The sequence below is a fragment of the Chenopodium album genome, chromosome 1 (genome assembly GCF_948465745.1).
Source record: "Chenopodium album chromosome 1, dcCheAlbu1.1, whole genome shotgun sequence".
In the NCBI taxonomy this organism is placed as follows: domain Eukaryota; kingdom Viridiplantae; phylum Streptophyta; class Magnoliopsida; order Caryophyllales; family Amaranthaceae; genus Chenopodium; species Chenopodium album.
In genome coordinates, this window is record NC_137834.1 from 44,087,562 (window position 1) to 44,159,650 (window position 72,089).

General features: G+C 38.3%; 2 protein-coding genes and 1 long non-coding RNA gene across 4 annotated transcripts; 2 read left to right on the forward strand and 1 right to left on the reverse strand.

Moving 5' to 3' along the window:
• Nucleotides 1–10,570: 10,570 nt before the first annotated feature.
• LOC145583068 (uncharacterized) lies at nt 10,571–16,274 on the forward strand. The gene is made up of 5 exons (XM_081640219.1): nt 10,571–11,219; nt 11,308–11,431; nt 14,520–14,816; nt 14,992–15,108; nt 15,729–16,274. Exons 1-5 carry the CDS (start codon nt 10,981–10,983, stop codon nt 16,188–16,190), a joined length of 1,239 nt encoding a protein of 412 aa, XP_081496345.1. The 5' UTR covers nt 10,571–10,980; the 3' UTR covers nt 16,191–16,274.
• A 4,380-nt stretch (nt 16,275–20,654) lies between these two features.
• Nucleotides 20,655–31,348, reverse strand: LOC145555706 (MACPF domain-containing protein At4g24290-like). Its single transcript, XM_081617439.1, has 7 exons — nt 30,653–31,348; nt 26,043–26,281; nt 24,028–24,229; nt 23,833–23,901; nt 23,496–23,682; nt 22,448–22,614; nt 20,655–21,651 (listed from the first exon to the last, which is right to left on the reverse strand). Exons 1-7 carry the CDS (start codon nt 30,911–30,913, stop codon nt 20,971–20,973), a joined length of 1,806 nt encoding a protein of 601 aa, XP_081473565.1. The 5' UTR covers nt 30,914–31,348; the 3' UTR covers nt 20,655–20,970.
• Nucleotides 31,349–56,229: 24,881 nt separating this feature from the next.
• On the forward strand, nt 56,230–59,310 carry LOC145583135 (uncharacterized). 2 transcript variants are annotated; one of them, XR_014100083.1, is made up of 3 exons: nt 56,230–56,573; nt 58,235–58,384; nt 58,993–59,310. It is a non-coding gene; the product is annotated as an uncharacterized LOC145583135 (long non-coding RNA). The 2 variants fall into 2 exon arrangements; XR_014100074.1 differs by having other exon boundaries at nt 56,235–56,573; nt 59,013–59,310.
• The last annotated feature ends 12,779 nt before the right edge of the window (nt 59,311–72,089 follow it).

A 72,089-nucleotide genomic window follows, 5' to 3' on the forward strand; every position in this document is an offset into this window, starting at 1 on the left:
TTAATTGTTGATTAGTGTAGTTGTTCTTCATATATTGTTGATTCTTGATTTCTTTAGTTGTTAGTTGATTAGATGATGATGTTAGAGTAGTTGTTTGCTAGGAATTGGGTGAAACTTGTATGATTGGTAGATAGTGCTTAATTTGGGGATTGTGTTGATTAATTTTTGAGATTAAAGTGATTAATGGAAGTTTTCATGTGTGTAATTCGATTAGGCCTTGAGAATTATGCTAGATTGCATTGTAGTTTCTAATGATACGGACCATTGATTTAGGAATTGCAATTGTCGATTGAGCTTGATTAGTGATGCTCCTAGTTAGAGTCTCTCGTAGTTGGCTCTAGTTTGACCTCTAGGAGATAGCTTGTTGACTCTTTTGATTGAGCTTGCCATTAGTCTTCATAACATGGATTTGCATATTGTTCCCGAGTTGCTACAATTGTCATGATTACTTGTTAATCCTCGTTCCTAGTGTTTATTTGTTTGGTTCTTCATTTTGTTAGTTGGTTATAGTGTTTACCTTTTATCCTTAGACTTCGACCTAGCTTAGGCGCATAATTGAGAGCGCTTGAACATTACCATTCCTTTGGGTTCGACCCTTGACTTGCCTCTATACTTGTATATAAGTTTGTTAAGTGTTTACAAATTTAGTTTGACCGAGGGAGGATTAGTTTCAACGACCTAGTTCCACCCCTCGTCAAAGCGTCGGAACCGACTCTTAAAATTCAAGCCAAAATTTAGGAATTGGTGAGGCGGGAGAATGATTCAATTAACAATTAAAAACTCTAGCTGCGCGAAAGGCTAGGGAAGCGCGCCAAATAGAAGTGCGCCACGTGGCAGCACCATGTGGAAGCACAAGTTGACAGCCACCAAGTGGCAGCGCGTCACGTTAGAAGCGCCATGTGGCAAGGGTCGTGGACCTGGGTGATGGGTCATGGATGCGGTCCAAAAGGTGGCGGCCTAACCGAACCCATCTTGGGGCTCAAGGTTGGGTGCCACATGGTTAGCTCACAATGGATGAAAGTTACCTTGGGGAGTGTGAGAACAGTGCTCGAGGCTAATGTTGTTGCTAGGCAGTTGAGGCTGGTGGTTTTTGTGTTATTTGGTGGTAATTAGGGTGGAAGGTGGTTGATGGTGAGAGGTGCAAGGGCTGCTGGGTAGTGGTAAGGTGGCCATTGCGGTGGTGAGATGGAGTTAGTGTTGCGGTGAACTGGATTGTTCAGTGGATAATTGAGGTGGTTGGTTTGGTTGCTGCTGTTTGAATTGGAGTAGCTTCTAGGTGCGGTCGGAGAAGTGAGAAGGTGCGGGCTATTATCTACAAAGTGGTGGCTAAATTGGTAGGTACTGCATGGGAGAGATGTGGTCTGGTTATGATCATGTGAGGTGGTGATATTGTGCTTAGTAGGGATGTGCGTGCTGCTGTTGGGGTTTAAGTGAGAAGAGGGAGCAGGGGAGGTTGGCTTGCTTCCTTGCGGCTACTGCTTGGTGTAGGGGTTGGCTTGGTGTGGTGAAAGATAAGTTTTTGGCGGGGTGTAGGATAAGCTGGCAGCATAGTAGCAACATAGACATTGTTTCCTTTCTTAAATCGGCGCTCGAACTCACTTGACATGAAGCCCGAACACCTACACACAAAACCGAGGAAGGATTGGGACAAAGAATAAAATAAAATAAAATGGAAATAAATAAAATAAAATAAAATAGAAAATAAGAGAAATACAATTAAAACTAATAAAAATTAGAAAAAATGAAAAATAATAATCCTACCTTTGCTATTTCTTCTCAAAACAATCCCACCATTTCAAAATTTGGAAACAATCCCACCTTTACCCTCCATCTGCTCAAAACGATTCTCTTGTTTTGTAGTAGTGATTGATGAACAAATTTAATTTTGGGGTTTTTAATTATAATTATAATTTCAAATTTTGATTTATAATTATATATTTCTTTAAAAAAAAATGTATTACTACGTTCGTTTCATATTTTTGGCAACTTTTGCCAAAAATGGATGCTCCACCTTATTTTCAAGTAATACATACATACATTATGGACATTAAAAATAATTCAAAATGAAAATAAAAATACTAAATATAGGCCAATCAAATTTTTTCACATCAACAAATTATGGTGCCTTTTTTAAAGAATGATATTGTAAAATTTTCAATATTTTGCCACATAATTAATTAGCTTAATTGAGAGTTTCTTTCTCTAGATCTGAGGTTAGATTAGGAGTAGTTTTAGAGAGAGAAAGTGAGGAAAATCAAAGAGAGATTTTAAATGTTCAAGATTCAAGGGTGACAACTGTATTGAAAATCTCTGATCCATAATCAATTAATGAACATTTCTCTCTCTCCACTTACACTACAAGAAAAAGGGAAATTAGCAACTGATTTTTGCGACTACCATAATAATTAGTCGCAAAAAATATTTTTGCGACTGAAACAGACGAGTAGTTGCAAATTTTGCAACCGATTTTGCAGTAGTTGCTATGCGGTCACTAATTAGCGACTGATTTTTACGACTACCATAATAATCAGTCGCTAAAAGTATTTTTGCAACTGAAATAGACAAGTAGTCGCAAAAAATTGCAACCGATTTTATAATAGTTGCTATGCAGTCGCTAATTTACGACACTCTTATAATAATTTGCGACTAAATTGTAGTTGCCAGTGTTAATAATTTTGAAATCATTTTTTTTTCTAAAAATTGCACTACTACTGCAACTAACACGGTTGTCGCTACTTTTTTTTTTTTAATTTATTAAGAAAGAATTAAAGAAAACTCTTAGTATAATAAAGTTGTTGCCGGCAAAAAAAAAAAAAAAAGAACTATAACTCCTTATTGTAGTGCAGTTTATCGCTATTTCTCTTTACATACTCTTCTCTTTACTGCTCTTCATAAAAAAATATCAAATTTATCGCTATTTTCGTGCGCTGAATCTCTATTGTAGTGCAGTTTACGTTCTCCACTGATCATCAATTTAAGGTTTGTTTTCTAATTCATAAGCTTAATTTTGCTTTTGATATATTAGGTTTTTACTCATGCTTTTGATTAGTGAAATCGTGGTGCTAGAATTCCGTTTTGTCGAGATTGGGTTCAATTATGTGTGCTTAATTAAGGCTTATTTGGATCCTTTTCTGAAATTTCAATCGAGCTACTTTAGTTTTTCTTGCTAACAAATAATTGAATCATGTATGGCTGGTTTTTTGCGCAATTGGACTAACCTTATTTCGTGAAATTTGGTTAATGATTATGCAAATTGTGAGTAAATTTTGCTTAATTGAGGGGTCGAATTGCTTAATTGTTGCTGGTTGTTGACGGTGGTGTTGGTGAGGGGCTGCTGTGGTGATTTTGGTTTGGTTTGGGTGGCTGCTGGTGTTGGTGAGGGTGAGCAGGGGCTGTTGCGAGGTGAATTGGAGCAGGGGATAATTGGGTTGTTGTTGCGGCTGCGCGTGAAGGTGGTGGTGCGGCTGCAATTGGGTGATGGTGGTAGAATGAAAGTGTGATTGCGTGGCTGGTTTGGGCTGTGGTGGTGCAGCTGCTGTTGCTGTAGCAGTTGGGGTTGCTCTGGTGGATGATGGATGAAATTGGTGGGCTGAGAAGTGCGTGGCTAATTAGTTTTAGGAGATGCTGGTGGTTTTGGCGGTGGTTGGTGCTGGTGTGTGTGGTGTTGTTGGTGGTAAGGCTGGAATGCGTGGTGGTTGATGGCTTGATGCGTGAGTGAAGGAGAGGGAGCAGGGGTATTGATTGGTTTTGGTGGGCTGATGTGGTTGGTAGTTGCAGCAAGGTTTTGGTGGGCTGCTGTGTGCGAGAGGGAGCAGGGGAATTGGTGTGGTGGAGGTTAAGAAGGTGGGGTGATGGATAAGAGGTGGGCAGCAGCCATCAATCATTCAATCAATCAATCAAAGCCTTAATCCCAAAAGTGGGGTCGGCTAACATGAACCAAATTTGATTATTCCGTGTAGTCATCAACATAAATCTTTCTCCTCCATCCCTTACGATCCAAAACTTCATCCTCACGTAAATCCATGCACTTCATATCCTTCCTCACTCCTTCCAACCAAGTCATCTTTGGTCTCCCTCTTCCTCGTTTAATCCCTCCATGGTCCCACTCTTCCACTCTTCGCACCGGTGCACCCTCGGGTCTCCGTCTTACATGTCCAAACCAACGCAGACGATTTTCCCTTAATTTATCTACAATGCCCGCCACACCTACTTTCTTGCGAATAACCTCATTTCTGATTCTATCTCTTAAAGTGTTTCCACACATCCACCTTAACATGCGCATTTCCGTAACCTCCATCTTTTTAATATGCTCTTTCTTAGAAGCCCAACATTCTGTACCATAGAGCAACACTGGTCTTATGGCAGTCCTGTAGAATTTTCCCTTCAACTTTAAGGGAATGTTGCGGTCGCATAGCACTCCCGTGGCCGCTCTCCATTTAAGCCACCCTGACTTAATCCTGTGGGTCACGTCTTGATCAATGTCACCATTCTTCTGGATGATCGACCCTAGGTACTTAAAACATTCACTCATGGTCAAATCCTTTCCATCCAAACTCACCACTTCATTGCTTGTCCCCCTCTGAGTGCCAAAACGACATACCAAATATTCAGTCTTACTCCGACTTAGCTTAAACCCTCTAGATTCCAACCTTTGCCTCCATTGCTCCAACTTGACATTAACCCCATCCTTAGTCTCATCCACCAAAACGATATCATCTGCGAACAGCATACACCATGGAACCTCATCTTGAATTGGTCTAGTTAATTCGTCTAGAACCGTTGCAAAAAGAAAAGGGCTTAATGCAGACCCTTGATGCAATCCGATTGTAATAGGGAAATCTTTTGTCAACCCTCCGCATGTCCTCACATTTGTTGACACATCCCGATACATATCCTTAACTAGGTCTACATACCTTCGTGGGATACCTTTCTTCAACATTGCCCACCAAAGTATCTCTCTTGGCACCTTGTCATATGCCTTCTCTAAATCAATAAAGACCATATGAAGATCTTTCTTCTTTACCCTATAAAACTCCATCATTTGTCTTATCAAATGGATTGCCTCCATAGTAGATCTCCCAGGCATAAAACCAAATTGGTTATCTGAAATGCTTGTGCATGCCCTCAACCTTTGTTCAATCACCCTTTCCCACAACTTCATAGTATGGCTCATAAGCTTAATTCCTCGATAGTTAGAACAATCTTGAGCGTCTCCTTTGTTTTTATAAACCGGGACCAAGGTGCTCTTCCTCCAATTGCACACACTTTCACTCGTCCCCGATCTCCGAACTCACTTGACATGAAACCCGGGACCCTAAACACAAAACCGAGGAGAAATCAAGACAAATAAAAATGAAATAAATAAATTAGGAATAAAATAAAGTGAAATAGAAAAAGAGAAATAACACTAAACTAATAAAAATTAAATAAAACTATACAAGTAAATAAAATCAAATAAATAACAAAATAAACTTAAAACTAATAAAAACTAAACCAAAACTATACAAGCAAAGAAAGTGAAATAAAATAGACTCAAAACTAATTAAAATAAATAAAAGTAAATTAGAATACTTTCAAGGAAAAATAAAGAACGAAATATAACAAATCAAAAGCAAATAAAATACGAAAATAAACTAATTCTAATAAAAACTACGAAAAGAACTAAAACACGACAAAATTACCAAATAAACAAGAAATGTTATTAAGAGAAAACAAGAGAAAGAAAGGGAAAATAAGATAAAATAAACGCGAAAATGACTCTAAAAATACTTCCTAAGAGTGACATAAATGTCACTCATCATGTTCCTTCTCGTGAAATAGAAATTGTTTTTCTGCAATTTTCCCAATTTTATTTGGGAATTTGGGAATATATTTTGATTTTTGTTAACAATAACCAAACCCTTAACAATCTGAATATTGGCCCTGCTGCTAATTCTTTTGTAAATATGAATTTGTTAGATGAAATTTTGTAATTGGTCTGCGAATTATGGTGGGTATTTCATTGCTAAATCTGTTGTGTGTGACTGATAAGTGATAAGTGATAAGTCATGCTGACAATCTTTGTATGCAAGGCTATAAATCATACAATTTGTAATTTGTGTTCATGGTCCTTTGCTTTAGTTTTCTATGTAATTGTATATGAATCTGACTTGAATTTACTCATAATTAATGGTCCTACACCATAGATTTGAGTGTGAGATTGAAAATGAAATGTCCACCTTTGATTGTAGTGCTTCACATAGTCAAATTATATCATCAGCAAAACAGACAGGGCATTAGTTTAAATATGTGTTTCTCAGATAATAATTTATCATATCAAGTGATTTTAGCGTGCCCATGTTACCAAATTCTCCATTGGAGATTTTTTTATTTTTTTGAGAGTGAGAGAGAGAGATCAACAAAAAATGAGGTGTAAGTACGTAGTATAATAGTTATAGAAATATATATATTTCTCATGATTTTTATTTAAAAGAGTAGACCTGTATAGAAACATGTTGAAACTCAAAAATGTAATTAGAAAAGACACTGTCAACTCCTTACTAGCATACCATGTTTTTCAGATTTTCCAGCTGTACCACTTGACAAAAACTGACTTAAAACCTTATATAATATTTTTAGATTATTTTTCTAATATTTTTCCTTAACACTAGATATCCTATTCTCTTATTTATGCTGCTTCATATTTTGATGTATGTAGTTTCCGCTGTTCTGAAATTTTGTTCCCTGAGTTGGTAAAATATATTGAGTTGTACCTATCATAGTTTTGTTCTGCTTGTTTCACTATAAGCATATGCAAATCGTGGATATCATACACTAATGCATTAAGTTTCTTTTTTTTTTTTTTGTTCCTATTAAGTTTCTTTTTTTGGTTTCTCTATATTTATGTTGTCCCACCCAATGAATATGGAACACTTCTTTTTCCATTGTTTCAAAAATAAAGAAAAAGGATTGTGTATACACTATATGACTTAACAGCTGCACCTTTTCTTGCTTATCTTTCTTTTGTCTTCTAAGTAATTGCCTAAATAACTAAGTAACATATATAATAAGAATAAATACATATATAAGAAGACTATATTACATATGTGTGTATGATTAACAATGTCGTTTAGCAGTTAGGATCATGGAGAAATTGAATCGAAAATGGATGTATGAGAGATTAGAAGGTCGACTACTAAAAAAATAGTTCACAATTGGCGTGCGAGGGTTTATTGAGTTTGCTAAACAACACCGTGATTTTCAAGAATCTTCAAAGATCAGATGCCCTTGTTCAAAGTGTAAAAATGTTCCTTTTTTAGATGTTGAAAGTGTAAGAGAGCATTTGTATAAAAAAGGATTTTTTAATGACTACTATGAATGGGTTTGTCATGGAGAGGATTTTGATTCTTTAAAAGCATCTGATGAGCCATCGGATCCGTATGTTGACATGATTATTGATGCATTTGGTCAAGTTGATGGTGATCCAATGCATGAAGATATTCGGAATGTTGAAGAAGAACCTAATCCTCAAGTTAAGAAGTTTTTTGAGATGTTAGCGGCCGCACAAAAACCATTGTATGAAGGAAGTCGATTATCTGTTTTAGAGATGGCTACAAGGATTACGAGCTTGAAGTGTGAATACAACTTGCCCCATAGATGTGTCGATAGTATTTCATCGCTCATTAGTGAAGTAATTCCTGATGAGAATTCAATGTCCAAGACGTACTATGACACTAAAAAGGTGGTAAAGGGCCTTGAACTTCCTCATGAGAAGATACATGCATGCCCTAAAGGATGCATGTTATTTTGGAAGGATAAAGCTCACCTTGAAAAGTGTTCGAAATGCGGGGGGGGGGGGGGGGGGGGAGCGTTATAAGAAGACTTCTCGTGGAAAATGTGTGCCGGCCAAAGTGTTATTCTACTTCCCGATCGCGCCAAGGTTGCAAAGGCTTTATGCGACTAAAGACCTTGCACATGAAATGCAGTGGCATTCACAAAATCCTAGGGTAAGTGGAACACTCGCCCATCCAAGTGATAGTGAAGCATGGAAACATCTTGATAACACATACAAGGATTTTGCAAGTGAGCCCCGTAATGTTAGATTGGGTCAATGCACAGATGGTTTCTCAGCACATGGAAAATTTGGAAGGCAATATTCTTGTTGGCCAGTAATTGTTACCCCATATAACTTGCCTCCATGGTCATGTATGAAGAAGCCGTTTATGTTTTTATCCTTGCTCATTCCGGGTCCTAAAAACCCAAAAGGGAACTTGGATGTGTACATGCAACCCTTGATTGACGAACTGAAATCTTTATGGGAAGTAGGTACAATGACATATGATGTATCCACAAAGCAAAATTTCAAGTTACGAGCTGCCCTTTTATGGACGGTTAGTGACTTTCCTGCGTTTGGGATGTTATCTGGTTGGACTACATCGGGAAAGATGGCTTGTCCATACTGCATGGACAAGCGTAGATCTTTTTGGCTAGACAACGGCTCTAAAGTATCATGGTTTGATAGTCACCGTCAATTTCTCCCACCTACACATCCTTATAGAAAAAACCGCACTAATTTTTTCAAAAAAAGAGCAGAAACTCGATTGCCTCCTCCAATATTGACGAGCCATCAACTATGGGAGCAGGTTAAGGAGATTCCAAAGTCCATTGATCCAAAAATCCATTCGACAAAATCAAAAAAGGTTAAGACAGGGTGGCATAAGCAAAGCATCTTTTAGGAGCTTCCTTATTGGAAAGATTTGTTGATTCGACATAATTTTGATGTTATGCACATTGAAAAGAATTTTTTTGATCAACTCATCCACACAATAATGAATGTGAAAGATACCGCAGTTGATACAGATAAGGCTCGCCTAGATGTTCAGCGATATTGTAAGCGGAGTAGCTTAGAGCCTATTGAATCTGATGATGGGAGCTTGATCTTCGCAAAAGCACCATACACTCTTGATAAAGCACAACGTAGAGTGTTGTGTGAATGGATAAAAGATATTAAGTTTCCAGATGGATATGCTTCTGATTTTGGTAGATGTGTGGATTTGCAAGCCTGTAAGATACATGGAATGAAAAGCCATGATTGTCATGTGTTCATGGAAAGGTTGTTGCCTGTTGCAATGAGAGAACTTCTTCCTGATAATGTTTGGAAAGCAGTCACTGAAATCAGCCAATTTTTTCGCGATCTATGCTCTTACACTATTAAAGTTGATGATGTGACTCGTTTAGAAAAAAACATTCCAGAAATCTTATGCAATTTGGAGAAAATATTCCCACCTGCATTTTTCAATTCAATGGAGCATTTACCCGTTCATTTGCCACATGAAGTAAAAGTGGGTGGTCCTGTGCAATACAGATGGATGTATCCATTTGAGAGGTAATATACATTTTCCTAATCCACTCCATTGTTTTCAAGTTTCTTCTATATGATTTATAATTTTACATGTGAATGAGTCAATTTAACTTATTTTGTAGATTTCTTAATCATCTGAAGAAGAAAATTGGTAATAACGCACGAGTGGAAGGCTCGATTTGCAAGGCTTATCTTGCAGAAGAGATTTTTAACTTTTGTTCTTATTACTTTCAACCTCATGTTGATACGAAATCTAGAGATCTAGGACGCAATGTTGTTGATGATGATGATCTAGATTCAACTATACCAGAATTATTCCAATTTAGCAAAGGTCGTGGCAAAGGTGTCCAAACAAGGTTTTTAGATTCGAAAGAAGTCAAGCATGCACACCACTATGTTCTTTCCAATTGTGGGGTGTTAGGAGGATATGAAAGGTACAAATTTCTATAATTGGTAGTTATTTTATGCAATTTGCTAGATAATTAACGTTTTAAGGTTTATAGGAAGTTTGAAGAGTCGATGATGCAAAAATATCCTGTTATTGACCTACATGATATTTGGAGCAAGTTTTCACATGAATTTTCCAAATGGTTTCAGGATTTTGTAATTTTTTACAATCAAGTTTCGATATATCATTCACTAAATATGACTAAGGTTATATATTTTATTAATTAATGGCTTGAATTTGAAATTAGGTTATCGAATCTAATGAGACTGATGAAGTGATTCGAGCACTTGCTATGGGTCCGTCTAGACAAGTCAAAACATGGAGGCAATTTGACATCAATGGCTTTAAGTTTCACACTTTTGATTATGGAAAGCACAAGGCAACTATGAATTATGGTGTAGGTGTAATAAGTGAGGAGGAAATTGATTACTTCGGCATTTTAGAAGAAGTCATTGAGCTGGTCTACTTGGGGACCGTAAATGTCTTCAAAACCGTCTTGTTTAAATGTAATTGGATGGATTCAATGAATGGCATGAATATTCATGAGCAGTATAGATTAGTTGATGTAAACCATTCTAAGAAATACCCTGCATATGATCCTTTTGTTCTAGCACATTAGGTTTATCAAGTGTATTTTACCTCTTATCCAAGCTTAAAGAAAGATAAGAGTCAATGGTGGGCTGTTTTTAAGACTACAGCTAGGTCAAGTGTGGATGCCCCAATCGATGAGTCAATTTTCCAAGTAGACATTGCTGAGACCCCAACCCATTGTTCGTCGGATGATGATGATGGTGTTTTGTACGAGGATATGGATGAAATGGAGGAGGACGGCTCAGGTGGTGAAGAGGAAGAACAACATGAAGAAGATGAATGGGATGATACTGAATCTGAATCTGAAGAAGAGGTTGATGGAGAGTTAGGATATACTGACAGCGATGACGAGGATGATGATGATGATGATGTGGATGAAGAAGAAGAATAATTTCTAAGCTTGTAGTTTTCAATGTGTTTTCTTTGTTATGGGCTTATTTGTTTGATAGACAATGTGTTTATCTTATTTGTTTGATATATGATAAATGTTTTAAAATTTGTTGATCATATTTGTGAGCTTACTTTTTAAAATTTTTTTTTTATTATGGGTTATTATGTATAAATTAATTATTGTGCTTCTGATCTTTCTAGTTCTTTGGAAATGAAATCCTTCATTAAAAATTCAAAATTTGGCCGGGGAGGTAATCAAGGCGGTGTCCGAGCCAATAATCAATCGGTTGATCAAGAAAATCCTGTGGTCACACGACCGACACCACCACCTTCTAATGAACAAGTACAAGTAAATTCTAATGCTGATGTTGCTATTGAGAATGATGTGGCACCACAAATTTTGAATGGAGTGGAACAAGGAAAGATTGAGCTCTCACCAGATGGGCTATGGTCAGTTATATTTATCTATGTATTATATTTGTTGTCTTAGTAGCTTATTATCATTATTTATGCTTGTGCTTAATCTTTCTTGCATCAGGTTTGATGACCATACCGTTAGTGGAAATGTCACAAAATCTTGGAAGGCACACTACAACCACCCATACATGAATTTTACTGAGGTGCCACTTATGGTTAGGGATCGTTGGTTCACTGAGTTTAAGGTATGTTTAGAATTTAGTTGTCATCTTAGATATTTTTATAGTGTTAGTAATATTACCCTTGGAGTTGGAATTTGCAAAGAGGTGTTTATGATATCTTTGTTATGTATATATTGTTTATAGTTATATTTATTACGGAGTCTAGAAAAAATGGAGAAATTTGATTTAAGGCTAGAGATGACTCAATCTTGATAGGTGTCTTTCACATGCTATGAATATTACACCCTCTGACAACCTAACTCAGTAGCCAAAACCACCCCCATTCGTGCTGCGAAAGCCTCAGCCATAGCCACACGGACCTGAGCACTCACATGACGAACCATCACAACCTTAATGCTGCCATCAGAGTCCCTAATCACAGCCCCCAAGCTCACACCCCACCCTTCCAACACCGCTGCATCAGCGTTGATGCGCACAGTGCCAGCAGCAGGGCACCTCCAACAGCCACAACCCACAGCAGCAGCACTTCTAACCCAACCAGAGACAACATTCGTGTATTCCAATAGCCATGCCAGGTTTGTTTTAAGAAATTTTAAGTACCAATCCAAATGTGTAACCTCTAAATTTTATGGTAGGGCACGCTCTTTCGAATTTCGTTGTAGGATCTTGCTGAAAACTCTGTCTTTCTTGCTCCTATTTGCTGCATCATTGCTAACTGTTTGAAAACTCTGGTGGTTGTGTTCTAGGGTTCGCTTGATTTTCTGAAATTGCTGTAGGGCAAGCGGGGGTTGCCTATACACTAGAAGTGTTTTGAATTTTCTGACTGTATAAGAAGTGTTCATTGTCTTGCTCTGAATGTAATATGGGTTGTTGCTGATTTAATCTGTTATATGAGGAGAATGCTTCAATTTTATGTCTTGATTAGGTTACTTATTTATTTGCAGTGAATAAGCAGCATTACGTACTCTAGTTTTTCTAGCTATTTATGAGTGCAGTGTTGTGAATTTGACATAAAATTCTGAAGAATATTTTGCTTCTTGGCTGTAGTTCAGTTTGGAGTCATAGTGAATGATCTAGGATGGCTCATTCGTCTTCCTATTCTAAGTTTATGATAAATTGTGAAAACAGGTGAGAAAGAATAGATCGAGTAGTGGGTAACTCAACAAAATATGTTTTAGCCAAAGAGAAACCTTTTCCTAGTTACTTTCTTCTGGCTTTTGTTTCAAACTAATTGTCATGCAAGCAAACGCTTCAAATTTTCATTTTCATACTAATATTAATCTGCTGTAGCTTCAGGGTTTCGTTAATTAGTTGCATTGGATAAGCTTTAGTTAACGGTCCCTTTCTGCACCCTGCTTTCCTGACACCAATGCAACCATCGTGAGCTAATATTTGCTGTAATTTCCTTGTTGCTCACATTAAAACCCCATGTTATACTGAAATTCACTTATGATACTGTTTATCAGAATTTTCTTATCACACAAGAGACCTAATGACTGCAGTGTAAATGTATGATCGTATTGCTAATATTTTTGCAAGACTAAAGAGTAGCTTTCATAGTTTTCATGCTGGGCGGCCTGCCTGAATTAGTTTGTTTGGGGATTCGGAGGGGGCAAGTAGCATTCATTTGTCTACAGTTGGTACGGTACATCTTTCGTTTAATTCTATGATGCCGATCCTCGCAAATAATTGCTCTACATTTCCATTCTTACTGGTGGTAACTGGTTCAATCTCACTCTGATGCAAACACGAGTGCGTTTCTCACTCATATGCTCACTAATGTGTGTTTCGTCTATTTTCTGTTCTTTATTTCTTTTCTATTTCATTCTTGCATTATTGATCTAAGCTCACATGAATGAGAAATAAAATCAAAGAATTAAACACTGCACCATCTTTAATCTTCTCTGCTTGCACATACTCATAAGCAATGCAAAACCTTTTAAGCTTATCTAACTCTGCATTCCCATTAGCCCACTGCATGTACTGCATTCTTTCCTTCCTCAACTTTTCCAAAGCAGGTAAGATTTCCTGATCAAGAAGCTTATCAATCTCGTCAACTTTACTATGCTTTTTTCAAGTGTTTTCAAAGCAGAATCTTTCTTATTTTCATACATCCTTGTCCCAGCAGCCTCTTCAAGCATAGACAATATTTCAGGAGGCTTCATGTAAAACTTTTGTAATACGCCCTTGCATAATAAGAAAATGTGGATTATTCACATTGAGCTGCACTGAATGGAAGAGGTTTTGTACCCTACTAGGTTGGGCAAGGTGCCCATTAATCAGATACTTGTTCCTGCCGCCAACCACAATCTGCAAAATTTGACTAAAAGCATATAGCTTCTTGTAATTTCGATTTCCAAAAGCAATCTTAATAGCTCATGACGTTATGACTCTTATGAGCAGTCGAAAAAGGTTGATAAATTACTTGAAAGCTAGGTTCAGACTGATTAATGATACAAACAAAATGCCACCAGAATAAATAGGACCTATTGGTTGATTTGGCTAGATTATAAAATGTCAAAGTGTTCATACTTGGCTAGATTATAAAATGTCAAAGTGTTCATACCCATATCAGAATGTCAAGAATCAACCACCTATTCTTGAACTAAAATAAAAAGTTTGATTGACATACTCAAACATACAGAAAAAAAAAAACACAAATTTAACTTAAAACTAAGCTAAAAACGAAAACTTTTAGAAAAATAATAACCTGGGAAAGTGATCAATTTACACTCCACTAAAGTTGGTATCTTTGATTTTTTATCCAGTGTTTAATTCTTGAAAATCCAAGGCCTATCTTTTCACATGAATGAGACTAATGAGGAATTTGGAAAATACTTAGAGAAGAGGGACAGCTGAAAAAATGTGTAGTAATCTTTTATTTGTGAGTATAAACTTAGGTTACAGCTTATTAGAGTATTGATTCACGAGTTGCCCATGGTTTTCGTCATGCCAATATTTTAGTGTATCTTAATGAGATAGATCGTTAAACTTTGGTAGTTAATTGAGCTTTGGCTTACTATAATGTGCTGTTGTGTAATATCCTGCACTCCTGCAGCCATATCAGGTTGTAAATTAGAAATAAAATTATTTATGTATAATATGCTATTTTGAGTTAAAATTACAAGCTTTACATGTTAATTATGTGCAGCGTACATATACTTGGAGAACTGAGTTCGATGCTAAGGCTAGGAGAGAATTTGACAAAAAAGCTGGGGACCGACTTAGGGGCACATTGAACCAAGTTTACAAAATGCCTCTCCATAAGGAAGTTAGTTTCATGACTGACACTGTTCGAGCTGAATTCATAAATAAGCGTAAGCATCCTGATTTTCTGAAACGTTCTAACCAAGCAAGAGATAATCGGTTATCTGGCAAAACATTAGAGAAGTTTGACCCTGGCCATCGCCAAGGTAGCGTATCTACTCCTCAAGTGGTTAAAAAAATGGTAAGTGTATGATTTTAACAGCTAACTTGTGATTTTATATAAGATTGAAGCAAGTAGAAAATTTTTAGCCACTAAGAGATGACAATAACTAGTCTTTATTACAATTGCTCTGTAGTCTATGTCCCCTATTTTTTGTTGTATTTTTTTTAGTGCTAACAACTTCTTCTAATACAAGGAAAAGAAAAAGGATGGAATTTTACCAACTGCTGCTGAAGTTTATGAGAGCACTCATTCTGTTTGTGTGGGCAATGATGAAGTTGAATTGATGGGTGACAAGTCTCAAAAAGTCATGGTATGAGTATACTTCTATATTTTGCTAAGATTACAAAAAAAAAATGTGGTAGTTAATGTTTGGAGATATTATAGATTGTTTATTTGTTTGTGTGATTGAGTTGGAGGATGAGAATGATTTGCCGGCATTAATCATATGATTAATGTGGTATGGCACAATGTGAATTGAGACAGGTTTATTTTGAAGCCATACCCTATAGGAGGGGATTCTTCAATTTACAAAGGAGACTCTGCCGAAATTTTTACTAATAACTGCTTACATAAATTATTTTGCTATAAGTGTTACCTTTTTTATTTTAAAAAAAAAAACAACTATAATAAAAATACCCATGATCCTCTATTCCCAATAGTTGTACCTTTGTAATCTGGAACATCTATTAAGAGGTAACTCTGACTGTACTTGTATTCATGTTCTTGCATCATTGATGGGTAATACTCTATTAGCTGCTCTAAAGCAATTAAATTAAATTGTGTTTTAGAAGTCCAAACAAGTTTTTATCCCGGACGATGTCCCGAGTCATTGCTTGTATTTTTATTATAGTTGTTTTTTTTTAAAATGTATTTAGTTTATTTAAGTTTTAACATTTGAGATCATAGTTACTAATACATATCTTAATGCAGGGAGAATATATGGAAAAACTTGAGGAATATAAGAACAAAGGAATTGAGATAAACCCCGACAAAGTCTACTTGGAGGTTGTAGGTGGGCAAAAGAAAGGAAAAGTCTACGATTTAGGGAGTGTTTCACAAATGTATTACAAGAGTGATCCTACTTCTCAATCTACTGCATCATCTTCCACTCCTTCCATGATTTCTCAATTAAGTTCTCAAGTTGAAAAACTAAAGAAGATGGCGGAAGAAAACCATAACAAGGTAGAAGAAAGCCAAAAAATAGCGGCAGAGAGCTTAAAATGTGCTAAGGAATTCGTCGAAAATCATGAGATCGAAAAAGCTACATGGAAGAAGGAAAAATTAGCTATGCAAAAAACATTGCAGGAAATGGCATCACTTGTAAAACAAGTTTACCGTCCTTATAAGCCTCCTACGCCTGCAGTCACCCGCTCTCGTGATACAACTAAGTGATTTTTATTTTCTTGGTGGTAATTTTATGAACTGGTCTTTTACATTGTCATTAATTCTTGTTTGAAGTAGCTTTTTTTTATATGGGAGGTGACTTTTGGAACAATTAGTCTTATAAGTTAAATATTGTTTTTTAATACATTTATACAAAATTGATTGATATTTTGGATATTTGAATAAAATTAACATTTTGGTTATTTGAATTTATGCGTGGGTACCTTTTTTGTTTTGTGATTAATATTGGTTGTCGCTTAATTATGGTCTCAAATATTGATAGTTAGTCGCAAATATTTAGCGACTGCAAATTTGGTTTAGAGACTAATTGGTTAGTTGCAAAATCATTAGTCTCAGTAGTCGCTAATCTGTCACAAATAATTAGTTTTGTAGTCGCAAAAATTTGGTCTCGTATGTAGTTGCTAATCCGTCGCAAAAAACATTAGTCTCAATAGTCGCAAATCCGTCACAATAAAACTAGTCTCCATAGTCGCAAAAGTTTAGTCTCGTAGTCGCAAAAATTTGGTCTTGCAGTCGCTAATTCGTCGCAAAAGTAGTCTTAAAATATTGATCTCTGTAGTTGCTAATCCGTCGCAAATATATTACGACGGACAATAATTTAGTTGCTAAAATTTGAAAGTTAGTCGCTAAATGGTAGTTGCAAAGGCGTTGCAAATCTGTCGCTAAATTTGCGACTGTTCAAAAATTAGTCGCAAAAATGGATTTGCGACGAGGTCTTTGGCAACGAACCAAAGTAGTTGCAAATCCGTCGCAAATCCATTTTTGCGACGGATTGGCGACTACTTTGGCCGTCGCTAATTACCCTTTTTCTTGTAGTGTTATTTCCTTTCTTTAATTTCATGTTGATTGAGTTTTATTGTTCAATACTTTATTTGATTAGTGTAGTTCTTCAATTTTGGTTAATTCATGATTTTAATTGCTTGTTGGGTTAAATGACGATGATTAGAGAGTAGATCCTCTTGCTAGGGTTTGGGTAAAGCATGCTTGATTGACTATTGAGATTGATTTGGGAATTTAGGTTAATTAATTGTTTAGATTAAATTGATTAATGGATGTTTGCATGTTGTTTAGTTTAATTGGAGAAGGAGGGAGTAATGTTTTTACCAAGTGAGTGTATTTGGGGGTAGGGATTCCCTTACTCTCCCCTCTACTCCCTAGTGTCTAACCCGCAAATACTAAACCTAAAAAACCATGAGTGTTAAAATATGGTTAGGGTCCTTCTTAGCTTTGAAAATTAAAATCTTAGAATAATTAACACATTCAAACTAGAAACATATACCATTGTACTAGTTTAACTTTCTTTATGTATATCTAACAACGTATTTCATAATAAAATTTATTTTAAATGCGTTAGTTAAAAACTTAGAGTAAAAGATAGTACTCCCTCCGTTTATAAATATTTGTTTCATTTTTCTATGCCGAAATTTTTGGAGAAATTGAAAAAAGTAATGAATATGACGGTGGTAGGGTTAGTGGATGGTGTTTTGGGGTTTTCCTGATCCCTCGGGAGAGTTACGTCACTAAGTCTAGAATCGTCTGTCTGTACCTGCAAAACAACGGAGACTGCGGGTGGTAGGAGCTCCACCTCCGACGATCAAATAAGTAAACGTCGAAGAATATAAAAAGGTGCGAAAAAGGTAAAAGTAAGATTTTCTTGGATTCCGAGATCAGGTGTTTACTCTGATGTGAGTGAATTTAGGTGTTCGAAATAAATGAACGTGTCCCAAAATTGAGGGAGATCTCCCTATTTATAGGATCATTAGAACATGTGCCCCTTAGGTCATTCTAACCTAATGGGCTGTGCCGCTTTGCGGCCTTCTTGGGAATTGGGTCCTGAATAGGGGTGTTCAAAACTACCAGACCTAATTAACCCGACCCGTTGACCCGCCGACCCGGTGTAAAATAGTCGGGTAGTTTTTTAAAAAAACTTCAATTTATCTGGTCGAGTACCCAACCCGAAAAATATGTGTAACTCTCGGGTCGGGTCATGGGCAGGTATGTGTAGCTGGTGGGTACCCAAAAAAAACCCGTTAAGGCTTTTTTGTTATTTTTTTTTTATTTTTTCAGGAATCTTCCATAGGTGTTCATAGGTTTATTGGCTTTCATTTTTCCTCGTGTTGCAGCCGTTTACTCTCTCTCCTCTGTCTCTCCTCCCTCATTTCTCTCCTCTCTCTCTCTCTCTCTCTCTCTCTATCTTTCTCTGGTTTTCCTCTATTCTCTATATTCATCTTAGGTTCTTCCATTTCTTTCTCTCAACCTTGCCTGTGCTAGTAATATTTACTCCTTGAATTCGTGACTTGTGATTTAAAGAAGAGAGAGAAAGTGTTGCGTTCTTCATCTTCTTCAAGGATTTTAACCAAGAACATCAGAAACATCGATAATTCAAATCCTAGAAGACGTGGATTCCTATTTCAATTCAGTGCAGCAGATTCTTCAATGGATCTTCTTATTCACACTATCGATTTATACATTCGGCTTCAGAAATTTGGGCCACTTCAAATTAGCGCTTCACTTTAAATTAATTACTGCATTTCGTTAATTATGATCTGCATTTTGCAGTACCAATGACCTTCACTATTTTTTTATTTGTATGTATTATTAATGTGATATTATTCCTCCACTAATTTCTTATTCATTTGTTTATGTACAATTGGGAAAACAAAAAAAAAAATCCCGTAAATCCTTTAGTTTTTGTTCAATTATTTAATGCCTTGATGCCAATAGCAATTTGTAATTATAAGGAATATTTTCATTACTTAATTTCTAATTGTGAACTTTTGGCAGCTCTTGATTATCATTTATCACATTTTGGCAGTAATATTATCATGACTAATTCAGGTACCCTATGACCCGACCCGAGAAAATCGGGTACCCAAAACCCGAGTACTCGGATTTCTCGGGTCAGGTCATGGGCCGAATTTTAAACTACCCGAAGATCTGGATACCCAGGTTTTCGGGTACCCGAAAAAGCGAGTACCCGGATCTGAACCCCCCTAGTTCTGAATGCCACCACTTCCTTTGCTGATTAGGGAGGCCACGTGTCAGGATATAAGTGGACCAAGTTGGAGCTATCCTAATTTGACACGTGTCTTTTTCTGATTGGACCACATGATAGGGATATTTTTACCCAAAATAGATGGTAAATTGAAGAAGAGGGAATCTAAAGGTAATAAAATTTAGGGAAATTCCCATTGGTACACCCGTGGTTTTGACTTTTCCCATTGATACACTCCAAAAATTTTGCCTTCCCATCAGTACACCCAAGGTTTAGTCTTTTTCCCAACCGTGACTAACACCGTTAAAAAGTATTTCATTAAGTTAAAATAATTAAGGAAAATACTATAATACCCCTTTTAAATATCTAATGTCTCGATTTGCGTGCCGAAAATTATTCGGTTAAAGTTTTGGAAGTCATGTTAGTCTTTAAAGATCTAAACCTCGAAATTAGCAAAAAAAAATAGCGCAAATGTCTCATGTGCGTGTCAAAAATGTCTCGGTTTGCGTGCTATTACTTTTTTGTGATAGTAATTGTTCGGTTAATGTTTTAGGGATCATTTTGATCCCTTTAGGATATAAATCGAACTCGAAAGTGTAAAAAAAAATTAACGAAAATGTCTCGTTTTGCGTGTCATGACAAAACAAAAAAGAAATATCATGACGTGCAAAGTGAGTTATTTTTTGACTCCTAAAACTTTAATCGAACAATTATTATCACAAAAAAGTAATGACACTCAAATCGAGATATTTTTTGACACGCATATGAGACATTTGTGGTTATTTTTTTGCTAATTTTGAGGTTAATTTGGATCCTTAATGACTAGGACTCCCAAAAATTTAACCGAACAATTTTCGACACGCAAATCAAGACATAAGATATTTAAAAGGGGTATTATAGTTTTTTCCTAATTATTTTAACTTAATGAAATACTTTTTAACGGTGTTAGTCACGGTTGGGAAAAAGACTAAATCATGGGTGTACCGATAGAAAGGCAAAAATTTTGTAGTGCATCAATGGAAAAAGTCAAAACCACGGGTGTACCAATGGGAATTTCCCTTAAAATATAATTCTATTGGATGTCACTAGTTGAGAGAAATGAATTAAAAATTATAAAAGTTTTCCAAATAAAGGAGAAAAAAAAAACTTAAAATAAAAAGTAAAACAAGCATTTTAAAACGAATGGAGTATAAAAAGTGAAATGAGGTCATCAAATACTCAAACATGTCAAAATCTAGACGGAGAGAATAACCTATAAGTTCACTATAGGTTTTTATAAGGGTTCACACAATTGAACAAGGTTTAGGTCCAAAGTTCAGTCTGATCTCTAAGTCTTAAATTATCAAATTCTTAAAGACAGCCTTAGTTAAGATAGTTAACACAGACAAGCATATAATGAGACAATAACCCTTAAACACGAAATAAGAGCAATAGAATTTACACAAGCACTTCAAGTCTTCAATTGCAAATACCTGGCCTCTTTACTCCTTTTTATAAATGAAGATTGACAAATTACATTACAATTACATTTTTTTTTTTTTTTCATTAGGTGAAGTGAAAAGGATATAACCAAAAGTTCACGGATCAACCACCATAAAAATTGCCGATAATGCCCACCACCTTTCACACTCTGTTGCACGGTGATTTGCATCCAAAAAAAATTACACAAGCAATCGTGAAAACTCCACCCATTTACTCCAGAACAAATTTTCCTTCAAATGATTTATCCAAAGATTTTAACCCAATTCCAGAAATGAGGAGACTACTATGCAGTTATTCCGACTCATCCTCGTCAGGTAAAATAGGAGTAAGTAATGAGTATTTCACGCGAAGTGAGATTTTACCCTTTTCAACAACGAGTTTTGCACCAGAAACAACCCAATAGCCTGGAGTGTCTTGTGGTCCTCTTGTCATTTCTGTGGTGTCAACAAATCTCAGAAGTTTGGGTGCTTGAACTGGAACAGGAGGACCACCAGGATAAACAGCAGAATTGATATTCACATCAGCTGGCTGTGGCAGTGGTTTTGCCACAGTCGTGAAGTGTTGGCTAATTAAGGTTGATATGAGCCCTGACTTGCGGCCCAAACCTGGTGATCCATCCCACTCTGAGTTTTTTACTGGTGTGGCTCCCAGAACTGTGGAGAAACGGAGTCTAAGAAAGAGTACCTTTTTGAACCCATAATCACCAACTTGCAGCTGGGCTCCAGTTACAATTGAAAGATCTTCATCAGACTCAACCGGTGCTGTGCATACATGAGAAAAATTCTTCCATCCAACTTTCTCATAAAATCTCCGGTCATATTGTTCTTGCAAAAAATTTCCGGCAGAATCATTCTTCAATTGAAAAATCTTAGGAAGAGATGACAAATGCTGCAGGTGGATAGCCACACGATTGCTTTTCCTACCTTCAAGATAAAGCCGTAGGCCAGTCACGGGCCTCTTACCTACATCAACCTGCAACCAAATTCAGAAGCAAGACAAATTAAGATACACCTGCTTCCAAGGGAGCAAATTTCATAACACCTTGCTGAAGACTACAATTAAATAGTCCTGTTTTTAAGTGCATGTTTGCCAAGGCAAATCTTTGACCATTAATATCTTTATTAAATATTACTAAACTAAAATTTAATAATTATTTAAAACACTCATTGAGATAAATCATACAAGATCCCACACAATTATGTTTATCTTATTTGTTGGATATAATTTGAAGTTCCCTCAAATTGTGAATAGTTGCAAGATTCGAAACAAGTATGAAGTATATAAGACAGAAACAGTCTCTTATAGAATGCTTATATACGAGTGACAAAAGCTGGGTTTTGAACTTTTGATAATCAATAATCAAAAACTAGATTCATTTGAACATAAAATTACATAAAATCAACTTATTATAGTTTTACTAATACACATTTAAAGATAGAAGTGGTCAAACTTGTTTTGAGGAGAATGAATAAGCAATTGATGCAAACAAAAAGGACGGGTGGAGTATAATATTAAATACTTAGTATCCTATCTTCTTAACATGAAATATTTGTTCGGTGCGTATTTGAATTGATGGTGAACCTTCGGTGATCCACAATTTATTTTAAGATCCTGTATCAAACTTGTTTGTTGATAAGTAAATTTTAGCTACCTCACCAGGTTTGTAAATGCAAAATTAAATAACCCTGATGGTTAAACAGCTATAACGCAAAGAATGTCTGCTTTCAAATCACATAAAGATGAGGACTAAACGGTCAAGAAAAAGTACCGGTGTGGTATTCACATAAAGCTTTGGGCCCATGAAACTGAACTGTAAAGAAGCATAGTTTTGTTGCCGGCGTTGAGGACCCAAGGGAAGTTCACTGAACACAGGTGCCCATGTTCTTGGTAGTTGAAACTCCAGAAATTGATGAAGCTCTTCAAGCGGTGGTTTGTCTGCAAAAATACCAAACAAATTTAAAACAAAAAAAAAAAACTTTAACAACTTCATGAGCGACTGATATGATAAGCCTTGGTCTGCCCATCGGAAATGGCAACCAACACAAGGTTAGATAGGTTTCTAATGGTATAATTTAACTTGGATTAAGCAAAGCATGATCTTCAACTGACCACATAAATTAACTTAAAAGTCATTTTTTCAGTTCCCGAATAAACAATGTATCTCGTAAAGAGCATACATGAAGAATTTTTTGAATCAAGCCAATAGCAAGGCAACCTTTTCTGAGAGCAAGCACTCCTCAATATTTTAATTAGGGAGGGGGGAGTTCAACCAACAGCTGTAATAGAATTATACCTGGACCAACAGACTCCAACACAAATGCCCAAAAATAAGTGCAGGTATCTAGACATTTTCCTCCCTGAACCACTTTTCCTTTTTCCTTTATGTGTGCTCAATTTACTCTATATTTTTTTTTTTTTTTGGAGGGGGGGGCGGTGTTGAGAGGATTTATAAGGAAGGAGGGAGCTCAACTCAGTATATTGTCTCCTCAGGCATTAGACACCTTGAGTGATTAACCTAGTTCCTTTCAATTTATTGCATTTAAAATAGACAAATAAGAAAGCAAATAGCCATTTGGTGCACCAACTAGTTAACACCATCAAAGTAAATAAACCAGCTGAATCACTTCCCAGGTAATGGAAAGCAAGGGTTACCCACCTTGATCTGCTTAGACTAGGGCAGTGTTTCCCCTTGACTTAGCCTTGACAGAGCAATGATTGGGTTGGAAAATCATTATCATATTACTTCACATAAATCTATTTCGAACAAGTCAACCAACAGCATTAAAGTGATAAGATCAAATGCTACATGAACTTACAGCGTAAGTAAAGATTTATTGCATGGCTTAAGAACCCGCTTCCAGGGACACCATTCAATAGAGATGTGATAGGGATAAAGGACATGGAAATCACATCTGGCTCAGATTGTACAGTTTGTAACCACTCATGATGAGGAACATTCCTATTATCATTTCCTCCTCTCCTCTTGCAGATGGTAGTAATATCCTGGAACAAATGAAAAAGGTTGAAGAAAAGATAAATAGTGGATATTTTAAGATGTTCCAATATCAAAAAAAAAAAAAATATATATATATATGTTCTAATATCAAAGAAACTTAGACCATAATACCAAGGCACATTGCACTACACAAATACCTCCTTGTGTGAATATGAACAAGAAGGACTCATATCAGCAAATCTCAGACGTTGTTCCCGAACATCAAACTGCGGAGATAAGACTAATCAGTTAGATAACTTTTTTCCAGCCAAATTATCACTTGGCTCAAATAATGGAAGAAACACATCAAAATGCAACCAAACAATAAAACATTTTATGACAGAGAAGAAAACCTTTCCATCCTGAAAAATATGACCAGAGTTCATGTCGTACTGCCCATTTAAATCTAAAAACCTTTTGTCGGCTATCTCCTTTAACTTTTTCTGCACTTCAGCAGGTTGAAGGTGTGATGAGTGCTGTTGCTTTACGCATACAACATCCTTTCCTCCCATCTTTACCCCAACAATAATGTGTGTCCCAAATATTTCAATGAACCTGAAGTAGTTCAGAAGCACAAGTCAAAGGCTGATATCATGGAGTAGCAGAACACATCTTGAATAATATCAGACTTATACCAAGGAATGATTTTTTAAAAATCTTGCATAATTTGAAATCATATAAGCCCTTCAACCCAAAAATAGATGTTACCAATTAAAAGGTGGCCTTCATAAGATAAGGCCTTGATGAAAGCATGCCATGGGGGAAAAAAACAGCTTAATGTAGCCACTGTATTTAAAACTAACATCTTTAAACAAGATATTGTCAAGTAGAAAAAGGAATAACAACTTTAGAGAGAGATCTGTTTGGGACACTGTTTCAAACCTTTTGGCTTTCTAATGAATCGGAAATGAAGGGTTGAACGTATCTCTTCGATTCATATAAGTTAAGGTAAGGTAACCTCAAAATAATTCAAATTGAAGCAATAGATATCCAACAGGGGCCAATGTGACCATTGAATAAAAACCTCCAATACCCTTTTCAGATATCAAATCATGGAATAAAAATCACTTTCAAGATGCCTTGGTAGTGACATGGTTTACACAAGACTCAAATATCTTAATAAGTGGAGGGCAGAATTAACTTCGATATTAAGTTTCATCATTTAAAAGAAAAGATAAGCAAGCAAATGTTGTTTTTGATTTAATTAAACCTACATAGCTTACTAAAAACCTTTTATCAGAAAGCATAGCAAATGCCTTTCTTGAGACTAGTCAGCAGTGACTAGTCACTAAATATAGTAAAAAAGTGTTCTTGATCAAACAATTAACTCAAAGCATCATCCTCCCATCAATCCAAAATCATGAGCATACAATCGTTACACCAAATAAGCTTGCTTTAGTATGACTAATAATGACTAAACCATGCTCAAAAAGGACAGTGCACTTGCAGACGGTGGCAAAACAGACTTTTGTCCTGTTTTTGTATTCACCTTTGATAAAGAAAATAAGGTGTTTTCTACAACATACCCTTGGGGTTTATCATAAAGCATCGTTGTACCCTAGATTTATTAGAAGCCTCTAAGGAACCCTTATGAATTTAAAAGTGTAATTTTAACCCCGCTGGGATATCACTCTGTTGATTAATTTCATTTGTAAATGTCTTGCAATTTTCCATATCTGGGAACAAAACAATAAAACTAGAAAGGTTTCTTGTGTAGGTTGGGAAAATGAGTTTAGATAAGAAGTGGGAACTGAGTTTCTACCACTTTAAACATGGACTCTAGCATAATTAAAAATGAGACCCACTAACAAAATTTATTACTAGAGAGAGACACTTTCACACACACAAGGATAATAGACTTTTAGAAAAATATACAAGGGTACACCTTAGAAGAACCCATATATCAAACTATCAAAGGGTTGATATTTTATATAGGTACATCCCCACTATTATAATCATACAACTTCACATTAAGGCTAAATAATACTTCATATAATTCGAAACCTAATTTGCATGTATAGGCCATATGGTTATTGGTAATAAATGATAATCACGAAAAAAGAAAATTTATATTGAATTTCGCAAAGAAAGTACCATTGCTACTTGCTAATGTCCATGATCATGCAATTTGTCCCAAAATGAGTTTATCTTACAAAAAAACTGTAACCCTCAATATCACCCCTGTAGATAGTAATGAATTTTTATGAAGAAAAACTAAATGCATCATGGCCATTGTTATACATATCCACCGAACAAATCTCAAGTTCAATATCAAGCTAAAAATAAATTTCAATTGAAGTATTATTAGGTGAAAAGGATGCACCTATCAAACTAGAGATAATAGCATAATAAATGAACATGACTTTACCTTGCCAGTGCAGCAGGCTCCCATGACGAGGGGACAGCTTGTTTAACATGGTCACGCAATACTAGCTGACTTTTCTCTAAAGCAACAGTATACAGGGTAATGAAAACCCCATCAAAAGCCAATGTTTTTGTGTAGGCTGCATCCTTTTGCCAGCATCCCGAAAAGTCAAACATAGAATTGAAGAGGCCAGAGGGTATTTTACCTGTTAATGATATCTCTTGGTTGAACTGTTCAGACATCTGCCAAGATAACCCGGAAATATGAAAAATATAAACAAGGCCATAATATACATAGCAAGTCATACTTTTTTTTCTAGCACACAAAAAGGAGGGGAGGGATCAAAGGAGGGGAGGAGAAACAAATCATCCATAAAGATATGATAACTGGTCAGCATACATATCAACAGCGACAACAGGCAATGATGCTACACGTTGGCAACCAAAAATGATTAAATATTTAGACAGAAAAACAATTGACATTTGATGGCCTTTCAACCTCTAAACACAAGTCCCTATGTTTAGGATCAAAAAATGTATCAACTGACTTTTTTTTCCTCTTTTATGCTATAAGGTCTCCAATCTCATTCTTCTCAACCAGTTTCTTTAGCACTGTTTGAGCCTAAATACCATAGAAACCATATTGGGAAGCACTTATTTCTGAAATAACAGGGATATGTTCAGAGTTTCTGAATTGAAAAGGAGAGTTTAAAGATGATAAGCATGCTTCTTCAATATATCTAATACAAATAATACTCCCAACATGCAAACAGAAGGGGAATTCAATTTGAAGTACTCCATTGCACACCTACCTTATTTTGAAGCAATTACTTCAATGTGAATCACACGAGCTGTTAGAATAGAAGCCTTGAGTAAAATGTGTGATCAATAAATGTCTTAACATTGTAGCTTGTGTGGGTTCTTTAGAATTTTCTGTCACAATTGAAGGGGTCATTTGGTTAATTAAATTGGAATGGATTGGTATGGAGTCACATACTAATGGAGAAAGGATTCTACATTCCTTATTAATCTGAAGTTGTTTGGTGTATAAGTTCAAAAGTTTCAAAATCTCATTAAATAAATGCACTTTGAATCTTAGGGGTTGAGGTGAGTATGAGATTCCAGGAGGATGGGGTAGAATTAAAACCCTCTTGGTAGAAGTTTCATAGCTAAAATGACTAACCAAACAATAAAATGAATAGAATGGACATAACTCCATTCAAAAAGGTCCAACCAAACAACCCCTAATATTTCCTCCATTCTTATTTAGTTGACCCATTTTGACACTTGACACTATTCCTAAACTAATAAACTCTAATTTGACTAAATTTGTGATTTATAGTTATGATAAAATAAAGCTAGGTGGGACTTTGTTAAAACGGTCTCGATTATATATTCATATTATCAACTTATTATAATATTTACTAGTTGATAATTAGAGATATTTATAAATGATGGTTGAGCATTGGCAAACTTGATAAAAGAATTGAGTTAACTAAAAAAGAATCGTGTAAGTATGTTATTCGGTTTGAACATTATGTATTATTTTTCAATTAAATGTTTATTTGAAGCTCCATCATAGTTATACATCCTTGTTTGATAGATAAACATATTTATTATAGCCTCTGTTTCATGTTTGTTTGAGCAATGCTAATTAAAATGAAATAACTAAATACAATACTAAGAATTACAATGAGTTGCAAAAAACAAATATCATTCTTTTATGAGAAACAAAGCAAACATGAAACTCATGTATCTCAAAAACAGTGTTTGAAGAAAAGGCGTTGTGGCACAAGGGGTCATGCGCATTTTGTGGTCTAGGCGAGGGGATTTTGATGAGGCGCAACTAAGGCTCATGGAGGCGCACGGCTAATGCCAATGTATAAAAAAACACAAGGTGCACTGAACTGATAAGGGTTATGCAGCGCCTAGGTGCGCCTCTTTGAAGTGAGGCGCACTATATAAACAGTAAAGAAAATTTGGCAGAAAGCTTTCAGGTGCGCCTCATGTGCTCCACAGGGCGCTTTTGGTGCACCTCGCCTTAACGAAAACGCCTCGGCCAAGCCAAAAAAAAGCGCTTACCCCCTATAGCCTTGCGCCACAGGCGTGCCTTTAAAACACGGGCTAAGGCACATGGGCGATTTGGAGGCCACTAAGGCGCACCAAGGCACAACTAAAGGCTCACAATAGTTTTATTATCTTGCTCATTATATGCGTCTCACTGCAACATACCACACCGAGTCACGCCTTAGGCACAGGGAACTTTGAAAAGCCTTGGTGTACTTAAAGCTTTTTTATAACCGGCTCAAAGTGAAAGCAAAATAGCTGTCCAAGATTTCAGCGGCATACATGGACACTATATCTTTTTTGGCGAGAAGGGGGCAAGGGTTGTACAACAAAAATAAAGATAATATAAGTCTCATTTTTCACAAGAATTTAGGGTTGTGCAAAGCTAGCTTCGTTTAATCTTTGTTTCCAAGGTGCACTTATTTCAACCATAAATGTACATTTATATCTGGTAAACTCCTTCACAAGTTAATCATAATATTTGGTTCTGTTCAATTAAGGTATATATACTACAAACCAAGGTCATGAAAATATCAAAGTAAAGAAGTTGTCGTAAGCAAATCCCAATAGCACCATCAAGTAGCAGTAGAAACCAGTTTAGTCCCGTGTGTTTCACGAGTTAATAGATATTATATGTTTAAAATAGTTGTCAATATTCTTTATTCAAAAAAGTAATCATAATCTCATTAATTAATTTTGAAAGAATTACTATATTTTTTCTCTTAGAACTTAGGAGGAAAAAAATATAAGAAAAAAAATGATGTCAAAAATAGTTTTGGCGGGAGAAATTTTCATATGAAGTTGACATGTGTCCTTTAATGATGTACAACATATTTTGTTTTAGCAATAGAATAGAATGGATTAGGAAGATTATGGTCTGCTAGAGATACATAAGTTTGATGTATCCAACACCAATCAAGGAAATCATTCTACATCAGTACATCCCCTTTCAATTTCCAGCTTTTTTCCGCTGTTTTTTGCATTAAAGAAGATGGAGGTGGTGTCAAAGAAGAGATATGAGTTGAATGAATTAAGAAAACACTCAGATAATTAGACGCATATTTCTACAGAATTTTTTTTAAAAAAAAATAAAATAAATAAAAATTAAGTGTCATCAACTCAATGCCTGCAAAATATAAAAGATCTTACATGAACATCAATTCGAGCCATCATTAGTGCTACTACAGTAGAGTCGGTGTTTTTGTAAAAATATCCTACGCTTAGAAATTGACAACATGAACCCCATCATGTAAGGCAACTCGACTAGCTGCAAGGAAGCGCTATCGAGGATTTCTTATTTTAGTAGGAGCTGCCCATAGGTGAGAGAGGGGAGGAGGGTACAATGAACATAGTCCTTTTAGGAAGTGGCTGACTGGCTAGACAATAGACGCATTCGCTATAGCTTAAGCAATACGGCAGCCACCTTTCATGCAGATCATCATGTGGTTACCGGCTGATAGGAAAAACAAAGCAAAAATTTTAAATGAGCACAAAATGTAATATATGAAATGTTCTGCTGGGGAAAGACGGAGCCGGCAGCTAATACTCAACTCTCATCTTTATGTCTTTAAATGAGGGGATTTTTTGGTGAACAAGCTTCTCCCTGGATTCTTTTAACATCGAGTAAATCATAATCTTAGCAGTCGATCTAATATTTAGTTAACTCTTAGATCTCAAGTTTGGCTGCTAACTGATTATTTTCCTTCGCTATAATTAATGGGTAATATTTGGTCATACTACGTCCATGAATCTCATCCAAAAGAATAAAAAATATATATATTTGGCCATACTACAATGACAGTCAAGTATTGTAGGACAAACTTCATGGTAAAACATGTGGTAGCAATTCTATAAACAAACACACTCTCTTAAAATACCACAGACATGAAAAGTATAATCCTCATTACTTTGATAATTAGATTCATGCATAATGAGAACTAGCCCATCTTATTCTCATGAGTAATGTTCCTGTAATTGAGATATTTATATAAAAACACCGATTCTAGTGTAGTAGCTCTAATGAATATGTTTTTTAATAGAAATTGGTAATAACATATCGTAAGCACAACTGTCATGAATATAATCATAAGTACATTGTACTACAGATTTCTGCTTTGGTGCAAAACTAAAGCATGTGTTCGTTCTTAAACTCCTATACTAGCCTGACAGCAGTCGAAATAAAGGAAATAATGAGATTTCAAGGACAAGGAAAAAGCTTCACTAAGTTACTAATTCTTGTTCACTTTCATAATTTCACCAGATTCCTCCATCATTACCCATATTTAAACTTCGCGACAAGGTAGCGCAACTGCACAGATAACAAACTTCAAACCAATCCTAATGATGAAAATTAATAAGGTTTACATATTAATTTAATTCCAGTAGAAATTAAATATACTTGGCCGACGTTTTCACTTCCAGTGTTCTATTGAAATATAAGTGTCACTACTTCTTATACAACCAAATAATGGCAAGCGAGCAACAAAACAAGCTCAATCACTTTGAGGCGGGCAGATCAAAGAAAAACAATAAAATTAGCAGCAGTACCTGTTGAAAAGATAGAACATCAGACCTGAACCTCGTTCGTTCGCCTTTATCACATTTTATAGAATTAGGTACATTAGGTACACTAATTCCACCGGGCAAAGCAATTTCTTGACAATGATCTTCATCAATTACAATCAAATGAGAATCCAATGTTTCTCCTTTACAAAATTTAAGCCGAAGATCGGCCGAAATATCATATCCACGACCAATCGATCCAATCGCCACTTCAGCTGCTTTCGCAGCCGATAATTTCAATGCCATTTACACCAACATCACTCAAAAAATACTCCAATTTCATGCAAAAAAATAAAATAATTTAACAACTTCTTGAAGTTCAACCATGAACCTTTCAAATGAATTTCAATACTCAAACCCTATGTAATATAGCCGAAAGTTGAGGATTGAAGCGGTAATACTGCGAAAATCTAAGCTCGAATATGAATTGGGAAAACGATAGAGGAGTAAAATTAGGGATTTGTAGGAGAATAGAGTAAATAAAGCTCGAATCCTGAGAATGGCGAAAAAGGAGAGAGAAAGATAAGAAACCCTAAATTAGCAATTAGGAAGAAATTAAGCAGGAAGAAAAAAGGGGATGAGAAAGGAAGAGGCTGCTAACTGCTGCATAGTAGCGTAATTGATGTGTTTCACCAAAGATTGCGAAGAGTTGGTGTTGTTTTCTTTACTTGGGTTTTTTTATTGATTTTTTGGGGGGAAGAGTGAGAAAAGGGGAATAGATTGGTCAAATCTTGGAATGGTCAAATCTAGGATCAAGGATGAAAATATTGAAAAAGCATGAATATTGCGTGTTGGCAATTTCTACGTACTCCTAAAGTACCATGCACACGGACACACGGTACTCCAGGTTTTATAAAACTCATGTTATTTTTGATGTTAACTCTTTGTTATTTCAAATTATATACTCCGTATATGTTATTTTTAAATACATGTATGTTATTTCGCCATTTTTCTCATTCATGTTCCTCCCTCATTCACTCTCTCTTCCTCTCGGTTACACCAACTCAAAATCATACACTTTCTCTCTCCTTTCTTCTTCCAATTTTCTGGGTTTTCTAGGAATCAACCTCACTCTCACTCTCACTCTCTTCCTCTCACTACTCCAACTCTAAATCTAACACCCTTTCCCTCTCCCCTTTTTCTTCTTCTAGTTTTCTGTGTTTCTTAGAAATTAATTGATTTGAAGGTAATTTAAGGGTGTAAATGTGTTTATGTCCAGAAATTTAGTATCTTCTAAAATATTTGATTCTCTTCAAGATGACTTAAAACTCAACACTACTAATATTATTTTGATGTGAATTTATTATTGTAGACACCTAAAAATGTCTCCCCAAAACAAAACCCGTTGATGAACACCTTTCACCGCCATTATTGGTCGAGTTGATTATTTAATCTTTGGAGTGCTTAAATCCATAATCTATCCAATATATTTCATGAACCAATCCAGTTTCTAGCTCATTTCCCTAAACCATAACCTATTTTCCACTTTTCGTATCCACTGAGAGAAACTGATTTTATGGATATACAATTTTGATCCAATTATTATTTTGTTGGATAGGCCTTTAAATAATCTTTCCAACCATATATCATAAGCCCAATTCCGAGCTATAACGAAAAAGATATGAGCAAAACACTAAACTCGACCTAAAACCGACACCCTTCCACTAAAACGGCCATATTTTAAAATCTACATATTATTTTGACTTGATTCTAATTGGGTTGGAAAGTATACTTGATAAGATTTCCAATGATATATTATATGCCTCATTCCGAGTTAGGGATCAAAAGTTATGATGGTTTTAAAAACGAGTAAAAACCTGGAATCACCGTGCACAGTGCAATTTCACCGTGTCAAGGGAAATTGCACCGTCTGACGGTGGGAATCCCCGTGACACGGTGCCCTTGCTGTGACGCGGGGCTATTCCGTGTCCTATTTGCGTTCTTCGTACCTAAACAACTCCCGCGTCACGGCATTTTCAACCGTGTCACGGGAATTTACACCGTCTGACGGTGGGATTCCCCGTGACACGGAGCTGTTTCCGTGTAATTTCCGCGTCTCCCATACCGTGACACGGTGGATACTGCCGTGTCACGGTACCTGTGCCGTGTCACGGGACATTCCGTGTCTTTTCCGCGTAAACCCTTAACGCGTTTTCTTTCCCGTTTTCTGAAAATTTCCCGCGTCACACTAAAAATGTACCGTGTCGCGGGAAAGTTTGTCGTCTGACGGTGGGACTTCCCGTGTCACGGTACAGTTTGCCGTGTCACGGGATACTTTTTTAGGGTTTTTATCATTTTAGGGTTCAGTGTGCTCCCTCAGCACATTTTCCCTATAAATACCCCTTCATTTCTGATGTACGGGGCACCAATAATCATTCTCTCTCACCTTACACCAAAAATCATTCTCTTCTCCCTCTTTAACCTAATTTCTAGCCTCCTTATTCTTCCATAACAATTCCCCTAAGCACTCCAAGGAGTCTATACTTAACCCAGGGTTCCGTCCTTAAACCAAGGCGTGAAAGGTACAAATAACTGAGGGTTTGGACCAAATCAACTCTACTTTTTATTTAATTTAATTTTCATTTACTTTATATTTTTTTTTATTGAAGTTACTAACAGTTTATTCATGATGTAGCAATTTAAAGGAACGCGCAGAATGTGAGTAATTAATTAATTTAATTACTCTTATTTTATTTTTAATATTGCTAGCTAGTATCATGATTAGGGTTGTTATTATTATTATTTGATTTGGCTAGCACTATTATTGTTAAATTGCTTCCAATATTAATGTTTATTCTATTATATTTTTTATTGATCACTATATTGCATGTTTAAAGGGAATATGTAATTGAAATCACGCCTAATAAGATAATTTGGACAATCGGTTTAGGTTCCTTTTTAATCTTGTTGTTTAATCAAGTGATCACAAATATTATAGAATTATATGTTGAATTAATATTCAACCAATTTAGCTTAATAATAGATTGGAGAAAATTGAATATTTTGTTTGTATGCCTTTGAGATCACAGGAATGCTTTTCAATATAAGAATCGAGTAGAGGCCAATACGGGCGAATGTGACTCCATGACTCACTTCGTACCATCATCCCCGATCCTCCTTTCGTGGTTCCGAACCATATGGAGTTAGTAATCTCATGGATTATGAATGGGGTGTAACCTTCACGGGTCAATCGTTGTTGCCTATCGTTGTCCCTTATCGTGGTTTCCTTTTTATGATCCGTGAACGGTTTACAAGTTCCTTAAAAACTTGTTGGCGGCTCCCTACTTTCCTTATCCCTAATCGTATTATGTCAATTCCCACTTCCTATGAGTGCCAAGCATATTCACCAAATGCTTAACGTAGGCGCACTTCGAGCGACGCCTACAATTTGGCGACTCCACTGGGGAGGATTCTTGGTTATTTATCGATTTGAGTGATCGGTATTTAATTAAGATGAGTGGATGAGACTTGAAAGATTCTTGAAAAAATATTCCTGTGATTAATTTGGCATTTTTGCATATGCATAGACGTTTTAACGTCGCATTTAGGTCTGTCCCGTAGGAAAAATTGAGTAACTTGGTTGCGCACGAAGGAAAATAGGGCACCAGTCAGATCTTCTGACTGCCGTGCCACGGCAAAATCTACCGTGTCACAGCAGTCCTAAAATCAGTCCGGTAGCTTATTTTCTCTTCTCACAGTCAACTTCCTTCGATTTTTCTGAAAAAACGTATGTGTTCTACATACGTCTTAGCCCCGGGGGATTTAAGCCCTATCAACCCAAAAACGCTCATGGCAATAAGGGTTCATCCGAGTTATTAAATCCACCCAAACCATGGAGTCGAGTTCGATTTCATCACGAACTCGTGGAGCCGCCCATTGGCATACACCCTCAAGGGAGGCTGCCTTGCTAACGCGTCCAAACTCTTAACTATGGTACCCTATTGACACCAAATAAACTTGACCATAGTCGAACATAGAACTTGACCTTAGGTTGCGAACTATTCTTTGCATCATTGTGCCTACGTGTTTTATGTTTGGTCGTTTTGATCCTAACCTTAACGATCTTTCTTTGTCTATGGTGGATTATTTTATGACTAACGATTGTCAATGGACCGTACTCACTTAGTAATTATCAAAAAAAAAAAAAAAAATCCCCGTGCCACGTCAGCATCCACCGTGGCACGGTGGAGTTTCCCGTGGCGCAGTAAACATTCCCGTGCCACGGCACAGTCCACCGTGGCGCGGTGGACCTGCAGCAAAAAAAAAAAAAAAACCACCGCGTCACGGCAGCTTGTCACGTGACACGGTACAGTTTTCCGTGTCACGGTGCCCTTGAAATAAGTCCAGTCAGCTTTTTTTAAGTCGTCCGTGTTAATTTGGTCCTCGCGTCAGTCATTTTGGTTATTGTTCACATGTCTAACCATACGATCATACCACGAGTCTTATAACATCACTTAGTCACTCACGAGTCAAGTATAGTCCACACACTTTCTTTATGTTCTGACTCGAGTCGTGCACCAGGTCGTTTATGATCGTATATTAGGTTCATGCACCCTTTTTTCGTCATAATAAAAAAATGAGTGGAGTTTTCTCACCTGTTTTCAAATGTCTATTTTTTCCTTCCTTTCCTATCTTGAGCAATGAGTCAAACAATTAAGTGAATTATTTTATTTCACAGTACTTGGTCAAGGAACAGGGATAGATTAATACGGTTCGAGTCATTACCGCAACAATCTCTCAGATCTAATAGGCGTTCAAAGAGAACTTTTCCATCTCTATTACTCATCACCTTAATGGCCACTAAAGAAGATATTGAGAACATCAACAAATCCATCGAGGCACTGTCTTCCATGATGCGAACCCTTACCACTAGGGTCACTACCATGGAACAAAACAAGGTCACTGTTTCCACCCTTGACAAACTGAAGGAACAAATGAGTAAGATTTCTGAGGATTTCACTTATGTGGAACGGCCTCCCACTCCTTTGGATGTGAAAGACAGACTCCCTGAAAAGTTCTCCACTGCTGATATTCCAAAGTTCAAGCCTACTGACAATCCAATATTCCATTTGAAGGCGTTGTCTGCAACCATGGCTCTTAAGGGATTGGACGTAACACTCTTCCCTACGGTGTTCCCTCTCTCCTTAGAACATGCTTGCCAACAATGGTTCTATTCCCTAGATGCCAAGCGTACTGTGACTTGGCAAGATGTCACCGAAAGTTTCATGAATCGTTACAAGTGTAACATTCAAACTAAAACTTCTGAACGTGAACTCTCCATTCTCAAACAAAAAGAGAATGAAGGCTTCACCGCTTATCTAAACAGGTGGAGGGAAACGGCTTCACTCTTGGTAGATCCTCCCAAAGAAAGAGAGATGGTTCGCCTCTTTATGCAAAATCTGACTCATAAATATAGGGAACATCCAAAATTTCTTCCACTGGACACTTTCGAAGCTGTATACGACATCGACATCAATATCGAGGATGAGCTAATAAAGACTGCTGGTAGTAACAAGAATAACACTTGGAAAAACAAGAAGAACGACCATCCTTCTTCTTCGTCTTCTAAGCACGAAAATACTACCAACAATATAAGCCAAGTTGATCTCAATGAAGTGTTAGCTCTTGATACTCCATTGCCCAAGAAGAAAAGAACTTACACTCCTTTAGGAATGACTTATGATGCGGCCTTTGATCGCCTTTACAGTCAAGGCTTGATCACACCTATTGGGCCATTTCCAGAGCCAAAACCTGAAGAAAGGAGCGTCAAATGGAATCCCAATGCACATTGCAAGTACCATCAAGGAAGGGGCCACACTACGGAGCAATGTTGGAATTTGAAGGACGTCATTCAAGACTTGGTGGATGCAAACAAACATCCTGTCCCTCCAGGCGGCAAGAAGTAATGAACACAAGGTGCACAGCAGATCCTTCGTGCAAGATTTCATGATTTCTTTCTTTATCATTCATCTCCATTCCCCATTCATGTCTAGCATAGGTTTTCCATTTTGAATTTTTATATGTTTCATGTGTTTCGTTCACCTTTTCCATTAATAAATGAGAAAATTTCTTTTGCGTTTCGATCATAGAATTTTTCATTCATTCATTCATTCTCAAAAAAAAAAAAAAAAAAAAAATCAATTACCGAACTAAACCCAAGGTACACCAATGACTTGAGGCACCTTTGCAACCATGTTATTCCCTGTTAACCGTTCAATCACATTCCATTTCTTCATCAACCATTTTGAGCCTCGTCTAACGTTTGGCCTTCATTTCTTCAACCCACATTTACTTACCCTTGGGATTGGAAGATGTGTAATTGTATAACATTCAAAAAGTAAGTAAAAAAAAAAAAAAAGTAGCAAAGCAACAATAAAACAATGTCTAAAGGCAAATGTTCCAATGTCTTTGATATGAACATGTCTCAAATTGTGTCTCTCATCGAGTGCTTGGTACCGTGCCTGAGAAACATGAATGCTAAGTGAGTGATGGACCGCATGATCTGAGATTGCCTACATTGATTCAAAAGCAAAAAAAAAATGTTGAAAATAAACTTGCAAAATTCAAAATTTTCAAATTCAAAATTACACATCTTGGGGATTCTCTCGGGTCTTGAGCCTTTTACCCCTTTCTTCCTTAAACCATCAACTTAACCACATTATAACCCTTGAAAGACCTCTTTGAGGTGTACATACACTTGTGCAAAGTTCGGTTAGAGCTACGTTCGGCCTGATTCCTAACGGATACGTAGGCAACCTCACATCGAGGTGCGGCCACATTCATATTCATATCTATGCATGATCGAGTCAAAGAATATCCAACGATTATCTCTATATCCCTACCCATTTAGAGCTAGACTTGGGGGCTTGAACCCAAATCACATTAGCTTACCCAGCCTGAAGAGTCATCATCTTTAACTCTTCTCACATATCTTTCCATCGCCATAACCCTTGCAGCCAGCCTTAGTATCACATTCACACACTTCACTCACACATCCATATCCATATCAATCATCCTTCCCTTTAAGAGCCCTTTATCATGAAATCTTGTTTCAACACTGTGCATGTTTCATCATATTTAAAGACAACATTCATTAGAAGAAACATTGTATACTTGCTTAGCTTCCTGACCTGAGCAATGTTCATTGTTTCATGCATCGCATAATTTGCTAAGAAACATTTATATATCAATGATTTTTTAATCATACAAAGCATATCGTGCTTAGCTCCTTGACCTAAGCAACACTTCATCTTTATACGTGCTTAGCTTCCAGACCTAAGTGACGTTCAAGATCGCTTCTTTACACCATATATGATGCTTAGCTCCATGACTTAAGTTCATTCATCTATCGTGTCACATGATGTAATTGTCCTTAGCCTCCTGGCCTAAGAACATGCATCATGCATACATTATTTTCAGGACAAGCAATTCAATCCATACGATTCATTTCGTCTTGCTCAAGGAGGAAGTTCAAAACTTCTTTCCTTTTTCATTATTTTATTTTGGGGAAGTTCAAAAAAATTTTCCAAGTTTTTATCGAGGGAAGTTCGAAAATAAAATTTCATTTTCACGTCTTTCTTTTTCGGGAGAAAGTCGGTACCCTCCACTCGTCTCATGACAAAAATGATGGAATTTTTTCTTTTACATTTTCGGTTGCTTGTGTCTGCACACACACACACACTCAAACTATACACACACAATCACAAGTCATACACATATCATGTCACATCAAGTCAAACTTGGTCAAGTTAGTGGTCAAGTCAATCACAGTATATACGAGTCCATTGGCAAATTTATTTTTGCAGGTTTTATCTACAGCCCACGTCCGGGGACAAACGGACCATTTACAGCCCACGTCCGGGGACAAGCGGACCATCTACAGCCCACGTCCGGGGACAAGCGAACCATCTACAGCCCACGTCCTTTCGTGGTTCCGAATCATATGGAGTTAGTAATCTCATGGATTATGAATGGGGTGTAACCTTCACGGGTCAATCGTTGTTGCCTATCGTTGTCCCTTATCGTGGTTGCCGTTTTATGATCCGTGAACGGTTTACAAGTTCCTTAAAAACTTGTTGGCGGCTCCCTACTTTCCTTGTCCCTAATCGTATTATGTCAATTCCCACTTCCTATGAGTGCCAAGCATATTCACAACATGCTTTTAACGTAGGCGCAATTCGAGCGACGCCTACAATTATTATTTCAATTTATATATATATATATATATGTGTGTGTGTGTGTGCGCGCGTGCGTGCGTGCGTGCGTGTGTGTGTGTGTGTGTTATTTTTAAATAAGTACATGTTATTTAAATGTATATTAAAAATATCATGAGTTGGGTAGAAGTAATAAATAAGTAAATAACATATTGTTGTAACAAAATAACACAAAATTTAAACAAAATAACATAAAGTGTATGCAAAATAATTCAAATATATTGTGTAAGGAGTACCATGATCCATAGTACTCAAGGAGTATATAATACTAATTGTTACGTGTTTTGATTCATTTCTTTCTAGGGTTACCTGGGAACGCTAAATGTCGCCCTCGAATCTTTAGATAACGTCCGTATAGATAATTTGAAATTTCGGTCTTACCCTTGTTATAAAAAAAATTTAAATTTACCTCAACTTATCACTTTTACCATGCACAATAATAATAATAATAATAATAATAATAATAATAATAATAATAATAATAATAATAATAATAAAACACTAGTAATTTATTAAAGGACAGAATACAATGCCGATTGTATAACGATTGTTGGAAGTCTTGGCACTAAAAAAAATTAAAAAATAAATAATAAATAATAATAATAGCAACAAAACTAACAAAATAAGAACAACTATAATGTTCTTTTAAAAAGAAACAGAACAACTATAACGTTAATAATAATAATAATAATAATAATAATAATAATAATAATAATAATAATAATAATAATAATAATAATAATAATAATAATAACAATTATTATGTATAATAATAATAACAACACATCAATAATAACAAAAATAAAAACAACAACAACAATAATAATTGTTTTGGGTGTATTTGTGTCCCTTGGGAGAGTTACAACTCGGAAGACTTGGTGCAATGAAGCTGCATGTACTTGCAAAAGAACAGAGCTCCGGATGTTCGGAGGTCCGCCTCCGAATATTAAGTTAGTACGGATTTGGAGTAAAACGTGCAGAAAGTAAATATCTTCTCGGATTCCGAGATCATGTGTTCTTTGTTTTAGAGAGCAATAAATGATGTAATGATTAAGATGTGCCCCAATAAATGGGGAATCTCCCTATTTATAGGGTCCTAGAAAGGTATGCCTTCCCCTAGGGTTTGGTGACATAGGGATTTGGGCTTTGCCGTTTTGCGACTGCCTCGGGAATTGGGCCTTGAAGGGTGCCAATTCCTAAGGGGATATCTGCTTAACACGTGTCGTCCCCTGAGAGGTCCATTTAGAGGCCTTCTGAGTTGACACGTGGCATACTCTCATTATGCCAAGTGGCGGGATGGAAATACCCAAATCATTTGCCCCTCACGAGGGTCACGTGGGAGCCACGTGGCACTTGTGACAAGTGTCCTTCAGTCATTGGTTCGGCATTTTACCGTTTACCATGGGTAGAATCTAGGGTTTTTACCCTAGACTTTTCACCCTTTCTATTAAATACGGGTTGACCCCTTCATTATGTTCACACGTTTGCGTGAAATTCAGAGAGAATCTTTCGAATCTTTGACTTTGAGAACTTTGTCTCCTTCTGTGAAAGCATTCGACGCTCGGCCACTAGTCCGCCCGTAAGCAGACGACCGGATGTTCGAAGCGACTCATCGTACCTTCACTTAGTAAGGTAACCATCTGCTCTTCTTTTTTTTTTAATCTTTGTTTCTTTTCTTTTTTCGAAAATGGTTTCCCAAACGCACCTGGAACGGCATAGGTTAGCGATTAGTCGGTCACCGGGGACGGCTGAATCTAGAACTAGGAGTGCCGAATGCTCATTCGAGGACTTGATAGGTTGTCGTACACTTGTCAAAAATAAATTCCTAACAAAACCAACTAACAATGTAGTATGGTAAGTAGGGTCGAATCCACAAAGAGATGGCTATTTAATCTAGCTTTCAAGGTATGGAGAAACTAAACTATGTCACGAAATTGAGATGAGAAAGTAGTCTAAATTAAAAGAGGGATAAAATAATTAATAAAAAGACCTAGGGTTATGGTTCACCATGCTTATAATTCTAAATCTATCAAACATCAATAACAATTCAATCAATCAATTATCTAGAGCAATTGCTAAGCTTACGGTCGGGTCTTAACACTCTCAATTCAACATATATAGTTCGGTCGCTAACATAATCAGAATTGCTAATTGTAGGTAAGACTCTAAAAGTAAGATCTTTCGATTCAAACTCTTATTAACAACAATTAATCAAACAATTGATCATGTTGCAAGATTAACAATATAATGCTATCAGTTAGAGAAATCAATAATTAAAATATCAAAAACATCAATCAAGATTCATTTCATTGTATAAACATAGATTCCCAAACCCTAGAAATAAACTACTCAAACATTGAATTAATAATCAAAACTAAATCTAATAAAGAAAGCATAATTAAAAGAGAGAATAAAATACCTTAATGAATAAAAATAGTAAACTCAAGAACAATCCATTGAAAATCCATGGAGTTGCCCATGAGAAAACTAGGGCTAAGAAAACAAACGTAAAAACGGCCTAAGGGAAAAATAATAATCCCTAGAAGTATTTATAAACTTCCTAAATTCTAATCTCAAAATAAATAAATAAAAGAAATAAGAAAATAAAGATTACATAAGTTGAATTATTATTAGATGATAGTGTAGGAGTTTATAGGTACTACGTGTTTTGGGTAAAATTACCCTGCCACGTGGCGGCCTGAGAGCACAACACGTGTCTACCCATTATTAGGACACTTGTCCTTGCCATGTAGGTCTATGCAAAGGCCAATTGAAAAGTGACACGTGGACACCACTGTCACACCAAGGAATGACGGCTTTCAAAGCCCAATTCCCCATGACTTGTCATAGCCCACCAAATCTAGGTCACATGACCTAGAGTAAGGGCACATTTTCCCATGACCCTATAAATAGGGAGAGATTCCCCTTTTTTGGGAACAAGTTGATTCAATCATTTATTACATCACCTGCATTCTCTCAAACATCAGAGAAAGCACCTGATCTCGGGATCTGTAAAGATCTCACCTTTATTTCCGCACCTTTTTACTCTCTTACACGTTCTAACTTGACCGTCGGAGGCGGAACTCCAACCAACAGGAGTTTCCGTTGTTTTGCAGGTACAGGCCGCGCCGGACCAATCTTCGAGTTGTAACTCTCCCGAGGGACTAAAAACACCCAAAACATTTGGCGCCGTCTGTGGGGAGAGTACCTCAAGATGGTTCAAGAGTCTGTACCACATTCTGATCCTACCAACCTGCCACCGGTTATCCAACTGGTAGGCCAAGAAAATCCGCAACCGGTTCCTCAACCGGAAAGCTCTGTTATTCCTCCTCCAAACAGTCGCCCCCAACCAGAGGTTGTCACTGAGGATGAGGATGAGGATGATGATGATGATGATGATGATGAAGTGGAGACATATATAGCCAAGGATGGCTCCTTTGTCTCAAGATACAGACGTTCCAGAGACCAGCTGGAACGGAACTTTGACCAGGCGGGTCCAAGCAAAAGGCCCCCTGGAAAATCAAAAGGGAAAGCCCCCAAGAGCAGGGGGGACACCCCAGTCACTCGGGAGGAACTCCTGAAGTTCATGAACTCCTTCAAGGGTGAAATCAAAGAAATGATCAGCAAAGGCAAGGTTGGTTCTAGCAAGAGCCACCCGGCCAAGAAGACTCCCTCTTCTGCAAAGATGAAGCCAGTCAGGGATAGGCAGCCGACTCCCCATCCAAAGGAGAAGGCAGCCGCACGACTTGACTGGACTAAGATCCTCCTGCCCACTGGGCCTTTGAGGAACATCCGGCATGATCAGGCGGAACCCAGCAAAAAATCATCTCATGACGCTCGGCACATCATCGAGCGAAGAAGACATCAACAGCTGTCTGAGTCAGCCTCAACCTCGAACATTCCAGATAGCTTCAAGGAAACCTCTGTAAGGAACTCATTGTCCTTACATGAGAGTGGAACTGGTGGCAAGTCCGCTCAGCTTGGTCCCCAACTGATTGGACGCGCCCCACCTGCGCCTCAGGCGCCATATGGTCAGTATGACCTTCAATTCATGCAGCCGGCTCCTTTTGGAGGTCAGGCGGCATATGTCCAGCCTCTGGAATGGCAGCTCCGTCTGCTTAGACTTGGTGAACAACCTTCTACGTTCACCAGGGAGATAACCGAGGCGGTTCAACCTGCCAAGGTTAAGAATGTGTTGGTTGGTACCTATGACGGTACCGCCAACCCAGACGACCACCTCATGGCGTACACTAACCTCATGTATTTACAGGGGTTGGATGATGCCACCTGGTGCCGTTGCTTCCCGGCCACATTGAAGGGCATTGCCCAGCAATGGTTTGGCAATCTGCCAGCCGGATCCATTGATAGCTTCAGGAAGCTAGCCTTCTTGTTCGCTTCCAACTTCTCAATGAACATCCCTGCAAAGAAAACAAGTCTTGACTTGAGCACCATCAAGCAGGGTGAGAAGGAGGGCCTTCGCTCATACGTCAGGCGGTTCAACCTGACCCGGATTCAAATCCAGGGGTTGTCTGACGATGTAGCTTTCACAGACTTCTTTAAGGGTCTGAAAGACGGGTCAACATTTAAGTTCGACCTGGTCAGGAAAGGGGCATTCACCCTACAGGCGGCATTAAGGGAGGCCGAAAGCTTTATACAAGCGACCGGCCTCTGCTCGTCTGGAAATCAGTCGGACCCTAAAAAGTCCGACAAACCAAAAGACAGTCGGCCTAGCCAGCCGGCCAAAAAGAAGGTAGAGAGCAAGAAAAGAAAGGAAGTCTGGGCGGTGGAGGACTCAGATCAACCGTCCTGGAAGAAAAAGAAAGAGTTTAAACCGTACGTCCCCAAGTACGAGTTTAACAAGGATTGCAACTCCATTTTCATGGAGATCAAGGATAGGCTATCCCTTGAGAAGCCGAATCCTATGAAGAGTTCCCTCCAGAAGCGGAACAAAAATAAATTTTGCCAATTCCATGAGGAAGTCGGCCACGATACCAATGACTGCTTTTGTTTACAAAGGGCGTTGGATCGACTGGCGGACCAGGGGATGTTGAAATCTTACATCTCCAAGTCCAAGGGGAAGAATCCAGGACAGGCGTCAAAGGCCGTCCAGCCTACTAGTAGTACGGACACTGATAAAGATCCGGTCTACACCATAGCAGGTGGATTCTCCTGCGGAGGCCCTACTATTCGGGGCACCAAGAGCCATCTGAGGCAGATGGACTCGGCTGTTGATGAGGAGCAGGCGTCTGCTAGCAGCACCTTCCCTGATGTCCTGATTACTGAGAAGAACAAGGGCAGGGTTCGCCGCCCGCATGACGATCCGGTTGTCATTGAATGCAAAGTCGCCAACCAGCTGGTTGGACGAATACTTATAGACACCGGTAGCTCCTCAGACATCATCAGTTACAAGTGCTTGCAAAAGCTTAAGTATAAGCCCAGCAGCATGCACCCGGTGTCCCACCCCCTGGTTGGTTTTGGGGGTGGAATGGTGTACCCAGCCGGCCGAATTGACTTACCCATCCGGCTGGGAGAAAAAGGAGAAGGACGACACCTGGTCATCAAGTTCTTGGTTGTTGAGGAATTAACCGCCTATAACATTATTTTAGGACGGCCCACCCTCAACGAAGCCAAGGCTGTAATCATCCCTTCGCTCATGCTGATCAAGTATGAAAAGGATGATGGCTCTGTTGGTTCCTTGAATGGGGATCAGAAGACGGCCCGGGAGTGCTATCTCTCGGCTGTCAAAGATACAGTGGCCCCAGATGGTCAGGGGCAGGAACCGATAGACCTTGACGAAGTCAAGGATGCCAGCCAAGCCCCACCAGCAGCCGGAAAGAAGAGAAAAATGACCCAGCTGGTGGAGGTGAAGAAAGAAAATAAATAGCAATCACTGACTGGAGAGCGGTCAGATGAGCTCCGTCCGCAGCCGGCTGGTGAGCATATCGATCTCGCTCTGGATGACTCTCGTCCGGATAGAACTGTAAAGGTTGGAACGGCTGCTTATGCTAAGTTGGGTGTAGACTTACACCTTCTGCTGAAAGAGTTCAAAGACATTTTTGCCTTTGAAGTGGAAGAGATGCCAGGCATCAGCCCGGATCTCGCTGTCCACAAACTCGCCGTGGATCCAAAGAGAAAGCCTATCCGGCAAAAGAAAAGAAACCACGGCGAGGAGAGAAGTCAGGCGGCAGGCGCCGAAGTGAAAAAATTGTTGGACGCTGGGTTCATTCGGCCATGTAACTTCCCTAATTGGGTTGCAAATGTGGTGCTTGTGAAGAAGCCGAATGGTACCTGGCGCATGTGTGTTGACTATACGGACCTCAACAAGGCATGTCCCAAGGACATCTATCCTCTTCCAAAGATCGACAACCTTGTTGACTCTACATCCGGTCATGCCTTGATGAGTTTCATGGATGCCTACTCAGGTTTCCATCAGATCCCCCTGTGGAAGAAAGATCAAGAGAAGACGGCCTTCGTCACTGATCAGGGGTTGTTCTGTTATACGGTGATGTCGTTTGGTTTGAAGAATGCGCCTGCTACTTTCCAACGAATCGATTAACACGGTTTTCATAAATCAAATTGGAAGGAATGTAGAGGCGTACATTGATGATATGATAGTTAAATCAAAGCTCCAGGCGGATCACCTTGCTGATCTCCGAGAAACCTTCACCACCCTCAGGCGGCATAGGGTTATGTTAAATCCCAAGAAATGTGTTTTTGGTGTTGAGTCTGGGAAGTTTCTCGGATTTTTAATTGATCAACGGGGAATAGAGGCTAACCCCGAGAAGATACAGGCGGTAATTGACATGAAGTCACCCCGTACTGTTAAAGAAGTTCAGAAGTTAACCGGTTGCCTGGCGGCCTTGGGAAGATTTCTCAGCCGGTCAGGTGACAAATGCCTCTACTTCTTCCAAGCTATCAGGAAGAAGACTAGGTTTGAATGGGGGGATGAGGCTGAGGCGGCCTTCCAGAAATTGAGGCGGCCAATGTCAACCTTGGAATCATCCGGTAGAATGTTAAAATGGGTCATTGAAATGCAAAGTCTTGAAATCACTTACGAACCAAGGAAGGCAGTGAAGGGTCAGGCGTTCGCCGACTTCATTGTTGAAATGACACGTCCGGTTCCCCCGGATAACCCCAATCAGGTTTGGAAAGTGTATGTGGACGGGAGTTCTACAAAAAATGGTTGTGGTGCAGGCGTTATCTATGAGTCTCCTGAGGGAGATAAATTTGAGTATGCACTACGATTCAAGTTTCAAGCCTCAAACAATGAGGCGGAGTATGAGGCCCTACTAGCCGGCATCCGTATGTGTAAGGCGGCTGGGGCAACAAAAATTGACGCCTACTCTGATTCGCAATTGGTTGTTAGCCAGTGTGAGGGTGTCTTTGAAGCAACCCATCCGGCTATGATCAAATATCTTCAGGCGGTCAAAGAGGAAGCCGGGACACTTGAAGAATTTCATTTGAGTCAAGTTCCCCGGTCAGACAACAATCAGGCGGATGCACTGTCTAAGTTAGCATCCTCCGCCTGCTGTGACACACCTCGGTCAGTCTTTTGGGAATTTCTGGAAAGAAGAAGTATACATGAAGAGCCCATTGGAGTCCTTGACCGAAGTTCCACCTGGATGGATGGCATCCGGGCTTACCTTACTGATGGAACGCTTCCGGATTCACCTCAAGAGGCGGCCATCCTGAAAAAGCGAGCTGCAAACTTCGAGATGAGAAATGGAGAACTCTTCAAAGCTGGTTTCCTTAAGCCACTCTTGAAATGTGTTACCCCAGAGAAGGGGAAGGAGATTCTCGAAGACCTACATGCGGGGTTCTGTGCCTCTCATATAGGCGGCAGGTCTTTGGCTGTTAGAGCCAGACGGCACTACTTTTGGCCAACTCTCGAATCGATGCCATGGAAATGGTTAAAAAATGTGACAAGTGTCAAAGGTTTGCCAAAATGATCCACCGTCCGGCTACTGATCTGACGGCAATCCACAGCCCGGTCCCGTTTGCTAAATGGGGCATGGACATCCTTGGTCCTTATACGCCTGCTCCAGGCGGAAAGCGCTACATTTTGGTGGCTGTGGATTACTTCACCAAGTGGGTGGAGGCAGAGGCGGTCAAGAACATCAAGATAAAGGATGTCATCTCATTCATTGGGAAGAACATCATCACCCGGTTCGGGGTACCTATGTCTATGGTGTTTGATAATGGCCCTCAGTTTGAAACACCTCAACTCACAACTTGGTTGGGAGATCAAGGCATCTCCAGCTACTTTGCTTCAGTTGGTCGACCTCAGGCAAACGGCCAAGTTGAAGCCTTCAACAAACTCATCTCAGACGGCATAAAGAAGAAAATTGAAAGAGCCGGTGGTTTATGGGAAGAAGAATTAATCCATGTCCTTTGGGCCATCCGGACAACTGCAAAAGGGGCTACTGGTGAAACCCCATTTCTCATGGTCTATGGTGCTGAGGCTGTCTTGCCCATTGAACGCTATGAGCCTACTCTAAGAATCATGTTGTATGATGAAGAGGCAAATTGGGAAGCCATGCGGCTTGCATTGGATTCCCTCCCAGAACGCAGGGGCAATGCTGCCCTGCGACATGAGATATACCGTTTGAGAATGACCAGAGCCTATAACAAGAAAGTGCACAAGCGCCCTTTGAAAGTGAATGAATTTGTGTTACGAAAAATGGAGGCAGTCGGTAGGGCGAATGAACTTGGAAAGTTAACTCCCAATTGGGAAGGACCCTACCGAATCTATGAGGAAGTGAGAGACGGCACCTACCGCCTGGAAACTCCAGACGGTAGGCGGCTGCCCAGAACTTGGAATGTAGACAATCTCAAAAAATACTACTTCTAAGTTGTAAATTTTTGTAAATAGTAAGCCTATGAATGAAAAGTAGCTTTCTGTTTTCAAATTATGCTTTTGTTTTATCATGTTGTTTATTTAACATACATGCGCCTTTTTATGTAATCTATCTGCTTAAAACACAAACAGACCCGTTTGATCGAAATAGATCTGAACAGGAGGCCAATGGCCAGAGATCAAACTAAGCACAAAAAGGCTTAGTGGCTACACAACCGCCCCCAAATGGGGCATGAGGCTCTAAGCCGGATGGTTGGATATTTTATAAATTCGCCTGCTCCAATGTGAAACATGGCGTCCGGCGACGCCCCTCCGGGTGTTATCGTCGCAAAGAGCATTCTTTTGTTTGCTCTACCATCGCATACAGACGGCAAAGATTGAACGGTCTGATTGATCAACTCATAGTCGTCTGACCATAGTAACTTGAAAAACGGATCAGTCTTAAGAACCCGGATGATCATTGTATCACCCAGCAATTGACTAAAGTTTTAACTCAGGTTACCCTTAGAAATTATACAGTCTCCCAAATGGGGCAAACAGGCTAAGTATAATTAGAAAAAAAATGTGGTTATCAACCTACACAAACGGACCAATTCTAAAAATGGCCCTAGAAGGATAACTGCAACCTATTGAAGGCACCTGAGGCTGCCTGGAAGATACAAGCCGTCTGCTATCGTAATAAAATAATAGCAGACGGAGCCATCAAATTTTATATTCAAAATCATGCACTTGTAATAAATATAGCATGACTAGTCATTCGATAATGACATCAAGGTCGAAAGACCACCTGTATTCAGCACCGTCTGATCGTATGGCCGACTGCGTGCTTGGCTTGGGGCAATCACCTTAGTGATTGATTGACGTAGAAATTAACCATACCTTTCCTTTTGGTATCACCAATTTCCAGTCAATCAACCAATTGTAAACCCAAGCACACAGCCGTCCAGGGGCAAAGCATCCGGTACGTCATAAACATCCGGAATGCCATACCTATAAAAGCCCAAATTCAAATTCAAATGCAAAAATGCAACATTCAAACGCAAAGTATAAACAACATCCGACCTAATGGCCGAATGATTTCTTCATAAATTAAAAAGACTGACCCCATGGTCAGCCAAAAGTTTTGTTAAAACGACTCAACAGCCGGTGAGATAAAAAAAAAAGAAAAAAAAATTGTTAAGTGACCCGACCCCACGGTCGGTAAAGAGACAAGGTTACTCGGCACACAGGTCGTAAATGCATAAACATGGCCATACGACCGCAGAAATAATCCAGGAACAGCTCAATTAGCACCAGGGACCGACTGCTCAGCATTATCATCCGCCCCTTCCTGCTCATTGGCGGGATGATTGACCGTTTGATCTTCGGCCGGCTCCTGGTGCTCCCCCTCAGTGGCTCCCTCCTCCGCCTGCTCCTCCTCCGCCAAGGGCTCCTCCGGCTCCGCATGCTCTTGGTCCAAGGCGTCGGTCGCCTGCTCATAACGATACTCCCAAATGAAGTAATCGTCCTTAGGAAAGAGAGCCTTCCATGCCATCTTCATTCGAGTGACACAGTCGGCCTCATTCTCCTCAATGAGCCGGCGCTTCTCATCCTCAGCGCGCTCCTCGAACTTGGACCTAAGCTGCTCCTCCTGGTTGGCAAGCTTTTTTCTTAAGCTCTCGACCTGACGACGGAGACTAGATGTGTCCCTGTCGATGTCTTGTAGCTTGCCAAGCTCCACCTTGGTCGCCTTCAGCTCCCCCTTCAGCTCCACAACTCTCTGCTGAGCCGCCTCCAAATCCTTCTTAACCTGCAAGTTGGCAGCCGCCTGAGAATATAGTATATCTCGTGTTAGCAAGTCATTCTTATTAACATCAAATTGTGCTCTGTTAAGATTGGAGGCGGCCCGAAGGTTGGCAGCTCTTACCTCCTTGGTCTTCTCGTTGAATGGCTTTTTAAGGCCATTCACTCGCAGCATAGCCTGCACTCGGACAAAAGAAAAGGGCCGTTAGTAAAACAGACGGTCCGAATGAAATTAGAAGTTGAAATATTTTAAAGTCTTTACCTCTGCGAGAAGAGCAAGGATGGCATCCAGGTTCATGCTGCCAACTCCCCGGATGGAGGCACGTTGCTCAGCAGTAACTCCTCGACGGAGCATTTCCTTAGCAACTTCTCTAAGGTTTGGAGCTTGGGAGGGGGCTTCTGTATATCAAGAATTAAGTTGGGGTGTTACTTAACACACATCCGGCAAGTGATAAGGCCGCATGACATGCTCTACTTGACTCAAAAAAAAAAAAAAAAAAAAAAAGAGAGAAGAAGAAGAGAAGTCAAGTACCAGAAATGACAACCAGGTCCTGAACCTGCTTGCCTTGGCGCCTGCCAAGGGTGCCATCTCGAGCAGACGGCGAGTCCTTGGATTCGGATGCCTCATTGAGAGCGGAGAGAGCAGCCGGCGATTTTCCGCCTGTGGAGGGATGCGATCCGGAGTTGCTGGCGGAGGACTTATGAGCTACCGTCTTCCGGGAGCGTTTAGCAGGCGTCGGAGACGCCTCCTCTGCAGTTCGCTTGGGGGGTTTGAGATTAACCCCAGGGACTACAAGAGGCTTCACTGAGCACTCCTGTACAAGAGAAACTTACAAGTTAGTGAAAAATATACTAAGTAAAAGTTATAATTGAGGCCGGATGAAGGGAAGACTTACATGTTCAAGCTGCTCCCGCTTGAAGATCTGGTTTTTCTTGTTCATCATCTGGCGGTAGGCGGAGGCGGAGCCGCTTGGTTTCTTGCTGGGAGGGAGCTGAGACATCGCTTCTTCTGCAAAAGGCCGAATGGGTGGTTAGAAAACAACAAAATTTTTACAAAAAATAATGTATGATGTGACCCTCATCCGTCTACCCACCTCTTCCTTTCTCTAAGCTCAGGCCACAGGCGGCCAAATAGGTCGGGTCCTTGAGCCATTCATACTAGGGGATGTAGCCGCTGAATTTTATTTCCTTCTCAGAACCCCCCTCTACCGCCTGTACTTCTACCTTAAACAAACCTGGATCAAGAATTTGATCCCATCCTTCTTCAGTGACAGGCGGTAGTAAGGCCTTTTGGCCAAGGAGATAGGGTTCTGGTTCCAAGAGTTGAACTTGGCATTCCGGCTGGTATCAGGGGAGGAAATGATGTAGAATTTGTTCCTCCAATCCTTCCACTTGGATTCCTTACCAAGTGTCATCATGTACCCCTTATTACTTGTAAGGGTGTACCAGCCGGGGCCAGCTGACTGAGGGGCTTTGCTCAGATAATGCATGGAAGCAAACGCCTCAAAGCCAGGTTCAACATTTTGCATCCTGCAGGCGGCCACATACCCCAGGATGTTCACCCATGAGTTAGGGGTGAGCTGCTAGATTCCCAGGCGGTATCCATCAAGGATACCCTCAATGGCCGGATCTAGGGGAAACCTAAGACCCGCCTAGATCACTGCGGCATAACAGCCGAATGCAGTGTCCTGATAGCTCTGGTTAAGGGGCCAGACTACAGCATCCGTCAAGGCAGGCATCTTGACTTCACAGCCGGCCCCCATGACATACATATCCCTAAACTCATCCAACCCCTTTAGCATGGTCTTTTGGGTGGAAAGGGAGATGTGTGAGAAGTAGGGGGTGTAATCATCTTGAAGAGAAGAGGACGCCTCACCTTGACCCCTTTCAGGGGAAGCGGCCTCCTCGTCAGGCTTTTCAGACAGCCCCTGTTCAGATTCAGAGCCGTCTGAGGAAGAATTTGAGGATGAAAGGGAAAAAGATTGGAAAGAGTCATGGTCAGATTCAGCCTCATGCTGACCAGGCGGTAAGTCCAAGATAGAATCATCCGGAGTACTCGGGGTTCCAGGCCTGTCATAATAAACCTCGTTTTGAGGTACCCTGATAGAGCCATCCCCCTCATCCCTCCTTGCGGTTCTTTTCGTTCTGGCCATAGTGTCCTGCACAGACACAGAGTCGGTCGGATTTGGGGACAAAGGAAGGGTGGGGCAAACGGCACCCCTAGTCCTAGATTCAGCCGTCCCTGGTGACCGGCTGATAACTACTCTAGGCCGTGCCGAATGTGTTTGAGAAACCATTTTATTGAAAGAAAAAACAAACACAGGCGGAAAAATTTTAAAAGAACAAACAAAGGAAAGTCAGACGGTTACCTTTAGAAAGGTACGGTTGACTTGGAAACGAGCCGGTTGGTGCAGTCGGACAGTAACAAACGGCAGAGTACACACTTTTTTGTGAAAAATTCTCTAGAAAATCCTCTCAAATTTCAACGCAAGATGCGTGAAAAATGAGGGTGGATTTTCCTTTTATAGAGGGGTAATTTTTGAGGGGTTGCCTCGATATTACCCCAGAGGGTGAACAGTAACTTCTCTTCGCCAAATGAGACGCTGACATATGTCACAGACGCCCTGTGGCGTGTCGCGTCACCTCTGTGACAGGGGCAAATGTTTTGGGTAAACTTACCCTGCCACGTGGCGGCCTGAGACCACGACACGTGTCTACCCATTATTAGGACACTTGTCCTTGCCATGTAGGTCTATGCAAAGGCCAATTGTGAAGTGACACGTGGACACCACTGTCACACCAAGGAATGACGGCTTTCAAACCCCAAATCCCCATGACTTGTCATAGCCCACCAAATCTAGGTCACATGACCTAGAGTAAGGGCACATTTTCCCATGACCCTATAAATAGGGAGAGATTCCCCTTTTTTGGGACCAAGTTGATTCAATCATTTATTACATCACCTGCATTCTCTCAAACATCAGAGAAAGCACCTGATCTCGGGATCTGTAAAGATCTCACCTTTATTTCCGCACCTTTTTACTCTCTTACACGTTCTAACTTGACCGTCGGAGGCGGAACTCCAACCAACAGGAGTTTCCGTTGTTTTGCAGGTACAGGCCGCGCCGGACCAATCTTCGAGTTGTAACTCTCCCGAGGGACTAAAAACACCCAAAACACTACGCAGCGGAAAAATATGAATCATATTCATACAATACCTAATCCCAAGATCTAATGCATAACACATAAAGAACATATAATCGTACCTTTGAAGCGTGGTTCCACGTGCGATCGAGCATGAAAAATGTGTAGACATCTACTTTTGGCCTCCTGCCCGATAGGAAGTGCAATGACGATTAATAAAGCCATCTTTGTGTTGGATCAAAGTGAAAAATACTTATGGATAACTGGTTAAGCCACAAAACACAAAAGACTAGCCCAAATTAAAGAAAAGCCAAAACAAAAGTCCTATTAACTAAACCCGATCATAATTAAGCTTAAGCTTGTGCTTAAACCCTAAAAATGATGGATTTAGGAGCGCCTAGGTTAAAACATAGTGTTGTCGCAGAAAAAGTCGTGCGCATCTCACAAAGTCGCGCTGGGATGCCGCGCGCAACTATTTCAGTTGCGCGCGACACCCAGCGCAATTTCCAGAGTTGCGCTGCGGAAGATTTGAAATTATTCGGAAATTATACGGAAAATATAAATCTAATTTTACCATAAAGCCGCGCGCAAGACCAATAGTTGCGCTGCACATAGCAGCGCAACTCTATAACTTGCGTTGGGTTTCCGCGCGCAACTTCATCTGTTGCGCGCGACACCTGCTGCGGCAGAAAGCTCGAAACCCTAAACCTAATCCTTCTCTATAAATACGAGCTTAAACCGAGGCTTCAACAGACAGAAATTAACCTAAAAACTCTAGCGAATTAACTTGTGAACTTGTGCAACCTAGCCCTCTTGTCCTAAACACTCACCCTTTCGATGCTTTGTTACTACGGTGGAGGTTCCCCAACAAGAAGGTGTCCATAAGTGTTCTAAATGGAGATCTAGCAAAGAGAAGTGGTAAATTCCCGAGCACTTAGTTAAATCACCTTTATTTTCTTGTTTAAAAGGACTTTAATTAATTAATTAATTAGTGTTGTTTGATCACTTTTAAAATACTTGATTAATCAATTCCACATAGTATCTTGCGTTAAATAAAGACTAGAATTGAATTAAATAATTGTTGGTTGATCACCTAAGCCAAGGCGAATCTTGTTTATTTATTGTTCTTCCATGAATTTAATTAATAAGAATAATGACTTTGCAATGTAATTCCTACGTGAATTAATGCTTGTAAATAAAATCAACTAACATAGTTTTAGGTATCACGTTGCATATATTGTTTAGTGATGAAATTGTGAAAAAGGAAGAGCTAGTAGAGGCTGTACTAGGGCTAGGATGACGATTCCCCTCTAAAAGGAACTTTATCTTAGTACCCTCGCTCTCTAACTCATTTCTGGTTTATAGACCAATTTGGGCATGGGTAAACTTATGATTTGTGCTAATTATTCCATGAACTCCACATGGAAGAAAGGCATGAACGAGGTTTATGAGTTTTTTCCTAAAACTCATTGGCGACTCCTACTTGTTTCTTATAAAAAAGCTACCCCTTAACAAGTGTAAAGTCCTAGGCTTTTAAGTGGCCAAGGGCATTTAAGGAGAGTACCCCTTACGATGGGATCACCCTCCTTACAGTGGCGACTCCACTGGGGAACTTAGAGGTTACATGATGAATTCGTAGTTATGGTCCAAGGTATCCAACACTAGGTTGCCTATGGGTTGTAACGAGAATTAACTTGGATAATCTCTATTTAGAGAGCGAGACTTGAACGTATAATATCTTCCTTTTGCACAAAAGTAAAAACCAAACAAGCAACATTGCATCATACATAAGCATAGCACACTTAAACCATTGGGGATTGGCTCATTGACTAGGGGTTAGGGGTGAAAGTAATTCGGATTAAAACCGAACTGAACCGAAAACCAAACCGAATTAGTACTTCGGTTTGGATTTTTTTTGAATTCAGATTGGATCGGATTGGAAAAATGAAAAAAAATATGGATTACGGATTAGATTCGATTTGGGGTTTAAAGAAACCGAAAACCGAATTTCGACCCAAAGGCCCATTTTCTTTTTCAAAGTATCCAACTACTTTCCCCTTTCATATATAAACTTTAAAAAAAACCTAATTCTCAATTCTCCTTTCTCAATATCTTACTCTCTCACAAAGAATGTAGTTAAAAAGAAATGGTTGTAGGAATTTTCTGGCTGAGTTCGAGTTTCGAATTTGAGTGTTGCAAAAGAAGGGAACAAATTTCGGTTTGGATTGGATTCTAATTTGAAAAACCGAATTAATTCGGTTTGGATTGGATTGGATCGAATCTTAATTTGGTTTGGATTTGGATTGAAAATTTTGAAACCGAATTAATTCGGATTGGATTCGGTTTTGGCTATAATACAAACCGCAAACCGAACTTACATCCCTACTAGGGGTCGCCAACACTAGGCGTCTATCCCAAAATCAATAACAATCATCCCACCCATATCACCAACAAAATGTTGGGAGGGCAATGTCATGGGTCAACACGTTAAGTGATTGATTTATGCATAGTTTCTTAAGGTATGGTACCTTTGGACACCCAAGCCTTTTTTTGACCTTAGAATGGCATTGCGTGAATCTTGACTTATAACATGCTTATGTGATTATGTGACTATGTGCAAAGTGTTAGGATAATCTTCTTTTTCTTTTTTTAGTTTGGTCTAGGTTCCCAATTACGAATTTGTCTCTTCGTGATTTAGTGTCATATTCAAAGGATAACATTAAAAAAAAAAAAGGGTCAAATAAAAAAAATTGATTAAAAAAAATCTCGGATTTAAAAAAAAATATACTACGAGCAGGTGGCGCGCGCAACTCAAGAAGTTGCGCGACCCCTCCCAGCACAAGTTATTTTGTTGCGCGCGACAGCCGCGCGCAACTGAGTAACTTGCGCGCGCCCACTGGACGAGTCAGTTTTGATTTCTCAAAAATTAAATTGACTCGTCTGAACAATGTCTTCATTGAAGAATTGTTAAGGGCGATGTTATCCGTTTGAGTATAATTTGCGCCTTTTTCTCTTTTTTTTTTTCCTTTCGAAAGCAAGCGTATCGATTGTCTTATCCTTTCGTACTCCTTTAGGGCCGGTTTTCAAGCTTGGGAAAGAGGACCCCCGGGCACTCGCATTCTACGTTTACCACCCAAAGATCAACCCCTTTCAGACCACTTTCCTTCGACAACTAATCCTAGTCCAACAACAATGACAATCGTCACTAGTGGAAAAAATCTCATTCGTAACAGGCTATTTGTAACGGGCAAAGCTATGCCCGTTACATTAAATATATTCGTAACGGGCAAAATAGTGTCCATTACGAATACTTAGTTATTCGTAACGGGCAAAATAATGTCCGTTACGAATACTTAGTTATTCGTAACGGGCAAAATATTGCCCGTTACGAATACTTATTTAGTTGTAACCGTCATCATTTGCCCGTTACGGATATTATATTACAAGTAACGGGCATATTGAGCCCGATACAACTGCTTGAGCGTGGCCCAAATGATGAGAGGAGCCCATTACTTGGCTTTGGCTTTTTATTAGGGTTTACCTAGCCGTCATTCACCTCTTTTCTCTCATTTCACACTCAGTCACTCTCTCTCCTCTCCTCTCCTCTCCTCTCCTCCATCAATCTTCCCCATTCAATTGGTGATGAAACAAGACGAGAAAAATGGCGATATGGGACGAGGAGAGAGAAAAAATGATGAAATTGGGGGTTTTGATGATTTTTAGATCGGAGGGTTTATTGATTTTGCTCTAAGGCTTCTCCATTCTCCAACTCGCTAGATCTAGCTTAGTCAACCCAGCTTTCCTCTTTGTAAAAGAAATAAAATAAAATCAAATTGAATTTCGTCGGTCCAAGCAATTGAAGTGTTCCATTGAAGCGCACTTGACGTTCTCCATTGAAGCAGCTTCTGAAGTAAGTTAAAGTTTCTTTTTCTAATCTTATCAATTTCACAATCTAGGGTTTATCTTTGATTTAATTTAATTGTTTAAGGTTCGAATATCTGAATGGTTCAAATTAGTAAGATTATGAAAGATCATAACCAGCAATTATGTTGTTAGAAAACAAAATTATGACCCGAATTTGATAATTGTATCAAATATGCCTTAAATTATGTGATTTTCCGAGCGTAATTTGATAATTGAATCAAACATGCCTAAATTTATGTGTTTTTTCGAGCCTAATTTGATAATTTATCCTGAAATTATGTTTTCGAAACAAGGGTTTTTCTGCTTTTAGATTTTAATTTAATTTTTTTTTCCATAAAAATTATGCCTTTTTCAAATACCTGCAGCACCGCAAATTATATACTACAGATCTTTGTTTCTAAGCTAAAGGTTTAAACTGGTATTGTTTTGATGATTTTTGTGATTTAATTTTATGGCTTATGATATGACTTGTGATTTTTCGAGGTTTTTGGAGTTTGATTTACCCAGATTTGCTGAGTTGAAGCTAATTTTGATGTTTTTGGGTGGAAGGGATTGAATGTTTTTCTGGGGTTTTAGCTAGTATTGTTAATTCAAACTGTGTAAAAGGAATTAATTCTTTGAGGTTTATTTGTTTACTCGTGATTGATTGTTATTTGATTTCGGGTGTATGCCAGCTACATATTTTTATTATATCTCAATTTTTTGCTGCGTTTTCATGGTGTCTCTTGAAATATTTTGATGAATAATGTGTTGGGATAATAATGGAAGATGAAAAGTAAAGTGGAAGACTCAACAAACTATAGAACCATCCTCCTCCGATGCGCTCAGTTCTCTCGCTTTTCCCCTTGATTTTTTCTCTTTTCGATTTCCCTTTTTTTATAATTTAAATTTCTCTTGTAAAGTTTGTGGAATTAAATAAGCAGTCAAAAACTGAATAAAAAGAGGAGGTCTTCTCCCGTGATTAAATTATAGACAAGAGTCTTCATTCATACCTTAGAATTAGGTGAGCAGATTTTGTTTATATTTGATAAGATTTTGTTGAATCTGACCTGGTTTTATTTAATTTTAAACTAATTTATTTTACAAAACATTATATGCTAGCATGGTTAAGGTGTCTTGGCTCTGATCTATTCTCAAAATCCAAAGAATAATGATTCAGCGCTTTGTTATACTCTCTATTAGTGATTATATTGTTCTTCTTTTTTTTTTTTTTTTTTTTTTCTGATCTATTCTCAGAAATTATGATTGAAGCCATCATTGGCTTCTGCTGGTGTTAATATTGATGTTACTTTTTTTTTTCTTATAATCAAAATAAATGTAGTAGTTGAAGAACAATCAGAATTTTTTCAAGGAAATTCAACAATAAGATATGTTAAGGTGTCTTATGTGAATATAATATGAAAAATTGTTTAACTGTCAGTTTGAAGATTTAATTTTAGATAATGGAGTAAGAAATTAGATAATATTTAAGTTGATTTTATTGGGATGGATTTTACTAGTTTATTGCGTCATTTATTGTTCCCTGTTGTAAGCTCTTCAACCTCTCAATATGTGTCTTTCTTTTTTTTTGGAATTGTTGAATATAAACTGGATTTTATTGTTGAAAGTTTCTTGAGATTCTTACACAATCACCTACTTACATTTTAGGTGACTAAGCTCTCCCTTGAAGAAACTGAGAGTGTGACTGCTGACCATGGTGAGAGCATTAGTCATGTAACTTTTGGGCTAAGAACTAGATCAGGAACCAAGCAATTGAAGCTGGATCCGAATATCTACTTTGCTTTGATAAAGGAAAAGGTATATATCCATACTCTTGTTCATGGATCGATGTTGTGCCATATCTTGTCTTGTGTGGTCATATTGTGTGTTCTTTTATATACTCCTTTTCTCCCATAACCTTAGTTAAGTGAGTGAGTTTATGTTTACCATGTCTATTTCCTTGGACATTTCTTGTTAGATTTGGTGCCATCTTTTATTTTCCGGGATTAATAACCTCAATTGGGCATGTACTATTAATTTTCATGACTATGGGTTTGCCATGCCAGGTTTGTTTTAAGAAATTTTAAGTACCAACCCAAATGTGTAACCTCTAAATTTTATGGTAGGGCTCGCTCTTTCGAATTTCGTTGTAGGATCTTGCTGAAAACTGTCTTTCTTACTCCTATTTGCTGCATCATTGCTACCTGTTTGAAAACTCTGGTGGTTGTGTTCTAGGGTTCGCTTGATTTTCTGAAATTGCTGTAGGGCAAGCGGGGGTTGCCTACACACAAAGTGTTTTGTATTTTCTGACTGTAGAAGAAGTGTTCATTGTTTTTCTCTGAATGTAATATGGGTTGTTGCTGATTTAGTTTGTTATATGAGGAGAATGCTTCAATTTTATGTCTTAATAGGTTATTTATTTGTAGTGAATAAACTGCGTTATCAGGTTTTGATGGAGTGGAGATCCATGGAGCCCATGGCTACCTCATTGACCAATTCCTAAAAGATGGCTGTACAAAATTTAAGCTTCATCAAGACAATATACAATTCTACAAGATTTTTCAAGTTGTTAGTCTACTATATGGAATATAAAACTTGTTTAAATTTTCATGTTGTATTACAGAGTATTATTTATTTAGTAGCTTTTGACTCATGTTGAGAGTTGTTGTAAAGTCAATTTGGACATTTGTGAAAGTTGTATCTTTGATTTTATAATTAATTCAATTTTACATTTATTATTATTATTGATAATAGTAATTAAAATTTGGCATCATAGCAGATTATCAGGATAGCAGACTAGCAGGTATCACCTGCTGCATTTTTTTTTTTAATTTGGGTTCAATTGTATTCGTAACGGGCGGTCAAACTGCCCATTACGAATAACCCGTTATTCGTAACGGGCAGCGCCCATTACGAATAACATAGCCTATCCGTAACGGCAGCATACGTAACGCCCGTTGCCCGTTACGGATAGGCTATTTTTGCCCGTTACGGATAGCTATTTTTCCACTAGTGTGTCGAAGAACTTCAACAAGAGATTCTTCGTATGAGAGAGGAAAAGGCTCAAGAGGTCGAGGAGAGAAGAATTAAGAAGATGGAAAATGTTGAAAAGAAAAAAGTTGAAGCGTTAGCCTTACAAGAAAAGATGGAGCAACTATCCATCAAAGAAAAGTCGTTAGAGAAGCTAGTTCTTCGTTCAACAATGGGGAACAAGTATTTTGACGCAGAAAAGTTTGCTCCTCCCCCAGGACTTACTTTACCAGAAAAGTTCGTAGCTACGGACTTGCCAATATTTAAGGTGACCAATAATCCACAAAATCACTTAATGTGTTTTACTGGCACTATGGCACTAAAGGGAGTTGATCCTAAGCTTTATGCTTTGACTTTCCCTTTATCACTAGACCCAACTGCGAGAGAGTGGTACTATGGGTTAGATCCAAAATTTAAAGCAACATGGGAAGATGTAGTTTCGGCTTTCATCACCCAATACGAGAGTAACGTAGAGTTCAAGTCAACTTTACGTGAACTTGAGATGCTTACGCAAGGCGACGATGAAGGTTTCCTTGCTTTATATGGTATATGGTGAGAAAAGGCGGCCCACCTCGCCCAAAGGCCTCCTGAACTCGAGTTAGTACAAAAATTCATTGACAATTGTCATGAAAAGTACAACAAACATCTACGTTACCTTGGTCTAAACACTTTTCAAAAGGTCTATTCTGTGGCTACTAGGATTGAAGATGATCTTGCTTAGGAAAAGCAAACAAACCTCATTATCATCATCAACCTAAGAATAACTACAAGAAGGGGAATGATAATGCATCATCCTTTATTGACGTATTTGCGACTTCCATGCAATACAATAACACGAATCAATATGATGATCCTAGGAAAAGATGGACAAAAGAGAGAAAATTTACTCCATTTCCTGTAAGCTATAAAGAATTGCTAGAAAAACTAAATGAAAAGGGCTTACTTGCCCCAACAGGACCAACACCACCCACTCCACCAGAAAAGAGGTTTCCTCAATGGAATGGTAGTGCTTATTGTGCTTATCATAGAGGCGTTGGACACGATACTGAACATTGCTATGTTTTAAAGCACAAAATACTAGATTTAGTAGATGATGGGAGAATTCCCACGCCTAAACTTAACAATAATGCATCCCCCTTAGGGGTGTTTCACATCAAAGAAGACCATATGGGAAGTGACACGTTCAATCCTTTGGACTATATCACACCTATAGGAGAACCTCTATCCACAATACTCATAGGGGCAACTAATGAAGTATGTGGACTATGGGACAACGACTTTAAAGACTTATATGTCTCTAAGTATGCCTCCGTCCCACCTCCATCTTGTTTGCAAAATGAAACAAATGGAACGCTTGATTGGGATCATTTCTTGGGAGAATCGCAAGACTTATCGAATCTCTCCTTAGATGAACAATGGCATCATGCACAACTCATGGAGCATCTTGAAATGGAGGCACATCCAAAGCCTCTAGAAGAAAGTTGGTTTATGAGTCCTATGACTAACCCAAATGAGATAGATCATTTAACTAGTCTACCAAGCACCACCACCAAATGGATCTTCGACCACACAAAATCAAACTTAAGGTCAAACACAAAATACAATACCACCTCCACTTGAGGTGGAAGATCCATTGGTCAAACAACTTCGCCAATCCAAGGCGAATGTTAGCATTTGGGAACTCCTAAGTACTTCTAAAGAACATAGGAATTCTCTCATGAACGCTCTAACAGCTTTGTCTGTAAGTACAGACACAACCCCTTAGGATCTCGTTAGCTTGCTTACTAGCGAGAAATCCGACAAGTCAATCGTTTTCACTAATGATGATTTGCCTTTAAAGGACATTACCCACAACAATGCGTTATACTTAACTGTGGGATGTAAGGGATACAATATCCCTCTAACTTTGGTAGACAATGGGTCGGTTGTAAACGTATGCCCATTACGAACGACAAAATACTTAGGCCTAAATCCAGAAAAAGATTTCCAATAAACAAAACAAAGCATAAGGGCCTATGACAATTCGAGAAGATCGGTGTGTGGAACTGTTAAGCTACCAATTACCACAGGCCCAATTCAAAAGATGGTTGAATTCCATGTTATGGACATAAAACCTACATTCAACCTTTTACTTGGACGTCCTTGGATACATGAGCTTGGTGCAATACCATCCTCACTTCATTAAATAATTAGGTTGAACTATCAAGGACTTCCTATGACTATACATGCTTCTCCACTCAAAATAGTAATAAATGATCAATCACTCTTAGAAATAAACCATGATAATGATGAAGAGGACTTGTGGGGATTTTCCGTGGAGCCAATCTTCACAATTGAAATGGAAGAAGACTTGGAAGAACCATTCAAGCTTGATCCATATTCCACTCGGATAGTAAACAACATCTTGCTCAAGAGTAGTTACTTTCCTGGGATGCCTTTAGGAATAGGAATGAACAAATCTCTCTTACTTCCTATCCGAAAGAAAATCTTCTCCTTTGGATTGGGATATAAACCAACCAAAGAAGAATTAGAGTCTCACGATGCCAAAAACAAAGCACGTGAGACAATAATAAGAAAGGGATAATCACTTTACTCCCATACTATCAACAAACCCTTAATGGACAATTCATAAGGGAGGGAGAAGATTACCCATGCTACGACTTTCCGGAACCCTTAGTTTTGGAAGGAATCAAGAAGCCTGGATTTGAGATATTTCATGATTGCTACTTCTTGGATGACGATTTTAGTATCGTTAAATCAAAACAACCAACTCTAGGGTGCTATGATGGGCAAGCTTTTAACTTGATATTTGGACTAGAGCAAAATCATATCGCAACAATGACCAATCAAATCGCCATTCAAGATGAAGCCTTTGACCCAACCTCATTGATCACCCCTTCAAACGAAACTTTTGAGCATGGATGGAGGAAATATTTCAAATGGATCAATCATAAAGGCGATAAACTGGAGATCGTCACAGGCGAAGGGAAGATGTTTGAAGAATCAGACGATGAGTCTATTGTAGACTCTAGGGAAGCTGAAAATCTAGGCCTTGTGTCCATTACTGAGTCTTTATTTTCTAGTTCTAAGGACGAAGATCCCAAAAAGGATTATTCTCTTGATGTACTCTCTTTTGATTTTAATAATATGAGCTCTATTTCCGAGTATATGCCTTTTCTTGAATCTTTCGAATGCTCTAACAATCAATCTAATGAAGATGATAACATTAATAAATTGGTTGAATTAATAAATGAACGAGAACAAAAGAACCCTATTGTTGAAGAAACTGAAATAGTTAATATAGGAACTAAAGAAAATAAGAGAGAAGTCAAAATTGGCTTAACTCTAAATCCGGAAGAGCGATTGGCCCTCATATCGATGGTCAAAGAATTCGAAGACGTGTTCGCTTGGTCATACAAGGACATGCCTGGAATAGATAGGGAAATCGTGGAACGTACCATTCCCTTGAATCCTACTTCTAAACCAGTAAAACAAAAACTTCGACGAATGAAACCTGACGTCGCATTAAAAATAAAAGAAGAAGTACAAAAACAGTTGGACCCCGGTTTTATTCGCGTATGTAATTACCTAGAATGGGTAGCGAACATCGTTCCTGTCCCTAAAAAGGATGGACGAGTTCGAATGTGTGTCGACTTTAGGGATATTAATAAAGCTAGCCCTAAAGACGATTTTCCTATACCACATATTGATATATTGGTAGATAACACAGCTGAACATGCGATGTTATCCTTTATGGATGGATACGCTGGTTACAACCAAATTTTAATGGCAAAAGAAGATGAAGAAAAGACATGCTTTTTTACCCCTTGGGGTACATATTGCTACACGGTTATGCCATTTGGTTTAAAAAATGCAGGAGCCACGTACCAAAGATCGGCTACGACTCTCTTGCATGATATGATGCATAAAGAAATAGAAGTGTATGTGGATGATATGATAGTGAAGTCCAAAGATAGAATGGGACGTATAAAAGCTTTACGCAAATTTTTCACTCGCATAAAAGAATATAAAATGCGATTGAATCCACAAAAATGCGCCTTCGGAGTCACTTCTGGTAAGTTACTCGGATACGTAGTAAGCACACGTGGCATCGAGATCGATCCCTCTAAAATAAAGGCAATTGTTGACATGCCTCCCCCTAAAACAGAAAAAGAAATTAGGGGATTCCTTGGCAAGTTACAATACGTTAGTCGATTTATCAACAAATTGACTATGACTTGTGAGCCAATATTAAAAAAACTGAAAAAAGAGGAGAAACATGAATGGGACGATCAATGCCAAAAGGCCTTTGAGAAAATCAAATATTATCTCAAAAGTCCACCAATTTTAGCACCACCAGTACCCAAACTACCTCTTAGGCTATACATTACAGTTACAGACACAGCCACAGGCGCCATGTTAGCACAAGAGGTAGAAAAAGTCGATATAAGCAAAAAATTCATCCAATACGAAACAAAATATAGCACTTTGGAAAATACAAGCCTAGCATTAGTGTGGGCAACCAAAAAGTTACGACATTATATGTTACCACACACTACTCATGTGATTTCTCAACAAAATCCGATAAAGTATTTGTTTGAACAACCACCCATAGAAGGAAGGATATCTAAGTGGTTAGTGATGTTGGCTGAATTTGAGCTAAAATATATTCCTGAAAAATCAATGAAAGGAAAAGTAATTTCTGACTTCTTAGCACAACATCCAATTCAAACAAGTCATGCAGAAACTACTCATCTTCCGGATGAAGATATTCTCATGACACAAGATGACAAATGGGTAATGTACTTCGACGGTGCGTCCAATATAAAAGGATATGGCGTAGGAGTGTTACTCATAAGTCCAGAGGGAGCACATACTACAATATCTGTTAAATTAGACTTTGAGGTTACTAATAATGCCGCAGAATGTGAAGCGTGCATGATTGGATTAGAAGCAACAACTAACATAGGTGTGCAAAAATTAGAGGTATATGGAGACTCCAGTTTGATTATAAATCATATATTAAAAAAATGGAAAATAAAGAACTTGTAGACACCCAAATGTGTCTCTCCAAAACCAAACCCAGTGATGAATACCTTTCACTTCTTTGATTATCGAACAAAGCAAAAGTGTGAAAAGTCTAGTGATGAGGTTGTTTTTATAAAAATATTTCTTCTTTCTGTTTTTGAAAATATTTCTTTTCTTAACTTATTTATGAAAAATGTGCATTCCATTTTAGTTTGGTCCATGATAAGGGTCCAATAATAGTGTATTTGGATGAGGTTTGAAAAGACCTTTCCAACGATATATTATAAGCTCAATTCCGATGAATAATGAGGAAGTTATGGCCAAAATACTAAACTGGGCCCGATTTGGTTTTTATATGCGGCCCAATGATCTAGAGGAGGGCCTATTATTAATTATCATTCCTAAAGCTATTAGGATTGATTATAGTCTTCTAGAATATTCTAGAAGGTTCTTTTAAATCCTAATGGAGTTAGGATTGATAATTATGTTTCAAAGAGTTTGAAATTGAATAAAACTACTCCTTTTTAGAATCCTTGTTTTGTACGACGTGGAATATATTCAAATTTTATTTTTGGGTCTCATAATATTTATCCAAATTTTATATGGTTGGATATATCTTAAAATTATCTTTCCAGTGATATATTATAATATTAATTCCAAGCTATAACGGAAAAGATATGAATGAGATACAAAACTCTATCCAAAACTGACACCGTTCTACTATTTAGGTCATATCTTTTTATCTACTAAAGAATTTAATCTGATTTTAATTGTGTTGGAAAGTAGACTTCAAGAGCTTTCCAACAACATATTATATGCCTTATTTGGACTATCGGATCAAAAGATATGATAAAAATAAAAAACGTGTGAAACTGATTATTAGCGCCTGATGACAAGCATTAGCGCCTGGCGCTAATGACCAGCATCTTGCGCTAATCGAGTTTTATTCTCGTCAAAACTCTGATTCGTTTTTTTATCCATCCGACCGATTTTCTCTATAAATAGCCTCCTAAAACCTCTGTTTTTTTTTATCATGAATTCTCACCAACTCTCATCAAGAAATTCTTGATTCTCTCCCTCTTTTCTAAACTAGCCTTTTACAAACACAATTTCTCATACATTAGCACTACACACACCTAGCCAAGTTCGAAGTTGCCTTCGCCCTAGACGTGAAAGGTTTGATATTTCTGAGGGTTTGGTCCCTAATCTCTCTTTCAATTATTTAATTTAATTCTTTGTTTTATTATTTTCCTTGAAGTTACTAACGTGTGTATTTTGTTATTAAAAAGAGGTACGAGGCATCCAAGTAAGTGATTTAATTGTTTACATTGATATTATGATATAGAAATCATGTTAGGTTGTTATTATGACTGCTAGTGTCATGTTAGGGTGTTTTGATCTTCCTAGTATCATGTTTAGGGTAACAACCATAATTTCTAATATCAAATATGTCAATTGCGATGCTTCCTATTTTCTTTCCTAATATTCATGTTAGTATCATGTTAGGGCTAGAGATTTGATCTTTATTGTTTAGTGACATGCTAGGGTTTGTTTTTTATCTTAGTAGTATCATGCCTAGGATCTTGCTATTATTATTATGCTTTAACATGATAATTGGTTATAATTTTTATTATGATTATAATTATGATTATGATTATGATTTATTATTTTGATTATTATGTTGCTTGATTATTTTTTATTGTTATTGCTTGATCACGCCTTTTATGCATGTTTAAAGGGAATTTGTACTTGTAATCACGCTTAATAAGATAATTAATAATCTAGTTTAGGGTTAATATGATTATAATTAAAGTAATCACTAATAATAGTTTTATTTGTGCATTAATATTCAACCAACATAGATAAACAGGTTTACGGTAAACCTATTGATGGCATGTTAGTCAGAAAGCGCACATGAATACGATCAGAATAAAGTAGAGGCCTATTATTAGGGCATGTTCAATCTCTTTTAGGTTGGATTTGTACCTTCATCCCCGAACTACCAGTCATGGTTCCAGACCTATTGGAGTTGAGGATCTCCTGGATTGTTAAGGGGTGTAACCTTCACCCTGTGAACGGTTTACAAGTTCCTAAAACTTGTTGGGGACTCTTTTGCTCTATCTTCTTTCCCTTTGGACGCCACTGTACTTTAGTGTATGATCACAGTGGGGTTCAAGTTTGGGGTAATGCTTGAAATATTCCCTACAGTTTTTGGCGACTCCGCTGGGGAGGATTTCTATTTTAATTCCTAAAATTTATTTCGGCAATGATTTAGAATGAGTGGATGAGACTCGAAAAGTTCTAAGTATTTCATGTGCGTAATTTTGATTAACATTATTGTCATATGCATAAAAAAGATCTCATTGGAAAGACCATCTGTAATGAGTTAAAACATAGGATTTTTACATGTAGGAAATTTGTGGAATATCTTTCACAACTAGGACCGAAATAATGCTGCGCGAAACTGGAAAATTTTATCGAGCACAGAAAGTTGCTGAGGCATGTAGGAACTAGCGTTAGGGAACAAAGTATAGCGCCAACAATTTGACATTAGCGCCAGGCGACAGCTTCTGTCGCCATGCGCTAAAGCCAAATTGTGGCGCTTGCCTCTGTTTGCTGGCGCCAAGCTCTTCCAATACCGAACCAGAAATATGCGTTCTAATTTTGACCAGTTTTTAGCACTGTTTGCTCGATCCTACTTCCTGATTGAGTTTTTCTCACTTTTCTGAAACCCATATGTGTTCTACATATGGACATAACCCTCTGGGAATTCATGCTCCATCTACCTAATTGAACGCTCTGAGTAACAAAGGGTACATCCGAGAATGTTGAATTCACCAAACCATGGAAGCGAGTTTTTCTTAACTCGCGGTGTCCCATCCACTCGCGCCAACCCTTCACGATTAGGCATCCGCGCGGTGCATCCGGACAATTAACCATGGACCCTCTATTGACTAAACCATATCCTGAACTTTAGAGAACTAGAGCCATGGTTAGGTTGCAAACTCATTGCATCATGTCGTGCCTACTTGACTAATTGTGCATTATTGGTTGTGCATACTCTATGTGTTTTTCCTAACCGTTTGTTTGAATTGTGTTAAGACTAAATAAACTAATTAATGAATAAAAGACTTATATTAATTAATTAATTTGAGCTAATAAATATGTCTAAATTCGAGTCATAGTTCCTTTGTGTCAACCCAGATTTTTTATTCCCATATACTGCACAAGCGTCTACTTGTTTTGGTCATAGCCGGCGGTGTTCTAGGAAGAACTAAGAGTCGTACAACCTATGGATTTGTAGCGCTGAGTTTTATATTTAATTTGGCGTTGGTTTCATCCCAATCAGAGTCACAGATCAAAAGTTATGACTAAAATACCATAGCCTGTCCAGTTTAATGCATATACGTGAGGTCTTAATTTAGTCTTTGCTTGAGTCTAGTCATATGGTCTAGCCACATGGTCATGACACGAGTCTTAACATGTCACTTACACTCACTAGTCTTAGCACACACTTTGTGTATGTGTCACCATGACCATGTCTTAGGTTCATGCATGAGTCGGTTTTTTCCGTTACTTGGGTTGGGGGTACATTATATTCCTAATTTTTTCATATCTTTCCATCTACATCACCTTTCCGTTCTACATGATCCCTTCATACCACAACCTTCATTCTTCTTGCCTTCTTCCATCTATGCAGGTTGAATAGAGTTGAGTCAAATAATTAACAATGAATATCCCTAATTTCCCTTTCCACAGTACTTGGTCAAGGAGAGAAGGGCGATTAATCAAGGACAACACCTTTGTTCAAGTCTTACTTTTTGATTCGTCAAAAGAGGAAAGATAAGAAGATAATGGCAACTCAAGAAGAATTCAACGAACTTAGGAATCAATTGACTACCGTGACTGAGGCGTTGAAGGCTTTAGCTCTCAAAATCAATGACCCTGTGAAGCAACAACAAATAGACCTTATGCAAGAAAGCTTGAGCAAGCTATCTAGCAATTACAAGTTCCAGGGCATCAGTTCGCAAGGGGTCTTGGTGGACAAGGAACTTCTTCCGCATAAGTTCAATGCCAACGACATCCCAAAATTCAAGGCAACAGATAATCCTTACCTTCACTTAAGGGCCTTTGAAACTATAATGAACATTAAGGGGATTGATAAGAAAGTCTTTCATTCCTTGTTTTCTTTATCTCTTGAAACCGTTTGCCAACAATGGTTCTTCTCCCTTGACAAAGAGAAAACCTCTACTTGGGATGCTATTGTAAACGCTTTCATTAATATATATAAGTGTAATATTCAAGTCAAAACCGATTATAGACAGCTCGAGGTGCTAAGACAAAAAGAGAATGAAGGCTTTACTTCTTTCTTCAATAAGTGGAGGGAAACTTCCGCTAATATGATTGAGGTGCCCACCGAAAAAGAGTTTGTGAGGATTTTTATCAAGAACTTACAAGAAAAGTATTCAAAGCACTTAAAATGTTGATGGGTGTCATAAATGGCACCCATTTGATGAGCATTTAGGTCGTTTTTAACCTCTTTTCATAGCTTTCTTGCTCAATAAATGTTTATTTTTATGCTTTCTCTCTCTATTTTACCTTTCTTCTCGTATTTTACGGCTTTTGTGCATTTCCATGATTTTTCTAGTATTTTCTCCTTTATTTGTTCTATTTTCGTTATTTTAGTTGTTTTTCCTTTATTTTAGATTTTATAGATTTAGTTTTATTTTCTTTCATTTTCATTTCATTTTCTTTCTTTTATTTTCTTTCCAATTTATTATATTTCTTTCTTTTATTATTTTCATTTTCATTATATTTCTTTTAATTTTATTTGTTGGTTTTAGTTTTATTTTACTCTATTTGCTCCTCGGTTCGTGTGTGTTTTGTAGGTAGGTGGTTGTTCCAAATTCAAGTCCTTGCGCTCTCAAGTTGCGCTCTCAAGCCGGGGAGTGTTAAACCCACTAAAAAGGTGTTTTGCTACTGCATACTTTGGTGTTCATCAAGAGCATGTTGCGAGGGTGATGCTCGTGCCCACCAACAACCTCACCACTCACCTATTTCCTTGTTTCCCCTGTTCCCTGTCTCCCACTCCAAGCAGCAGCCCCGCATTTCCCTTGCTCCAACAACAATCGCAATTGACACCAGCCAGCCACCATCACACACCGACCACCACTCACGCACCAGCTCCCATGTTCCCATAATAACCACCAAACCAGCCCCTGCAACAACCAATTGCGCAACCCCTGCTCCACCTTCGCGCTCCAATTCCGCCACCAATTCAAACACCAACAGCAGCAACAATTCCGCAGCAAACCCACAACCAGAAGCGCAGCCCACTCATCTCCTTCCTCGCATTCACCATCACAATTAGCAGCGATTTCCGGCAGCAGCACCAAGTAGCAGCCACCGCAAACGCACTCAATTCAGACCTCACTCAACACGGCCGCGCTCGCAACCTTCGCGGCCGTGCTTGCTTCCCTCGCGGCCGCGCGTTTGTGGGTTTGAAGGAGGTGCGTGGCAGGGGATTCAGTTTCGGCCGTTGATCTTAATGAATTTTGTTGATCGGACCTTGATGATGATGATTTGAGGGTGCGTGAGAAGCAAGGGATAATTCCCTTTGTTGGAGCAGCTAAAACCGACTCAAGGAGCCGTTTTTCTTTGGATTTTTCTTTGTTTTATTTCCTTTTTATTTCTTAGTTTTCTTTTCCATTTTCTTTTTTTATTTTATTTCTTTTCTTTTCTTTTCCTTTTCTTTTATTTTCTTTTCTATTGTATTTTCTTTTAATCTTTGTATTTATAAATACCCATTTTTGGGTAGAGAGGGAAACAAGTAGAATTAGAATTAGAATTACAATTAGATCATATTTTCTTAGCTTAGTTGAGAGCTTCTCTCTCTAGTTTTTAGGGTTAGTTTTAGGAGTAGATTTTAGAGAGAGAAAGTGAGGAATTTCAATGGTGATTTGAGTGATTGAAGATTCAAGGTGACAATTGTATTGAAGATCATCAAATCAATCAATGAGGATTTCTAACTCAATCTCATTTTATTGCTTTGCTTAGTTAATTCATGTTTGTTTGGTTTGATATTGATATTTGATCTTTGATTAGTGTAATTGTTCTTCATATTTTGTTGATTCTTATTTTCTTTAGTTGTTTGTTGATAGATGATGATGTTTGAGTAGTTGTTTGGCTAGGAATAGGGTGAAGTTTGTATGATTGATTGATTGTGCTCAATTGAGGGAAATGTGTTGATGGATTGTTGAGATTAAAGTGATTAATGGAAGCTTGCATGTGTGTAATTCGATTAGGCCTTGAGAATTATGCTAGATTGCATTGTAGGTTCACATTGATACGGACAATTGATTTGTGGCTTGCATTTACATGATTGAGGTGTCGTGTGACGTTCCTAGCTAGAGTTTATCGTAGTTGACGCTAGTTAGACCTCTAGGAAAATAGCTTGATATGCTCTTTTGGTTGAGCTTACCGTTGGTCTTCACAACCGTTGGTTTGCGCATGTTTCCGGGTTGGTATAATTGCCATGATACTTGTTAATCCTTGTCCCTAGCACTTTATTTGTTTGGTTTCTTTGTCTTAGTAGTTGTTAGTGTCCTCTTTTATCCTTAGACTTCGACATAGCTTAGGCACATAATTGAAAGCACTTAGACATTACCGTTCCTTTGGGTTCGACCCTTGACTTACCTCTATACTTGTATTTAAGTTAGTTAAGTGTTTATATATTTTGTTTGGCTTAGGGAGGATTAGTCCAACGACCTAGTTCACCCCACGTCAAAATGGCGCCATCGCCGGGGAACAGTGTCTATGTTTGAGTGTTTTTGATTGCTTGAGTCTAGGTCTTTGTTTATACTTTTCTTTTATTTGTTTTTGTTTGCTTTGTAAAAATGGCATGTCTATCTTTTCCTCAATATGATAATGAGCCTTTTCGTAAATATTTATATAGACTAGCGGGATTTCTTGACTACCATTGTTGTAGTATTAGGGAGGCTTTGTGAGATTTGTTATTTTGGTTTGAATGAACAAACTAGGAATGAAGTTGAATGCATGCATAATGGTAGATTTAGAGCATTGTCAATTAATGATGTTTGGGATTTCTATGTTTGGTTTTCTATTTCCTCTTTTGTTCATGATAACAAGGTGCATGCTCAAGTTAACAAATCTCATATGTTTGACTGTGCCCCCACCCCCCAATGTGATGTATATGCTCGTGATCTTAATGTTGATTCTTCCAATCTTGGTTGTACTTCTTCTTCTCTTGTTGATCCTCAATCCTCTACATCTTTTGAATCTCTTATTTCTACTTTGGAAACTCAAATTAGGCATATTGAGCTTAGTAATAATCTTGGGCCTAAAAAGGAGTCGATTCTTAATTCTATGAAAAGTCAATTGGAGATGATGAAAAAGAGTGAGGAGCGTCTTGAAGAGGGAAGAAGGAGAAATGAAGAGTTAGAAA

Coding starts and splice junctions, on each gene's coding strand:
- LOC145583068 (XM_081640219.1), top strand. CDS start 10,981: ATGAAATCCTTCATTAAAAATTCAAAATTTGGCCGGGGAGGTAATCAA. Junction 11,220..11,307: donor CTCTCACCAGATGGGCTATG/GTCAGTTATATT, acceptor TTCTTGCATCAG/GTTTGATGACCATACCGTTA. Junction 14,817..14,991: donor CTCAAGTGGTTAAAAAAATG/GTAAGTGTATGA, acceptor TTCTAATACAAG/GAAAAGAAAAAGGATGGAAT.
- LOC145555706 (XM_081617439.1), bottom strand. CDS start 30,913: ATGGCATTGAAATTATCGGCTGCGAAAGCAGCTGAAGTGGCGATTGGA. Junction 26,282..30,652: donor ATGTTCTATCTTTTCAACAG/GTACTGCTGCTA, acceptor TTATCTTGGCAG/ATGTCTGAACAGTTCAACCA. Junction 22,615..23,495: donor AATAAATCTTTACTTACGCT/GTAAGTTCATGT, acceptor GTATTTTTGCAG/ACAAACCACCGCTTGAAGAG.